The 71,420-nt window shown below is 38.6% G+C and overlaps 5 protein-coding genes and 1 long non-coding RNA gene across 8 annotated transcripts; 4 read left to right on the forward strand and 2 right to left on the reverse strand.

Moving 5' to 3' along the window:
* Positions 1–10,020: 10,020 nt before the first annotated feature.
* LOC124312147 lies at positions 10,021–12,832 on the reverse strand. The gene is made up of 3 exons (XR_006910311.1): positions 12,700–12,832; positions 12,454–12,498; positions 10,021–10,063 (listed from the first exon to the last, which is right to left on the reverse strand). It is a non-coding gene; the product is annotated as an uncharacterized LOC124312147 (long non-coding RNA).
* Positions 12,833–20,980: 8,148 nt separating this feature from the next.
* Positions 20,981–23,798, reverse strand: LOC124311473. Its single transcript, XM_046775985.1, has 4 exons — positions 23,261–23,798; positions 21,702–23,175; positions 21,420–21,636; positions 20,981–21,277 (listed from the first exon to the last, which is right to left on the reverse strand). The coding sequence occupies exons 2-4, from the start codon at positions 23,146–23,148 to the stop codon at positions 21,085–21,087; spliced, it is 1,857 nt and encodes a 618-aa protein (XP_046631941.1). The 5' UTR covers positions 23,149–23,175; positions 23,261–23,798; the 3' UTR covers positions 20,981–21,084.
* Positions 23,799–23,870: 72 nt separating this feature from the next.
* On the forward strand, positions 23,871–26,002 carry LOC124311835. 3 transcript variants are annotated; one of them, XM_046776209.1, is made up of 7 exons: positions 23,871–24,141; positions 24,328–24,435; positions 24,508–24,631; positions 24,687–24,867; positions 24,935–25,234; positions 25,282–25,446; positions 25,513–26,002. In XM_046776209.1, the coding sequence occupies exons 2-7, from the start codon at positions 24,398–24,400 to the stop codon at positions 25,635–25,637; spliced, it is 933 nt and encodes a 310-aa protein (XP_046632165.1). In that variant the 5' UTR covers positions 23,871–24,141; positions 24,328–24,397; the 3' UTR covers positions 25,638–26,002. The 3 variants fall into 3 exon arrangements, 2 of the variants coding, with proteins under 2 accessions (XP_046632165.1, XP_046632173.1); XM_046776217.1 differs by having other exon boundaries at positions 23,879–24,435; positions 24,697–24,867; XR_006910246.1 differs by having other exon boundaries at positions 23,886–24,435; positions 24,697–24,863; positions 24,935–25,225; positions 25,285–25,446.
* Positions 26,003–28,113: 2,111 nt separating this feature from the next.
* On the forward strand, positions 28,114–29,197 carry LOC124323076 (speckle-type POZ protein B-like). The gene is made up of 4 exons (XM_046784314.1): positions 28,114–28,125; positions 28,381–28,558; positions 28,609–29,063; positions 29,171–29,197. Exons 1-4 carry the CDS (start codon positions 28,114–28,116, stop codon positions 29,195–29,197), a joined length of 672 nt encoding a protein of 223 aa, XP_046640270.1.
* A 912-nt stretch (positions 29,198–30,109) lies between these two features.
* On the forward strand, positions 30,110–32,966 carry LOC124311589 (MAM and LDL-receptor class A domain-containing protein 1-like). Its single transcript, XM_046776090.1, has 9 exons — positions 30,110–30,375; positions 30,469–30,654; positions 30,767–30,934; positions 30,999–31,181; positions 31,387–31,536; positions 31,670–31,806; positions 31,919–32,036; positions 32,279–32,377; positions 32,510–32,966. The coding sequence occupies exons 1-9, from the start codon at positions 30,282–30,284 to the stop codon at positions 32,677–32,679; spliced, it is 1,305 nt and encodes a 434-aa protein (XP_046632046.1). The 5' UTR covers positions 30,110–30,281; the 3' UTR covers positions 32,680–32,966.
* A 1,529-nt stretch (positions 32,967–34,495) lies between these two features.
* Positions 34,496–36,370, forward strand: LOC124311982. Its single transcript, XM_046776367.1, has 2 exons — positions 34,496–35,639; positions 35,675–36,370. Exons 1-2 carry the CDS (start codon positions 35,528–35,530, stop codon positions 36,175–36,177), a joined length of 615 nt encoding a protein of 204 aa, XP_046632323.1. The 5' UTR covers positions 34,496–35,527; the 3' UTR covers positions 36,178–36,370.
* The last annotated feature ends 35,050 nt before the right edge of the window (positions 36,371–71,420 follow it).

Genomic DNA, 71,420 nt, shown 5'->3' on the forward strand with positions numbered 1-71,420 from the left:
TGGTTCAAAAACAACGATTATTGGAGCTAGTGCTAGAAAGTTTTTGATTAAAATGAACTACTTGATTTTCATAATGAACGGCGATTAATTCACATATATTCATTCTTAGCGAACCACGAGGTTGCTTAGATGAAGGAACAATTGTTAAATAATTTGATAATGGCAAGATGGTGGCCAAAACATTAGGCATTGCCAGATCTTCTTGTTACTTTTGTCCTTGTAAGGGAAAAATTTAGTCTTCACGTGTCATGGGCCCAGCTCTGATGGTCTATAACAGCCTTGTGTCTACCTGTAAACATTTCTGTGAACAAAGTAAGGTATAAGGAATAATAAGTTAACATTGATTCTAAATAAGTTGGAAAAACATTATTTCATTAAACAAATAACTGTTCTTTTTAGTGAGAATCACGATCTTTTGCAGAATTCACATTGTAATGGCAATGCAATCGTATCACAAAAACAGTCTTCGGCCATTTTCTTTTTCTTGAAAACTTTTCGCGTTGACATGTAAATAGATGCTAATGTGACGATTAATTTTTTTTTAGTTAGATTAGAATTTTTTACCCAAGAAAAAAGAAGAGGCAATTATAAGAGGAATGTAATTAAAAGAATTTATATCATATTTTTTTGAAAATTTAGATCTAGATCTGTCAAACACATTTTGGATTCTATTGCCCATTACAAAATCAAGATATTGTAAAGCCTATTTTTTATTTGCAGATGGCATTTAGAAGGGTTGTTGGCCTTTTGGAAAAAGTTTTCGTCGGTACTCTAAAGGAAGCTGCACAGCAGGCAGGTGATGCAGCTTGGAAAAAATTAGAGATAAAACGCAAGAATGAAAAAAAAAAATAACAAATGTTATAAAACAAAAAGATCATGAGGTGAGTAAATTATTTGTTATTATTTGAATTGTGTCATAAAAATAAGAATAAATTGGAAATGGCATAAAATTGCAAATTTTGTTTTTACAAATCACCTGTAACTGAATCATGATTCAATGTTTTATCCAGTGTTCTTATTAATGTCGAGCAACCTTTTTTCAAAATAAAGCAATTTCCCTAAAAAATTTCCTTAAAAATAACTAAGGTTTATCTTACAATTAATATTACATCATTAAAAATGATCACAATTGTTATTTCCTAGATGGAGAAGCTCAGACAATTTTTTTCCCCAATCGAAATGCGTTGCTCATCGTTTTCCTCTTCAAATAAAACTGATCTATTTAATATAAGGAATTATCAAGGTATAGAAAGATATAAATTTTAACTATATTTTTTTTACTTCTCACTTTAAAAATTTATTTACTAATGCATTTGTGGAATCCCAATCTAGAATTCTCGACAATGAACTCATCATAGGGGATAAACTTCTAAATTCTATTGCTTGAATATAGACACGGCCATGTCTATGATTAATATTCCATTTTGGTCATCTAAACTGATTGAACAACCCAGTGAAAAAGGAAATTCCAACCTCCACCAAAGTTTTGAAAAGATTCTTATTTCCTGATCCCAGCTTAAAGGGTGTACTTTTAAGCAATTCCATTTAATAAATGACGCCAAATCTTTTGGCGTGAAGAAAAGTATTTTAGCGCAAGTTGTTTTTTTTATTTTAAAAAAATTCGGTTTTAACACTGCTCTTGTGTGGGGAAAATTAGGTGTTCTTAATTGGTAAAAGAGGGTGTAGAGACGTGAGGGTACATCCTACGAATATTTTAATATTATAATAATTACGAATATTGAATATTTTAATTGTGGGGCATTGCTCCAGAATTCATGCAGCCCCCTCCATCTGTAGGTGACTACTTGCTCCAGCCTCCTCCTGTTGTACTTGGTCAGCTGAGGTCTCCACTGCACGTTCATTAGGTCGCCCAGTTTCCACTTGTGTAGCCGCTCCAACGTGCTCGCTACTCTTCTCATGGGCTTTGGGCACAGTCGTTCCCATCGCTCCTGTCATCTCGTTCTTCGACACATTTTCTGTCACCGTCCCTTCTCCCTTCCTTACAAATCTCTTGATCCTTACGACGTGTGTAAGTTCCATCTGCTTACTCCTTGGCTTCTTCACTTCGCGGTTGAGCGCCGATACGCGACGAATCCCGACATAGGGCCCTAACCAGCGATGTAGCCGTTTTTCTGACCGCCCAAAGGTCTGTGCCCGAGTACCTCTTCTCCAGGGTTGAATCCCACGGCCGCCATGTGCTTCGCGTAGAGCTCCTTTTGTCGTTCTTGTTCCTGCTCCAAACTCGTTCTTACCTTCTCTCTTACCGTCTCTACATTTCGGGCCCCTGTAAGTGGCCCATTAGATCCGATTGAAGTTCTTAGCTCGGTTGGCCTCTCGCCGATGAAAATTTCTGGCAGTGCGCCAATCTTCAGTCTTGTTCCTAGTTTTTCCAATACATCCTTCCCTAACAGCAGGTCTATATCTCCGTCCAGCACAAGTGCCTCTCCCTCCACTCTGGTCTCTCCATCCATAATCACCAATTGGGCCGTTCTTCCCGGACAGATTTCCTTCCCGTTCACTGAAACTAGGTCATTCGCAAGCCACGATTTCACTGTTAGCTTAAGTTCTTCCACTAGCTTTGGGGAACACACGGATACCGCTGCCCCCGTGTCGATCACGGCCGGGATACGCCTTCCTCCACACAAGACATCTTGGACCAACAATCGTTTAAAGTCAATTTTGAGTACCGGCCATACCTTCTCTTTGGTGGTCCAGTCCTCCACCCCGATCAGACCAATCAGTTGTTGACCAGCACCGCTCTGTCGCTGCTGGGGCAGGGGTCCGGGTTGTTGTCCTCCAGGGCAGAACCGTTGAATGTGCCTGGCTCCGCCGCAGCAGTAGCACACGAACTGGCCATCTGGGGTCCGTCCGAAGTCCATCTGCTGCTCCCGATTGGACCTCGGGCAATCCCTCATGATGTGACCTTCCGTCTTGCACTTGCCGCACACCGGCCTCCCGTCCGGAGTCCATCTCAGATTAACGGGTCGTCTACCTTTTCTCTGCCAGGGCGATCCTCGTTGGGCGTCGCCGGTCTTCCACCCCTGCTGAGGTGGGCTTCCCGGTTTTTTCGCTGCTACCGCCCCAAGCAAATCTTCCATTAACCGCTCCAGTCGGTTCATCCGCTCGTCCTTTGCCGGTGGTGTTGTTTCTCCCAGCACATCAAGAGCCCACACCTCACTCCGCGATGTGAACTCCTCGAGCCTTTTTACTTCCTCCAGGAATCCGTCACAGGTTGTAGGTTTAAGGCTCCAGAGTTTCTCGATGACACTCGGCTTTAGTCCTCTACAGAGGCATCTCAGCTTTTTGGCCTCCGCCATCCGTGGATTTACTCTCCGACAGAGGTCCAGTACATCGTAGTAGTACTCCCTTGTTGTTTCTTCTGCTCCCTACTTCCGAGCCCTCAGTTTTTCCTCATTGTAATCATCTTGATTGACTGGCCGGAACTACCCCAGTATCTGGGTAGTGGTGCGTCCTTGTAGATAAACCACTTAAGTGCAGCGCCGGCGAGCGACATCTCGACGTAGTCCCGCAGGGAGCATCTCCCCAGCGGTTGTATCTCCCTATTCTCTCGTAACGGTGCATCCACTGCACGACGTCCTCGTCCTCCCCCCCTGTGAACACAAGGGGGGGGGGCTGGAATTTAATTTGCGCTGCCATCACCGCCACTGGTTGTGGGCGCGGCTGCCACCGCTGTCCAGTTCCTGCGCTCACGCGTTTGTTGGCCGCCCGCAAAAGTCAACTGAGGATCGACGACCGTCTCCGGAAGTCCAAGTAATCCCACGTTGGCTAATCGCTCGCGTCGTCGTCCTCAACGTCCTCCCACTGCTCTGTATCTTCTTCACTAAACGAAATCTGATGCACCTCGTGTGCAGAAAGGGGCTGCGTTTCATCTACCTCTTCCTGAGTCCGTCGAGTGGCTACTCCCATTGGGCTCCTCTCTTGGAGTGACTGTGGGTTCGCGGGCTGTTGATGCTCCCGTGTGATCCTGCTCGTGCCACAAAGCGCCCGCGTAGGTCTCTACTTCTCTCGTAATAACCGAGGTTCCTTGACCTTCTCATTCGTTACACCGCGCTAACCAGCATAACAAAACGACACCGTTTGTTGTAGATCGCGGCGTGACATACAGTTTCTAAGTCAAACAGTTAGCTCTTACACTCACACGTATGCTTATACAAAAAAAAACGGAATAAAACAAAGTTCAACTAGTCACTGATCATTCCGACTTGCTCATTCACTACACCGCGCTAACCAACACAACACAGAACGACACCGTTTGTTGTAGATCGCGGTACGTCATACAGTCACCACGTCCCTCCGCGTGCTGCTACTCTCACTCGCACGAAAAATCCAAAAAAAGTTCACTCTAATCACTGACAAGTCCCACCGTTTCCACTAGTCACTCTCAGTCCGTTCACCCCTAGTTTCACTACCACAAAAGCAACCCCAGGTCTTGCACGCGGCCAAAAAAGCTCGCTGCTCACTGTGCGCTTCCAACAACGACCCCGTTTTGCGGAAAAAAGGCTCACGCTTTTTCCACTCAACGTGCGTTTTTTCCCAAGCGACCCCAGGTCTTGCCCGCGGCCAAAAAAGGCTCGCTGCTCACTGTGCGCTTCCCACAATGACCCCGTTTTGCGGACAAAAGGCTCACGCCTTTTTCACTCAACGTGCGTTTTTTTCCAAAGCGACCCCAGGTCTTGCCAGCGGCCAAAAAAAAAGATCGCTTCTCACTGTTCGCTTATAACCAACACTTCCACGCTCGCCTACCTGCAGTATACACGCGCACTGAGATCTTACTAGTAGTGTTCGATCTTTCCACCCCTAAGTAGCTCGTCACCGATGGTTTCTGACCTCCGAAAACTTAACCGCCGGCTAGTCACACCACTTAATAAGCAACTCGTTCAAAAAAAATAAGGGTGAAAATTCGCACTTACCACCATGTAACGTAAAATCATGTATTATGCTAACAACTGCACTAGCACGAGAGCGATACAAGTGTAGCTACATGTTTATATAGGTGTTGGGCGTTGGCGGATGCTGACGCCACACTACCGGTTGGCTGCCAATAGTGTCGAATAGCGAGAGCAATGACCGACGCGTGATCAATGATCAACTATACAATAGCTTGGTGGGTACTGTATATACTGACATGTTATGGGCTCAGTAAGCTAAAAGCCGATCAAAATGAGATTGGCGGCATGTTAGTTAACCACCGAGATATCATTCACATTGATAAATTTAATGGGACGAACTTTCAGCAATGGAGATACAGCCTCCCCCTCATACTTGATCAATATAAGATCAAAGACACTGCTTACGTAATATAATTGCATTAATCTGGTGATATAATCAACACCGAAAAGATATATCAATAGAGTAGAAGAGACCTGATGGCCAAACCATGCATAATTGCATATACTAAACCCATGTCAGTGAAAGGCAACGAGTACTTATGCACTGTAAGACATCAAATGAGATGTGGCTTAAACTGACCACACAATACCAGCAGAATGTCATCAACATACACCTATTTCTAAATGAATTCTACTCATAAACTTAAGCTAGACAGCAAAAAAAGCACAGATTTCACTGATCTTATGCTGATGCGCACATTGTCACTACAGATACCGACCAGGTGACAACATAATTGCACGCATAAAGGTTGTGGAGACGCTGGCTGGACAGCTTATGGATGTTGGCGTATCAGTCAGTGAAAACATTTTAATCTCAAAAATCGTCTCCAACCTACCACTGAGCTACAGAATCTTTCAAACCACATGTTCAAGCACCAACCCAGCTGAGAACACTAGAGATCTTCTCACAACCGGATTAGTGAATGAAGAAGGGGTAATTCTATGCTGCCGACAAGCCCAGCAATCTGCAACAATCACAAACTCCACAACAAACAACAAGGTCTACAGCAGCCAATTACCAAGAGGAAGACTAACCAGAAGAGATAGCGGGAGGTCATACAACATAATACGTCAGATTCAGGGTGATCGACCAAGATGTACACCCTTCTCCATAAATATGTGACCCAATCGAATGGCGGGAAATTTGTTAAAACTGATGCAACTAGTCTTAACACTAAATATCATTGCAGCGGCATGTCAAAATTCTTTTTTTGGTATTCCTTCTTGCCTGTTTTCTCTCTCACCCCATTATACAAGACGGTGTGGCGAAGGGGGGGGGGATTCTTTGTTAGAGAATCCTCCCTTTAGTCCATCCCAAACTACACTGAAAAGACAATACAAAAATTCAACACGACGAATTGCAGTCCCAAAGTTACGACGCTGATTCTCATACACAACTGTCGCTCAAAAGATGTTCAACAGAAATCTAGGAAAAGGAAGAAATCAAAAATACCGTACCGATAAGTGGTCAGATGTCTTATATATGGCGCTATCACCACACCACACCGTGTCCAGATTCTGTGAGAACCTGGGGAAACCTCACTTGACGGAAGTCAAGCAAATCATATCACATCAAGCAGGCACAAAAAATCATGGCATTTGTTTCTCCGACGGAAACAATAAAAAATACACTTTCGGGAATCTTTGACTACGCGAACGAGAATGACAAAAGGTGCTTGACATCGGGACTATTCTTCATGGCAAATAATGGACCGATCTAATTGGGAAATAGAGGGGAACCGCCAGACATGCATCGCCCAGTCAACAACAGAGGCGGTAGATGTGTCCTTCAACGAGGCCTCAAGAGAAGCGGCTTGGCTACGCTGATTAATGAACGGGATCAACTGTCAACAGTCCAAACCCACGTCAATCTTCTGTGACAAAAAAAGTGTCATCTGATTGGCGAGCAATCCGGAACTATACAAACAGACCAAAAACATAGAAGTAAAATTTCTCTACGTCAGAGGGCTTAAAGGCATAATTGAATACAAGAACAAGAATGAATTTCAAAATATGGCGGGAATTTGTAATTCAGCTTAATGGCATCTAAAAATTGCTGGATTAATCAAGAAATCAATTTCCGAATAGAGATTCTATCGCCAAAAAGACCTGTTCCCCGACCCAACCCAACCCACATCAACAGATGGCGTTGTTCCTCTAAGTGAGATAGGAAAGTTGTTGATTTCATAAATGTCTTATACGTTTTTTGTCTTATAGTTAAACAATTAGGAAATTTTGATAATCTTATGCAAGACAAGGTTTTACATGGAGCCGTCGTATTTATATTTTTACAAGTCGACGAAATCATAATAAAAAACTGAAATTTGTGTTTTCGTTTTTAATTAAACTGCCGTTAGATGGTTCTGATGCATTGCTATAAGGCCGTGCGTTATAAACACAGCCCATTATCTAGGCAATCTCGGTCTACTGTTAACGTTTAGTTTTGATATATATTAGACAGTTCGTCAGTTCTATGATTGCCACCAATGGATGGATTGGTGGATTTTCACATTAGTTTTTTTTACTAGTTTTTTCGGTTGGCAATAATTTTTTTCGTTCCAATTTTTCCAAGTGCCTCGTCACCACAATGGTAGTCAAGATGTGAATTGAGATTTTAAAAATAGGTGAAAGAAAAAGAGAACAGCTGCAAGGGTGACGTGGGGTAGCGGGGGCGCAGCCCCCGCTGCACCCAAGTCGCCCTTAATTGCGAATCAAAAGTCGTGATCAAGCGTGATAGATACAGTTTCTCCTAGGACCAAGGCTCCTAACATGGATATCTTGTTTCAATTTTCAGGTTTTGAAATTAACCATGAAACGATTAATCGAACAAAAAAATCTAACCAAAAACAAAAAGGACACCTAAACCCCGTGATGAAAAAAAGACCTATCGGGAAACTCGCGCGCGAAGCAAGGGATCGTCATAAATAAAATTTAAATAATAATTAAAAATAATAAATAATTGAAATTTCACAATTTTTCATGTTGTTTACATCATGTAAATTCTGTACATCAATCGACGCAAAAGTGTGAGACGAATCTTTTGCTGTAAATGTTTATAAGTTTTTTTTGCATCGTTTTTGCATTATTAAAAAAAAGACTAGTAACTTGAGCCCGGTCGAGACCGGGGAACTTAGGTCTAGCTTAAAGTCGGAATCATTTGCTACTTTTTTTAAAGCAAGGAGTGTTGCACGTAAACAGTGCAAGAAGTAACCATGTATAATTTTGTTTGGCAACGTCCGTTTCTTCATAGGTAGCTGCCTGGTGATAGCAATTCGTGTTATTTAACAAATGTAATATAATTGCGAGTAATTAATTTCCTATGATTATTTCCCAGGTTGTTAAGCAAAATGGGTAAAAAATAAGTTTTGATCATTTAATGCTAAATTCTCACTGGCCGTTGCCCATCTGCCCGTGCCAATGTTATCGTAGAAAATCTGCCCAGGTTTCCCAGACAAAAGAATGTTTTTTTCTTGCGTAGTGACAGGCTCTTCTATTGTTGTAATTTCGATAATTATTCGTTATAATTATTCGTTTTCTGCCTGCCGATTGGGCGATTGGAATTCAATTGATTTTTTAATAAAATTCGATTAAATGTTTATTTGAATGTAATCTTGTTATAAGAAAGATATGTCCGTTTACCATTTGTCCGCCAATTTTACTCGTAGAACAATCTGCCCGTGCCAAGTCAACAGATTGTCATTTTCTACCTATATTGTTAAATTTCAAATCTTTCCTGGGATAACTCGTCCAAAGTTATTCTGCCCGTGGGTTCCTATAGAGTAGTTGGACATCCTGCGTTGTGCATTCTCCGCAAATGCGAAAATCTCATTTGTGTCCAACTCGGTCTGTGTCGCCTACAGCGTCTTATGGGAAAACCAACTTCTTCCCGTTAAAACAGTTGTTTTCTTACCTATAACTTTGATTTCCCCCCTTTTCTTCCTAACAGTGAATACTTTATTCATTCCTCTATTATTTAATTTTTATTTCTATCCCCAATTCCATCTGGTTAATTTTTAATTAATTTTTGTTTGTGCCTGGTTTTTTTGTTCGTCTCCTGTAGCAGACGTTTCTAGACGTTTCTAGACAGAATCGACCACGCTACGAACGAAATTCTTCTGCTACAGGAGACAACAAAAAAACCAGTCACAAACAAAAATTAATTAAAAATTAACCAGATGGAATTGGGGATAGAAATAAAAATTAGGTAATAGAGAAATGAATAAAGTATTCACTGTTAGGAAGAAAAGGGGGGAAATCAAAGTTATAGGTAAGAAAACAACTGTTTTAACGGGAAGAAGTTGGTTTTTCCATAAGACGCTGTAGGCGACACAGATCAAGTTGGACACAAATGAGATTTTCGAATTTGCGGAGAATGCGCACCGCAGGATGTCCAACTACTCCATTCGTTATTCTACCCGCCAATAAGTACATTTTCGCGTGAAAAAAAAATTGCATTAATTGCTAAACTTTAAATAAGACGTGACTTGATCTGAGGGGAAATCTATGGGGGGAAAACTGTATTTATCGAACAGAAATGCCGATTTGAATTTGGTGCTATTTGACATATCGATATTTGCCGCGTAGAAATCGATGCACGTACTGCGTTGTGAGTGTGAGCCAGTACCCACCCTTCTTTTTTCAACGGCGCGGAAATTTACCCCATTGTCTTTCCCCCCTTTCCCCTTTGCAGCAACCCCCCTATTTTACCATCAGCAAGAAGGGTGAAAACCTGCGGTGGTTTTCACCCTCTTGAAGGGTGAAAACCTGCGGTGGTTTTCACCCTCTTGAAGGGTGAAAACCTGCGGTGGTTTTCATCCTCTTGAAGGGCGACTTGACTGACCAATCACAGCGTGCTCTCGTTGTGACATGAATAAGCTCCTCCCCAAAAAGCTTGTTCTTTTATTATATATGGATTTTTAACCAATTTAAATTTTTTGTTGGTTGATTCTTAATAGTTTGGAAAGAAGATTTAAATGGGATTATAAAGAATCAATTTAATCTGCCAAAAATAATCAAAATTGTCGTGGTTTCGATGTGGTATTAACTTAAATTTAATTGCCTTTAAAGCAATAGGCCTAAATAATGGAATAATTTTTCTTACTTGGGGTTGGCTGGGCAACTTCAACTTAGGGTGTCGCTAATTGAGAACTACCCTTACGGAAAAATCTCATTAAAACTCATAAAGAAATACATGAGAATCACCTTAATTCTCATTCATTTTGTCGTGACATTTTGGTGAGATTAACAGCAAAATATCATTTATTTGATGACTTTTGATGAGAATTTGGGACATTTTCAAGTTTAAAATCAGCCGTTAATCATTAATTTCATGTGAACAAAGTGAGAATTATGTTATTTCTCATCTAAATATAAATGATTAGTCGCGTAAATATAATGATATCTGACTGAGGGTTCACTGTAATCTCGCTTAATTTCTCTTTTCACCACTGAAATGTTAATGATTTTCTCACTAAAATTTGAATGAGAATTTGAGCGCTTTTAAATGAGATTTTAATTATATAAATTGAAAAAAGAATTGCCCTGACCAGGAATCGAACCTCGACTTCCTGGGTGGCTTGCCAATCTGCTAACTACTACACCACCAATTGATGTTAAACTTAAAGCTTTTTAACGTATCCATATATAATAAAACAACAAGCTTTTGTGGGAGGAGCCTGTGTCTGTCACGGATATTTGGGGGGAGGAGCCTGTGTCTGTCACGGACACAAGCTCCTCCCCCAAAATGGAACATGCCCAAACATGCCCATCGGATGTCGTCGCCGTGATGACGCAATCTTTTATGACGCAACATCACCACCAGATGTCTATAGCATCGCCGTGATGACGAAATCTTCAAGTAAGGTACTGGGCAGATTTCCCACGTTACAATCTATTACGGGCAGATGATTAAGCTACAAAAAAGCGAATAGCAAAAAAGTCCGACTTTACGCTAGACAAAAGTTCCCCGGAATTGACCGGGGCTCAGGTTACTCGTAAATTAATAAATTCGTTAGTTTAGTTAGATAACAACAGGGTTGTGGGACTTAGAATAATTTACACAAAAAACACATACCAGAGTCAAATAGAAATTTCACTCAAATTTACTTAGCGCGTGAAAAAAACTTAGTAAAAATTTCTATGATGCGTTTTGACATACCATATAATCAATTGGTTTGTTTAGTTAGATAAAAGCCAGATTTCGGGACTTAGAATAATTCACACACAAAAAAACACACCACAGTAAAATAGAACTTTCACTCAAATTTACTTCGCGCGTTAAAAAAAATAGTTATCCCAGCCTATCTTGTGATTATAAAAACATCGTGTAATTTTTGTGAGAATTAGATAGCTACCATATATTTACGAAAGGTATAAAATAAAAAATGTTAAAGTTCAAAAAGAATTTAAAGTCAGAATATTTCATTCCAGGTAGGCCTATATACTTATTTGCTGATTTTAACTGATATTTTTAGGATTGTATTAAAAGAATACAAGAAAATATTTTGATGTCATATATGTAGAAATAACTTTCCCTTGATTTTTCACACAAACATCATTACAAAACATAAGAAAATATTGACGATTAAATAGTTATAATTTCACATCTGATCTGTTGAATTGTAGCTGATTATTACTGACTTTTTGTTATGAATTTGAAGATTTTAAAGCCCAAAATTGGGTAAAAATAATACCAAAAAATCTTTTGATTCCTTAGTGGGAACTGATTTTCACATGATTTTAATGAAAAATCTCACTATAAAGCATTAGAGAAATGATTGATATAAAGCTCTTAATAAATGATAATATACAAAATAATTATAATTAAATATCATGATCTCACACCTAAATCTACCTGATTTCTGATAGACATTTAATAATAAATTTCATGATTTTTAAGCCAAAAAACTGTATAAAAGAAAACCAAAAAAATCTTATAATGTCATAGGTAAAATTGATTTTCACATGATTTTATACAAGTATCTCAATACAAAACATCAATAGAAATTAATGATTGATAACTCAGAATATATGATAAAATATTTATTTATTATAAGAATATATCATGATATTCCCGCTTAATAATCACTGTTTTTTTTTGCAGATTTTTCATGCGAAAAAACTGCGGCAAAATCATGAGATTTTATTGATTTTCACATGAATTTATACAAGAATCTCTTGACAAAACATCAATAGAAATTAATGATTAATAACTCAGAATTTATGACAAATTACTTATTGATTATAAGAATATATCATGATATTCCCGCTTAATAATCACTGATTTTTTGCAGATTTTTCATGCGAAAAAACTGCGGGAAAATCATGACATTTTATTGATTTCCACATGATTTTATACAAGTATCTCATATAAAATGAGACAAAAATATTTTAAACACTTTTAATGATAAATATGAGGGTGAAAATTCTCATCAATTTAATGAGAAATATATGAGATCATCAAAAATTTTTAAAAAATCATTGATGTCATTAATAAACATATGATTTCTCATATAGTTTGATGAGATTTTTCCGTAAGGGTAACAATCTGTGCATTCGAAGAAAGAATGGTGATAGAAATCATCAGTACCTGAAAATAACACGATCTCTTTAGTTTCTCTCATATTAGCATAGCCTAATTATTTGTTAGTTTAAAAAAAATATATTTAAATATTTATATCCCTTTTATTGAACAACCAGAGATTTTTTTCTCTTTCAACCAAAAAATGTTTTAACTTATAAACGTTGGCTTAATTCAAATTCTACCATAGGCCCATAAAGAATAACGTACCACTATGGCAGATGAGAACTTCATGGTTTTTAGATAGAAGACTTGACGCTCAACTGTATTAACCTCTTGACGGGTTGAACTTCGGAAAAATAATGAAAAGGAAGTGTAGTCAGCATTTTCTTTACATCGAGAGAAGGCCAATAGCAGCAGGCTTGTATAATGACAGGATTGAGAGAGAACTTTGCAATAGAGTATAGAAATGTCGCTCGCTTATTGGTTTGTGGTTTCTGATAAAACACTTGATTGTGTTCAAATTGTAACGATACACGAAAACATGGTTTCCGTTTTCAAAATTAGATGCATGTAGGATTTCGAGATATTGCGCTGTTGTGGCTTTGATGGGAATGTTGCAACATACTGAGTTAATTTTCTGTTTTAATATACCGCTACAATATTGTCGTGCTTTAGATTTTCCAACGTTTTTATATTTTTTACGAGTAACCTGAGCCCCGGCCAAATCCGGGGAACTTTTGTCTAGCGCAAAGTCAGACACTTTTGCTATTCGCTTTTTTGTAGCTCAATCATCTGCCCGTAATAGATTTTATCGTGGGAAATCTGCCCAGTGACTACCTTACTTGAAGATTTCGTCACCACGGTGATGCTAAAGACATCTGGTGGTGATGCTGGTTGTTGCGTCATCAAAGATTGCGTCATCACGATTGCGATATCTGGTGGTGATTTGTTTGGGCATGTTCCATGTATAATAAAAGCTTTGGGGGAGGAGCCTGTATTGACAAAGACACAGGCTCCTCCCCCAAAATGTCCGTGACAGACACAGGCTCCTCCCACAAAAGCTTGTTCTTTTATTATATATAGATTTTATTGACTACTGACTTTTACTGAATCTGAGCAGATCCAAAAAAGCTATCATCATAATTTTGCTGTCTCATTTTACTTGTTTATCAATATTTTCAAAGGGCGTATAATTTCAATAATTGTCATGAAAATATAAATTTTTCATCGAGCAGTTAGTTTGATTAAGAGTTCCTCGAACTCAAACAAAAATAAAGGCGATAACCGCCATACTCGTGCAATTGGTGTACATTATGGTACAAACAAATCCAAACGGTGATTTTATTATAGAGAAGCCATACTATATATTTAACTTGTAGCACAATTTTGAGGAGCCAGGAACAAAGCGAATGAACAAAGAAGAAGAAAATCATTAAGTCTCTTGCCATGTCTTCCCCCTCATAAAAAATCACAAAAGAGATAAGATCAACTTAGGAGAAAACTAAAATCAAAAATTTCAAAATGTTGCATTTTAAAGCGTTAAAAATTCAAAGGAATCGTAACATTTATGTGAATCAATTTTCACGTATGTCAAATATGAGCAATAGATAAGGGGAACGTCTGAAGTTGCCTGTTCTATTAAAGCCCCCCAAAAATGTGTGCATTAAATAAAAATTGCATTTTGCAAAAATTGTCGTTTCGCTTCTTAGTTAGTTTAAAAGTCGAACATAATTCCCACATAAAAGATAGGTGGTTTTTAGTTTGTTCGCATTTTTTTATCATACTTTACATTATGTCTGAATTTTTTTTTATCCCTGAGGAATTTCGTTTACTAAATTTACAAATGTTTAGGGGAATTTAATGCAGCAAAACTTACAATAGTCTTCTGAGAAAGGCACCCGAAAACCTTTATAGAAATAGAAAATTTTTCCACCAATCACAATCGAAGAAATCGGATAAAAAAGATTAAGGGTATTTTTAAGGCTTAATCTATTGTCACGAAAGGGTGTCGTGGCGCGACGGTCCAATCTGTCTATTTCCACGACATCCCTCGTGGCAATAACGAAGAAATTGTCTAATGCCACTAAATGTTACCAATCCTGTCGTTCATAACGGATTTACGCCGTAAAGTAAACAATTTGTGACAACGCATTCACCATATTAAATAGTTTTGATTGTTTGGAAAACCTAATAAATTAAAAAAAGGTCTGAAACAAAGTATTTCGTTTGAATGGAGTGATGTTTTCATTTAAAATCAAGTAATATTTATTCATCGTGTAATCAAACTATAGCAACTTATTATTAGAACTGACATTACTGACAAGACAAGGCAGAACCCTAAATGATGATTTTACTTGGTCTTTCGGCAAGTCTCGCAGGTGTACTTGCTGCTGGAAGTGGGTAATGATCAGAGTTTTTCAGCACACCTCATATGATTCCATTGTTGGCAAGAATCACAGGCAACACATTAAGGTGAGTTTTTCTTCGATAGTTTTCGTGCATAGAATTCAGGCAAATACCAACTTATCTTTGACAGATTTTTTTGCGCCAACTAAAAAATTCAAATTGTTAACATGCTAATACCATGCTTATACTTTTCTAAATAAATAATTGATCTTACTCAATTGATTTACAGCAACCCGAGCATCAGCAGTGAAAAGTTGCATGAACAGTGGGAGATCTTTTCAGGCAGCTTCTTCTACAACAGCATTATTGACTTCATCCGGGATAACCAGAATCCTCTTCTACCTTTTTCTTGATTCCAGAAGTGACGTATTTGTTTGCTCGTTCACTTCCCAGTACCCATTTTAGGAACACTACAAAAAAATAGTATGATTAAAATTATTTATCAATAATAAATCAGATAAGAGAGAATGGAATACAATATATTTGCTCCAAATTTACTTGCTTGTTTTTCAAATTCAGCCATTTCTTGGAATGGTCTTTAGTCTAGGGACACACTCCCTCATCGAAGCCCCCATCCTATTTCCTGCAAACAACTTTAGACCATATGAAAACCCTCCCCTTAAATTACGGAATAAAGGATAGGAGTCCTATCACAGGACTCAGCATTATACTGTACGCATCATGATGACTTTTAATAATTTATATGCAGTCATCCGTGAAAGTTTCTTTACTAGGCAAATGGCTCGATATGTTATATAAGTTCAATTTGCGGAAGGGATACTACGGTGCCTACCGTACCCCCGGCATTTTACGCCTTTTTCTATTTTTCTTTTGTAAGTAAAGGAAGAGAAGGATAGAAAGAAAAGGAATTTCGGAATATAAATTAACCCGAAAAAAAACTTGGTCAAATACGATGACATTAAATATAAGCGTTTTCAATGGTTAAAATGAAAGGTTAAAGAGTGTGATTTCCATGAAAAATATTGATTTCCAAACGTTTCCAAACCAAAAAAAAATAATCAATCCCAATTAAGTAACGCACTGCAAAAGAATGATAGCACATGAATAAGTGAACGTTAAATCTATTATCAATAGAATATCTTATTACAGTTTCAAGCTCCATTTGGAGCAAGATACTCGAGTTCAATACGTAAATTTTTTTAATCTTGTGTGTGATCTCAATGTCCTATTTTGCATGCGTTTTGTTGAGGGAAATTATTACCGTTTCTTCAAATTAAGAATTGACGATCCCATTCGTGGATTTTCGTCAAGTTTTAGACCATTATCACGGAATTGACTTTCGGTATTTGTTAGAGCCTAATTTCGGATCAAATTTTAACAGTAGACCCCTAATCCGGCACTTGGGTTTGTAATCTAGTGTAAGGCTCGTTCCAGCCTTACTTTACTCGTACGAAATGGAGACGCAACGACTTGTAAGGGGATGACGTTTGTATTTGAATACACGAGATTGAACATAAAATACACGAATGCGACTATTCAATATCAGAATAATAAGAGAGAAAGAGTTTACCAGCGTGAAGGCCTGCTCGGAGAAGACTGATTATACAAGGGAAACAAGGGGGCTTTTATACTGGTCAAGGCGGAAGTCAGCGTCGTAGATTGATCTCGTTATTGCTGTTATTGCCGTGTTGGGATTGATACTCTGGCTGATGTCGATATCGCGGTGTTGGGAATGGATACCTCCCGTGTGTCGACATCAGGGTGTCGGCAATGGATACTTCCCGTGAGTCAGCCTCACGGTGTCGGCACTGGATACCTTCCGTGAGTCAGCCTCACGGTGTCGGCACTGGATACCTTCCGTGAGTCAGCATCACGGTGTCCGTGAGCGGATCCTATTTGCTCAACGGACTCGTTTGCGCAGACGTCTTTTGAATTGCGCGCTTATGGCTGTCTGTGCTATAGATGCGCCGCTTGTTTGCTGGTTGCAGGTGCCCTCCCGTGGCTGGGTTCGGGTACTACTCTCTGCCAGAGCGGTGAGTTAGCCCGATCCTTACACTAGCACTTTCATATTGCAAATAAACAGTGTTAAAAATCTGCAAAAACGCTGCATTGTACATAACTTTTTGATCCAATTCTGAGAATTTTATAAGCTACAATGCACATCCACAAGAAGGACAGAGAAAACGAAGACTGCATTATGAGCCAAGCAGAAAAACCCGAAGACATAGGGAAGATCTCACACCGCATCCTATATATAGTCGTCATTTCAAAATTTGGCGCAATAGAAGGTTGTTCTCGTGGAATGAAGGGAAGCTAAAAATAGTAACGAGCTCGAAGTCCTAATATAGTGCGCAGGGGAAGGTAGAATATCTCGCTGATCGCTGAGCACTGGCTCTGTTGTCCTTCTGAAGTCTGAAACGGTTTGGATTCGGTTTGGAATTAAACTGCTCTCCAACTATACCCAGGTGGCACACAGACTCTGTTTCAGCCTAGTTACAGGGTTGTTTCCCGGGTCTGTTTTGGCTCGGTAATGAGCGCAAATAAGTTAGCTGTAGCAGCCGTGCGATACAGACTATGTGTAACATATCGGTAACATACTTGTAAAACATTGCATGTATGAACTCTGTTACGAACTAGTTTTACATACCTGGGAATTATACGTAATACATACAGTCCCCTCCATAAGTATGGGATCACCCCGCGCCGTTCCATAAGGCGGCGTGTATTTTTCATATGGGTTTTTCGGGTGGCAAAAATCGAAAAAATGACATAAATTCACCAAACTTGAGATTTATGTCATTTTACGTCTTTTCTATTGTCTGAATTTTTTTCAGATTTTTGCCCCTATTTTTTATGCCTAGAAAAGTGGCGCACAAAGTATCGGATCACTCCGACGCCGGCCGTGTTGTCTTATGGCGCAAATTGGCTTTTCATATTGCTTTTTATATATTTAATTTTTAAGAAGGAATTTTTATATTCAAACCCTTTTTACATTTCCCTTTAATAAATTAACTGTAAGATTTCCATTATGATCGGAACCATTTCCGAATTTTCCCAGATTTATTAATTTCCCCAGTTGCTAAAATAAGAGACTACAGAAGAGTTCATTTAGGGTTTGCAACCTCTATCGCCTGCCGTAGGCCGGAAAATTAGTGTCGTTTCTATACGCCCCTTAAGTAAAAAAAGAAGCAGAGCGCCAGTGGTGTATAGAAACGACACTAATTTTCCGGCCTACGCCAGCTGATAGAGGTTGTAAACCGTAAATGAAGTCTTCTGCAGTCTCTTATTTCAGAAACTCGGGAAACGAATAAATCTGGGAAAATTCGAAAATAATTCATATCATCATGAAAAACTGACAGTAAATTTATGAAAGGGTATAGTATACACGGTTTGAAAATAAAAATTCCTTCTAGAAAATTAATTATATAAAAAGCAATATGAAAAGCCCATTTGCGCCATAAGACAACACGGCCGGCGTCGGAGTGATCCGATACTTTGTGCGCCACTTTTCTAGGCATAAAAAATAGGGGAAAAAATCTGAAAAAAATTCAGACAATAGAAAAGACGTAAAATGACATAAATCCCAAGTTTGGTGAATTTTATGTCATTTTTTCGATTTTTGCCACCCGAAAAACCCATATGAAAAATACACGCCGCCTTATGGAACGGCGCGGGGTGATCCCATACTTATGGAGGGGACTGTAGCCTGCAATTCCATACCTGTTACAGCTGAATTACTTTAGAAATTTTACAGACTAGAAACAGACCTTTTTCAGGTTTGTACACCATTCATAATTAAATTAAAAAATACACTATTTGGCAGTAGAAAACAATTTATTTAATTTTAACAATTTATCACACATATCAAAACCATGAATGTTTTACTTTTAGAAAATTAAATAAAATTGTTTCGAAAATCAAAACTTATTTTTTGCAAACTCGAGTAGGGTGGCAAACTTGGAGTACTGTTCTTTGGCGCGTATTTGGATGTTTTGACATGATTGGCTCCTTCTTCTTTGCAGAGTTAAGCCTGTTCCAGCTTTTCTTCAGCGACCATGCTCCAGGTCCCTTTGTTCTTTGCTGCAAAGCTCGTGAGTTCAACCTCGTATTTGAGGTTACTAGCGTTGGGTGGAACGTCTAGTTGCTTGTTACCGTCAATGCCGAAATCGTATGCAGGTGTCCACTGAAGCAAGCTCCTCTCTTGCTTGTTGGGCTCTAAACCTTCTCTTCGAGAGGAGCTCCGCCGGACAAGACGAACCTGATGCGACCCCATATTTTCCTTGGTTGGATGCTTGAACATGGCCTCAAATACTTTGCTGCTTGATGCCAAAATACATTTGTGAGCTTGAAATTGGCGCCCATGGACGTTAAGAGTGACGTCGCTAAATTGCATGCTTTCAAATAATCGTTCCTGCTGGTCGCTAATTGTTGACTGAGGGAATAAAGGAATATATGGAATGCCCTTAAGAGGGAATAAGGGAAAAGGCCTACTGCCCTTATCCGCAGCATCAGCAGATACGATTTCTTCTTTACCTGCATACTCAATCTCGCAGCAAATGGTTAGACTTCCGTCCATTAGCAAAACGTCATTTGAAATTATTAATTCTTTTTTAACCCTCAAAACTTCACACTTTGAATAATAATGTTTCGGCACAAAAACTTCCTGAGGCCAAACCTTTTCCCTTTTTTTATTTAGAATTGTCATCTTCACTCTGAAACATTTGTCTTGGTAACGAGAGATACTGAAAAAGATTTCATTTGTCGTAGGTCGTCTATCGCAGTCGTAAGTCCTTTGGAGTGTTAAACACCATTTCCCAGCATAAGGACGTTTCTTATCTTGAAATTCAACTGATTTAGTAACTTGATCCTCGATAAGAAAAAACAGTTGAATGTTCCACTCGAAATGAACTTTTTCGACGTCACATTTAGAACGGACTGGTTCTCTGCTGTCGGTCGAAAGACTGCGGAAGGTATTTCACTAGACTTCACGGTGGCTCGTTTCATTTTTCTAGAGAGAAATTACAGTATAACACAACAGAATTCGCCAGCAATTAAATCAATAAATGTGGCCCAAGTAAGAGTAGGATGACTAAAATAACCTATATCCTGAACAAACAGAACAGCAAACAGCACGACTGAATGGATTGACGACACGATGAAAGGAAAAACAAATGATGAAGAAGTTGACGAACAATAGTCGTTCGAATTTTCCGGAATTTTCATTGCAAGACCCTGGAGGAATGCGCGTACAGTGGTGTAGAATTCTCAATGAAATACTTCATTTTTTTAAGGCTCTAGCTGCCTTTTAACCTGCATGGCGATGATGGAAAACTATAACAAAAGCAAGACGTACATTCCGTGGCATTTAATTGAGTTCAGCGATCCATGCTATAAATAGGCTACAGGCTACTGCTTCTGAGAATCGCTTATAAACAAAGTGAGTATCGCATTCGCAGAAAATATCGCACTGCTTGTAATCGTTCACTGGATATATGATCTGATTGGCAAAACACATTTCAAGGCATTTTTTTTTTCTATTTGTGCCAGAGCTACTTGGCCAGTATTACTCGACAGCTGTAAATAAAACGAAAGAAATCGTGACACGCTGTAATTGATAGATACTAAATACGCTACGATCTCAACGTGATTGACGTGATGATATAACCTTTCCCTTTGGAAAAATGCTCGAACATGGTCAAAATCGCAATGGAATGGAAATCGAGTCGTGCCATTGTCGCCCTATCTTACCAGCAGTTTCTCAGTTTCTTGTGCTCTTTAATTTTTTCCGTCATAGCTTTAGTTTAACTCGCATTATATATACTTAGATGCGTGGCGAATAATAGAAATGGCACTTTATAGAAATGCAAGTTATCCGCTCATAGCTGGAGGGCAGCAACTAGCGTTACGACTTGCTGGGTTTTTCCGTTTTCCCTAATTCTTTATATATTATAGCAACTTGATCCTGGTAGCCCATGGCTGCTGGTGTACTGAGAAGGAATCATTTTACTCATCGTTTCAATTAAAAAGACGGAATTAAATTCTTCTTCTCGTGGAAACACCGAGAATAACCAAAACAAAAAATGTGACAATATCGGAAAACCGTGCTGAAAGATTTATTAATCTAACTGAATAGAATGGCCGATACACATACTACACACGTGCTGTGCGGAAAGATTCTTTGAATTGCATATTTCTTTTCTACAATCCACAAACTACAAACTACATTCAAGAATTGTGTAAAGAATATAAAGATTTAAAAAATATGAAGTAGCCTAATAACACTTTTTAATCCAAAGGGAAGAAAACGAAATTTTGGCTGTCTCTGTAATTATTACAACTCATAGGATTGGACGCCAGTCCACTGTAGAATGCGTCTATTTCCTTGTGAGATATGTAAGATACCGTATTCTTCCAGGTTAGATACAGGTTAATAGCGTCCCATGTAGTGTTCACAGTTTTCGGTGCCCATGGCCACATGCTATATTTTTGAATAGGATGCCAAATCATTATTAGTATTGAACAGCGAAATGAACGATCGATTATACTGGCGATGATTTAATATACAGTGAAAATAAATGAAGCGGAATTATTTTGCGCTAGCTCAAAAGGAGAAAACTCACACTGGTAAGCTTCTGCTGCTTGCTCTTCTACTTAGTCCGGCTTTATCCGCACAAATTCCGGTTATGTAGACCTCTTCTAAGAAAAATGCAGGCGTTGTTTGAATGGCCGCCAATAGTGGGAGGATGGTACTTTTGTGCATCAAATAGGCAGGTCCATTAAAGTATTTCGGATACGTATTCCATGGCCACTCGTCCAACGTAACCATCTTCTCCCCACCTTTGATTAAAGTATATAATTGATAATATGTTTAAAATTTAATGGAAAACTATTCGCTTGCATACTTCTCTTGGGTTTGTACTTGTTTAGCCGGCCAATATTACTCTCATCGCCGTTCTGCTGACTGTAAATGGTCATATTGCCAGTATTGCCGAATTGGTAAAAGTCTCGAACAAAGTACGCTAGTTTGTGTACGTTGACATGCATGTCATCTTCGACTTTAAATAGAAAATCGATTTGGGGACAGCGAGAGTAGATCCAATTGATAACCCCGGGCATTGTCATATAACTCGGAAACTCTTGCGTATCCGAAATCTGAATGATGTCCTTATATTTTGTGCTTTCTTCCGTAATACTGATTTGCGATGATGTGTTTGTCGTTGGTCCTAAAACAAAAGCAAACTCAATGTTGCAAAACAATGGGCAATTCCTGTCGCTGTTTCTATTGAGTCTATTGATCTCTTCCACATGTTTTTTCCACGTCTGTCGAATTTTGTCTCGGCTTTCTCGGTTTTCAGGTGCAGATATTACGGCAATAAAAACGCTGCGACTGTTGTCTGCTGAATTCTTACACGGTGAAATGGCCAGGTTGTATCTTATCGATGTGACATCGTTGAAAACTATGCCGTATTGGGGCACAAGTGGTTGTATATTCGGTTTTGGTACGATTCTCATACTGCCCATTTGGTAAAGGGTGTAACTTAGCAAATCTCCCGAAAAAGGAGTGCCACTGAAAGTTTTAGCGATGGAAGTGTACATGAGTTTGGTTTCATCGTTGAATTCCTGACGTATAAGGCCCAACTGATTTTTGGCGTCATTGGCTGTTTTGATCTTCTCCATTTTGGAATCGGCCAGTTGTAATGTTACGTTATGTACCAGTTCTTTGCACACTTTCAAATTTTCATCAGAATTTTTTACTCTGTCGGTTAAGGTTATTTTGTCTTTTAGCAGGACAAACTTCTGGTTTTTAGTCACGGCCAACTGTTGGGTTAAAATTTGTTCTTTCTCATTGGACATTTTCATTTTTTCAAGTGAAATCAGCTGAGAAATTTCACATTCCGTTAATCGACTGGTTAAGCAGTAGGATTCGGTTGCCAGGAGAGACAGGTCGTAATTTTTGTCCTCTTCGCACTTTCTTAGACGTTTGCTGTAGGTTGATCTTGTTTTTTGAAGTCGTTCTTGTTCATTCACGACTTTGAGGATCAGATTTTGCGAAACTTCTCGACACGGAATGAATCGATAGGAAACGCATTGAAAATCATACCTGATGGTGTCGTTCGATTCGGATAAATTCGGATCGTCCATTTCTTCATCTTCGTAAATAACAGTCGTGGTTTTCATGCGGCATGGGACGTAGCGGTAACTTATGCATTGCGTATTTACTTTGGTCAAGAATAATGCTGTTTCCAATGCGTGATGCTCACGCTGCTCAGCAACTCCGGTCGTATTTTGACAGCTTATTGAGAATACGAGGAATAATGCCAGTTGAATCACAACAGTGACGAAACCCATTTTATTATTCTAGTTTTTAGTGTTATACTAGAAAATGTGAGAAAAAATAAAGTGGAATTTAAAATACGTGAGAATTTTAAGTTTTTAAATTGAAAATGTATGTGGCATTTACCTCTCTTATTATTCAAGTTGCAATGGAAGAATAGTTTCTTTTTGAATGTTAGTTATACCTTTACAGCGAACTGGTTTTGCACAAATGTTCTCACGACGTAGCTAGACCTCCGAACGAAAGCTAATACGAGACTGGATTGCAATGCAATTTAACGTAGCTATATACTAAAACGGTATCGTGTCCTATAAACGGTCTCATGTGTCCTAACGATACTCATGTGTCATATGATTGGTGAAACGCAAGGTGAAACGTGATTTATTGGAGGAACATGGTTTTCGGCATTCATTCGTCTCAAGTTCTTGAAAAAAACACGTCGATGAATTTCTGCAGCTAAATCTGGCTAGTCTAAAATAATGTAAAAGAAACTTGAGGCCTTTCAAATATTTGATCCGTCGTCATTTAAACATTTAATTAATTAACCGGACTTTAGAAACGTGTTGTGCAAGTTAGGGTTGGCTACGATTGTATCACAGCTTTTTTTTTTACTTTTCGTCACTCGTCAGTGACGTAAGGAACTTCACTCAACTTCAAAGTTGTGTGTGTTCAAATGTTCAAATTCAAATCAAATCAAAACACGAGCGTTCCAATGCCACCGTGTTTTTTGTTTTGTTTTAGACTCTCACAATGGATTCCGCATTTTAGCCTTCAATCACTGCGATTTAGGAAGCCTCAATGTGATGTTGTTTATTTCGAGTGGAAATCGTCGTCTGCTTAACACACATCTTGTTTACGTTTTACCGTTTTACTTGTAAATTCTCTCAATATTTAACCTACGTCAAACTTGTTAGTTTAAAACTTAAGTGATAGTGAGTGTACTGAAATGTTAAGATTATCTTTTCCTGGGGCATTCAAGATTCTGAATGTACAGAATATACCAACGGGTAGGACGTCAGCGACGTCAGTAAGAAATATCCATAGATACTTTATAAAAATCGTTTCAAATCGTTCAAACTGGTTCAAGCATCGCAATGAACTTCTCAATCGTGAAGAAAATGTTGTAGATACACTCTATAACGGTTTATTATCGTTTAATAGAGCTTGTTTGGCTAAATCAATCACTTTAACAGAGTCAACTCATTCAAGAAAACGGTTGCAGGCCAAATCACTGTTAAAAAAAGCTCTGCAGCACTGCAAACAATGTCAACAACACGACAATTCATTCAGTTTTTGAATTGGTAATTAAATATGGTTTAGAATTTAATAAGTAAGTGAAACACAATTTTGTATTACTTTGTGATAAATTTCAGGATCATCAGGGCCACCAGGTGCCGGAAAATCAACATTCCTGGAAAACATGGGCAAGTTTCTTACCCAGTCAGGGTGAAAAAATTGCTGTTTTGGCAGTTGATCCATCCTCTACCACAAATGGAGGTACATCAAAAATGCCGTGAGCAAAATTAATTTATAGATCAAATAAACTTTTCAGATTTCGCTAGGATCACTGATGGGTGACAAAACAAGAATGCAAGAACTTTCACGAGACCTGAATGCTTTTATACGTCCGTCGCCGACCAGTGGACATTTGGGTGGTGTCACTCGTTCCACAAATGAGGCCATAATTATGTGCGAAACTGCTGGTTACAAGACGGTTTTCATTGAAACGGTTGGTAAGCTTCCCATCTCCTTGCCAAATATTGACTTGTCAACAGCAGCCTCTGTGTTCTCAATTTTTAGGTGTAGGACAGTCTGAATACGCCGTAGCCGATATGGTCGACATGTTTGTTGTTCTGATTCCGCCGGCTGGAGGAGACGAACTTCAGGTAACACCCCCAATTCATTTTGCTTTTCTCCCCACTTGCAACCCAACTTTTTGTCATTTGCCCAGGCGGTATAATGGAGCACAGTCATCTGGTAGTTGTGAACAAAGCCGATGGAGATTTGATGGAAGCCGCGATGAGAATGCAGTACGAATACACTTCATCGCTCAAGTTCATGCGACCAGTATCACCGAATTGGCGTCCGAAAGTATTGACCCATACAATTAAATCTTTGAATCAATCCAGTGACATTTTGTTCGGTTTTAGGTCCTGAAAGTCTCTTCGCTAACCAAGGAAGGATTGCCCGAGCTGTGGGCCGTCATGCAGGAGTTCCATCAAACCCTGTTGAGAACGGGCGAACTACTGGAAACGCGTCGCAAGCAGCAGCGCGTTTGGATGTGGAACTACATCACTCAGCATATCATGCAGGTATAGTTCGCAGTCGACCGAGTTGTGTTCCGGTTTGATGTTTGAAGGTTTTTCTCGCTTCTTAAGGTGTTTCGCGAAGATCCCCGAGTGAAGCTAGCTCTTGCCAATGGGTCCTGATCTACTGGCGCATTATAAAGAAATGCAAGTTATCCGCTTATAGCCGGAGGGCAGCAGCTGGCGTTACGACTTGAGTTTTCCCTTTTCCCTTTTTTATATTAGCAACTTGATCCTGTTGGCCCGTGGAGCCCTGCTGGTGTATTGAGAAGGAATAATTTCATTCATCTTTTCAATTAGAAAGACGGAATCAAATTTTTCTTCTTGTGGAAACACTGGGAAACACCGAGAATAATAGAACCAAAATAAAAACTGTGACAAGGAAAACAGTAAAAGATATTCAACTGAATATCAGTAGATATATGGCCAAGAAAATTTTTTTTTTCTTTATTCATTTAGACATTTAGTCTAATACGTTAAATCTATAATGAAAAATTCCTTTGATGAGTTTTTTTCTTCTTTGAATTGGCTTATTGATTGAAATAAAAGATGTTTTCGCGCACTTTTTTTTTTTTTTTGCAGCCACGGCACAGCATAGCCGCAGAATAGTATGTCATTACTTTCTTCATCGGAAAATTGAAACTACATTTTCCTGGAATTCGTAACATATACTATACGTCGTTTGTTATTTTCTATGAAAAAGCGGGTTTAAATGCAACACATTTTTATTTAGAAGTCAGGTTAACGAACAACGACGTAGTGGGAATGGGAATAGATCGTACGTTTATATTCGTTTTAGCTTTAAATTAATTTAACATATCATTAGCGAAAATATCAAGCATAGAGTTTATAACTCCCTAAAATACTTTAAGTTTGTGCATGATATGTTTTATTTAACTGAGTTACATTAATATGAAAATGAAACTTTGGAGCGCTAGCCAACTGTCAGTATGCATAATTAAATGCCTGCAGGCAGTTATTGCAGTTTAAATTTCTTTTTTACTAGAATTTTCTCACATTTAGGACATCAATAATTTGTCAACAATTAACTGAACGTTTTGGTAACTCCGGGTAACTAGAGATAATTATTTAAAAAAAATTAAAAAAAAAAACATTAAGATAAAAATGTCGGCATCAGCCACTCAACGATTCCAACACCTTCATTGTAATTAAAGTCAAACGACTGACGGTGTGCCACGATGGGATTGAAACAAAGAAATTAATGAAAAAGACCAAATAGAAATCAGACTAATATTTACGGCATTTAAATCGTTTTTCGTTGTAAATTCGCTTGAATAAAAATGGGGAACTAATGATAGGCCGGCATTAGGGATGCACTATAGTTTCTTGATTGTAAGGAATGGAATGCAGTCGAGTGGAGAAAAATCTCTTAAACAAAATAGTCCTTGGATGGCGTGTTAGCAAATTTTGTAAGCAGAATAAATGTGCTTGTCTGTTTATTTGTGAAAACTATTTACATATACATCATGAATATTTATTTACCTTTGCATTTTTTTTTTTGGGGGGGGGGGACTTAAATTATTAGCAAATAGCTAATAAGCTGTAGCTTATCTCAAAATAGATATACCCGCATCCGTCTATGAAGTGACTAAGCAAACTCGAAAGATATATAACAGCTAGCGCGCCCCGATTAAAAAAGCCCACAATATTTTCGACATTTTTTTCAAGTTAATTCGAATTTTAAAAAATATATACGTACTGTAAATGACGAATGATGGTGATTAATTGATACGTTATTTCCGTTATAATGTTATATGAGTTGCTTATGATGTCAGCAGAGACGAGAAGTCAAGAACTATAATCAGCTTACGTCGTAAACTAAACACCCCAATCGACACTTTCGTTGGCACCTTTTAATCTTATTCTTCAAAACCAAATGGGAAATAATTAAACGATTGAAAAAGGAAATTCAGTTGGTTATTTCTTCAGTTGCAATCTGAGTTTATATTATAAAAAATGTTGTAATAAACGTTCAAAATTGTTTTGAATGTTCACATATATGTACACACTGTTAATGAACGTGTTAAGTAATAATAGATATGAGTATAAATTACATGCCAGCATACGCTAGTCTTTTATTGGTGGTAATTAAATTTTTCCGACGATCGAACGTCTTGTTACCAAAAATCAAACATTCTTTCGAAACCTAGCTATACGAGTTGGTTACGTAGTTGTTTACTTTTTTTGAACCTGCTGGCCTGCTGGGGGGGGGGGGGGGTTGACGAATAGGAGTCGTTGTCGAGTTATTCTTCTTCAAATTGGCCAAGGTCGATGACGAGTGCAAACGACTAAACGTATTTTCAGCGCTTATAGTTCTCACTTCTCAGTCGCATTTGTTCCTCTCTCTGGGACGGTTTTCAGTTGATATAGTAGTAGAAGTGAAAAATTGTCCTTTTGCTTATTCCTCCCTGCTATAGTAATTTGCCAGTCAAATTTAATTTAATAACTGCTAGCTTTGTCAGCAGTGGCAGTCACTTTTAAATTCTAGAATGAATGAACGCGAGGCTTTTGAACAAGTTCATAAGAAAAGAAAACTAGTGGCATTATTACCGTCGGGTAACTTTCAACCATCTGGGGGAAGTTGGTGCGTTTCACAATGTGATATCGAAACATTTCATTTTGAGTGGAACATAAAACATTTTGAGCTTCGAAATGGTACTAATTGTGAGTCAGATGTGATTCTAGTTAACGGATTGAAGACTTTAGTCTGGAAATAGTCGGTGGAGACCAACGGGAGATTTCTGTCGCTCTGAAGATATACGGCAGACACGACTTTACCGGATCCAGAATAGAATTACATCATACCCCTAAAGTGTATCGATCGACAACCGCAATTGTAAATAAAAAAAAAAAAAAAGGTTTCAGCCCAGGAAGTCGTCTTACCAAAAAAATGCCGTAACTCCATATGTCATTTTTAAGGTTGGCAAACATTTGGCGTTCGATTCTTTGCAGTTGGATGGCAGTCTCACCATTTGCTATGACATTGAATGTGTAGTTGACACTAAAAACGTGACAGGGAAACTTGCTGCTGGTGTAAACGATGGCTGTATTAGTTGCAGCGATCAATTGGTGGGCCAACTCGAAGAATTATACGAAAGTAAGAAGTTCAGTGACGTTGTCATCAACGTTGGTGGACGTGAATTCCAGCGCACAAGAACATTTTGGCGACAAGAAGCAAAGTATTTGCTGCCATGTTCGAACATCAGACCACTGAAAAATTGTCTAATAACGTAGTGATTGAAGGCATTGATCCGGACGTGTTTCAAGAGCTCCTCCATTTTATTTACACAGGCCGGATGCCTTTGGCGAAGATGGAACAGATGGCTATTGGACTCATGGCTGCCGCCGATAAATATCTGTTGGATCAACTGAAAATCGAGTGCGAAAATCATTTGATTCGTCAAATGTCTGCTGACGATTGTCTCGAATTGCTTCTGCTCACCGACCGGAACCCGCCAGCGGATGATTTGAAACAGGCTGCAGTCGATTTCTTCCGGCGTTCTCCAGGAGAAGTGATACAAACCGACGGATGGAATAAGGCCAAAAAAGAATTGCCCATCAATCATGCCTTGTGGTCTTTCGCCCTAGATATCCTGGAAAAGGTATACCGTCCGAGGAGTTCAGCACCATCATTTATCCTAGCTATAGGAAGAGAAAGAGAAACAAAAATGAGACGTTATCTTTAAACAAATTTTTACTCAAACTTTAGCAGAATACGCAGAATTTACGCGAATAATTTTCAGGAAAAGATTTGGCTTTGTATCGCTTGAAAAATATTAATTCGTGCCCTGAAATCATGTACTTTCTATAAAGAATTTCTCACTTTGGTGTGTCGCTGAAGTGTTCATGTTTATTAAGTGGTGTTACAAAATACAGACAATTTTCAATTTACCGTGTTTTTTTAATTTTTTTAAATTCTGTATACAAATTTTTTGATTTCATTTTCATGGATTGAGTTTCGGCCTTGCACCCTTGATCGTAGCTCGTGTGTATTTCATTAAATGAAGATTTTTATCAATTTTTCTGCGCTCAGTCGCCAATCAGAGCGGTACCATGATGGAAACGCCCGGAAACACCTTGGCAGTTGGAATGCATCACGGTTGTACCGAACTTACGCTGATTCGAATGAATGAACCGCTACAGTGATGGCTACTCGGCTAAAAACCAAGAAGAAGATTTCTCATAGATAGAAAAGAAGTATACGAGAAATCCATCGGCGTATGTAAGCCTAATTAATAACAAATTGGTAAAATGTGTTTTAAAAATCACTCCTTTCGCCCTTTCACAGATTTGGTTGTCTGGGTTTTTCAGCTATAATCATGGAGCTGATAATCGGCTAATCAGTTTGTTGGTAAGGGGAAGGGGGAAGTGGTGGAAACATTTTTGAAGGCTGAGACGCACTTACATCCTTCGCAGCTTTCTTTTAGTTCCGACCACATTGTGAGTCATATATTTTTAAAAAATACTTTTGATATTATATAGCACTGCTTCTGACCAGTTTCCGCTTCTATATAGGAGGGCCGGGCCAAATATAGGAAATAAATTAACGAAGCGATATGACGAAACAAATGAGTCAGGCTTTTTTTTTATAATTTTATATAAATCGTTTTGAAGTTATTTGGGTTTACTTTTCCGTCAAGTTGGGCGTCAGTAACAAAGTCGAAGTGATACGAGTCGAATCAGTTGGCCCGCGTTATACCATCGTTAGTAAAAGTTGTTGATTTATACGCCCACCGCCGTTGTATATATGCTTTGTTGCAGCACACGCAATTATTTTTGACTGTTTGTTCGCTTCGTGAAACTAAAACGACGCTGCGAAGATGATGGCAACCAGAAGGAATTGGAAGTGCCCGACCCTGTTGTTAATAACCGTAGTCCTATGGTTGAACGCAGCCAATTGCCAGCAGCAAACTGGTAATGAAATATTTGACTCGAGTTTATGTCCTCGTCGTTTATATAGATTGCAGCTATAACATTGTTTCGTCTTTTTTTCTCTGCTGCTTCCAGCTAGCAATATCAGCCGGAAGAAATTAACTTGTCCCGTCGCTTCACCCCCGAAAAATGGCAAAATCAAATTGGGTTCGGGCGGCCGTGAAGCTAAGTACAGCTGCAATCAATATTACGTCCTGGTCGGCCAAAACACGTCGACGTGTCTCCAGGGCGAGTGGACATCGGAGACTCCAGTTTGTGCCAGTGAGTAGGATTTTTGGTTGACATTCATGAGGAAATTATGTTATACACTATAGACTCGTATTAATGATTGTATATTTTGTTTGTGCTTTTTCGCTGTTGTTATTTGCCGCAGCTGACGGCTGCCAGTCCGTTCCGTCGCCTCCGTCGGGACGATTCATCCCCAGCGACGGAGGGGCCGTCACGAGACTCGAGTGCGATCCGGGCTACAGACCATCAGGTTGGCCCTTGATCTACTGTGTCGACAGATTCGTCTGGAACGGAACAGCCCCCCATTGCCAAGGTCAGTCCACTGTTTGTTTTATTTGTTTATTTCATATCGATAAGTTGGTTATGTCGTCTTATAGCCAACGGCGACGTGCAGCAGTTGGCGACGCGTTGCGACTTTGAGAGCCAAGACCTTTGCGGATGGGTCCAGGACACGCGGACTGACGAGTTTGACTGGGCTTGGCGAAACGATAACGGAACATCGTCGTTTCACCTTGGAACCGGCCCGTCATTTGATCACACTCTGGGCGAAGGCAAAGCCGGTTAGTTTTTTTTTATTCCTCTCGATTGAACGCGCACGGATTGATTTTCTCGGATTTTTTAAAACTTCTGGGTTTTTCATTTTGTCTTGATGCATTAATGTGGCCGGCAAAATTTGGGAAAACCCGACAAATTTGGGGATTTCCGAAAGAAATGGGAAAAACAATTTCGGTATTTTAAATTTTTTTTTGTGTCTTGTGGGCGAAGGTCATTATCTATTCATCGAGTCTTTCAATCGAGTCCTGAATGGTACGGCCCGCCTCTTCTCGCCCGTTTACAGCCCACCGAAAGCATCCGCCGCGGTCAACGAAGAAGTTTGTTTCTCCTTTTGGTTCCACATGTACGGCAGCACGGCCGGTAAAATGCTTCATCCGGATATCATTCTATAAGTCTAGTTTTTATATTACTATAATTAGTTGCTATTCCTTATTAATTGTAGTAAATAATAACTTTTTATTGTTTTTATTTATTTTGAAAACTAATATTATAGGTCAACTTCATGTCTACATCAAACCGGAAAGTAAAAAAATGTCGGAACTGAGGCCGGTCTTTATCCGCTCTGGAGATCAGGGCGATCATTGGCGTCAAGGTTACATTTCGCTGGACACGGTCACTGAAAACTTCCAGGTAAATAGTTTACATTACGCAACTTCGCGCAACTTGATGTACTAATATCTATTTAACTTCTCTGTTGTTTGTTGGAGCACGTTTTATTTTTGATTTTTTTTTCACCATATAGGTTGTGATTGAAGGCGTACGAGGATCGGGTGACGCCGGCGACTCGGCCATTGACGACGTCCAGTTGACAAAGGGCGAGGAATGTCTGGCAGCTCTGAAGAGAATGATGCATGACACAGGTATATCTATTTAACCTTTTCATATAGGCGCTCGAGTTGTTGCAACCCAGCAACAAGTTGCGTTCATTTCACGAAAGCAAAACACACGATGAAAAAGAATGACATCAAACTATAATCAACAAGTCAACTGAAATACTTGTACATTATGTGCAGTGCTATTTATGGACAGGATAAATTCGTTTATCAATTTTGATTGAAACGAATTTGCATTTGATTTATTAATCGCTTTGTTTTTCGTTTAGAAACAACGACCACCCAGCCGTCGAGCACGATCCCACCGCCGTCTAACCCTACGACGGCGTCAACGACTAGTGTATTATTAAATGGCGATCCTCCCCAAGGTAATAAAACGTTTATTCGTACTGATTAACTATTACTATTTAACTACTATCACTGATTATCATTTGCTTCTCCGGAATTCCCTTCGGTTATTCCCCGCCTTTGTGTATATTCTTTTTTCACTTGCTTCCCAGGGGGACTGCCTGCAGATGAACAACCAGTCATCACGGCCAATCAGCAATCATCATCATCCGGTGCCAGCATCCAAGTTTCATTGCCAAATTGGCTGATTGTCGTCACCGTCGTAGTCGCCGCACTTGGCGACTCTTTAGCTCGTGATGGTTGGTGTCGTCGTAGGCCGTGATCCAATTATGAAAATCCGTCTCGAATAGTTGGCGGATAGACCCAAGCTGCGATTGAGCCATCCGGATCAGCTGGGGAAGAGACAAAAGTCTATTTTAGTTGGGTATATTAACACTTAAAAACCACGCACACATTACATAGCGACACTACCACGTGCTACATTAGGATACTATATCACTACACCATACACATTTCACGGTAAAAGTGTAAATGTGTGGACACACAAATACAATAATGCAGGTGTCACATGCAAATCTTCCACAAGAGCAATTTTTCTTAAACACTCAATCTTGATTTTTTATTAAAATTCTTCATTTTAATCCTTGCAATTACTGAGAGACTAACAACGTTAAGCGAGTAAATTGTAAAAAAAATGAACATCAAAACAAAAAAATCCGATAAGAAAAAATTGATCAGTTGGTTCTAAGTACAGTTGCAAAATAACGAAACAATTTAGTTTTCACTGCCTCATTATAAATCTAACGGCTTGACGTTGGTAAATATTACCTTCGTCAGCTAATCAATTTTTTTCATAATTAGTTGGCATTTTCAAAACTGATTGTACTCGCCCTTCATAATAGACCTTGGCACATGCTACAGGCCAATTTATCTAGCTAAGAGTTCCATCGAGTTCCATATTTATTTCCCCAAGGTGCGGAAAACTACTAGCTATGGCTTTCATCTTTGAGGGGAGGGGAGGAACTTTTAAGAAAATGCTGGTGGCTAGGCCGGGTGGAAAACCGACCAAATAATAGGGTTGGTGCATGAATAGGTAATTTGTTTGAAAAAATTTTTTCTAAGAATCAGTTTTTCACGCTGATTCTCTGGTATTTTTTTTTTTTATTTTTGAAATAATAATTTTCCCCCGTAATCTCACTTCAAAGTGGAGATTAGCTCCCCCCATTTTAAAACGGACCCCACGCCATTTTTGGTGGGCGGTCCTTGAAATGGGATGAATTTTGCTCTTTTCCCCCCTTTTTTCACCCTTTTCGTATTACGCCTTTCGGCCCTAAGGGCAAAAGAGATAGGCAGCACGAAAAAGGGTAAAAAGGGGTGAAAAAGAGCAAAATTCATGCCATTTCAAGGACCGCGAAAGACGAAAAGGGTGAAAAGGGGGGAAAAAGACAAAATTCATCACATTTTTAGGACCGCCCACCAAAAATGGCGTGGGGTCCGTTTTAACAAGCCGTCTACGACTCAAAGAGATCGTTTTGGGGGGGTTTTCGATTTTGCGGAAATCATCGCTCTGGGTCCTAAAAATATGAAAATATAGGGGTTTTGTGCGAAATTTTTTGCTTATTCCATTGGTGAAAATCGCAATCGCCTAACTTTTCCAGTTTAGGAGATATTTGAGAAAAACTGAGAGGGGGTAGCCGAAATTTTGACTTTTTCTTGGTTTTTGTGCAGCAGTTTTCTCGTCAACTGCTGCACTTTATAAACATCGAATTGGTTTAAAATGATGGGATAGACCGTCTCTTCAAACCGTTTTAATATTTTTTAAATTCTCGGCTTAGAAGCCGAGATATTAATGATTGAAATTTTGGAAAAAATTTCCCAAAATTTCTTCGTTTTTTGGCCATGCCGGGCTTCATCCTATAAGCCACCTAGCGCTCGCGAAAACAAAATTTTCTCCTCATTGCCTTTAGGGTCTGTTGGGGTGACCACCCCCCCCCCCCCTCGATAGGTGTAGACTGACGCTATAAGGGAGACCACCCCAAGAAACCCTAAAGGCAAAGAGGGGGAAATGTTGTTTTCGCGAGCGCTAGGTGGCTTATATCGCGTCGATGTTACCATCGCTGTACGTGGTCAGAATTCGCCAGTTCACTTTAGCTGTTGCTGCCCAGCGTTAATTTATTGGCCGTCTGTTATATTGCAATACACAAAAATAATTTCCGAGCCATCATCGAAAAATTTATGGAAGACATAAAGTAGTTGAAACTACCAGAATTAAAATTAATATTTCATAAATAGGCAATGTTAGCATTTTTGGCTACATCTCTCAGTTTTGTGAAGATTTTATAGATTTTAATAAATTTGTACGTTTGTTTGTAATTTTTCCCGCAATTATCTTTTTTCATTTTGCTACTACGTTAAAGCTTCACGCAGCTCTTGTTTTACAGAAGAAAAGTTTCAGTTAAGAATGAAAATTAGTCATAATCTTGACGCGCAAGAGGAAAGTACAGTATAACACACGAGGCATAAAAATGAAAGAGGAGCGGCATCACATTAATACAAACATATGAAAGTTTTTTTACGAATGACCAATTTGATGAAAGGATTCGTTGGATTTTAGGGTTTACAAAGAAAATACCACCAAACGCATTCTCCACTTTACATAAAGAAGGGAAATTTCTGTCATCTTGGTTTGTTCATGTTTTCTTCGTTACCAAATCAGTAACGATGCGTTTGTGCTTCCTGAGGATCGCCCAGCATATCCCGACAATCAATCTGGACTCCCTCCGACAACAATCCGTTAGCCTCATTTGGGTGGATATACAACCTCTTTGCTAACGTCGTCTAGCAAGAAACTGTTAATAATTGGATAATTCGAGAAACACGGGCGAAAACAGTAAAAGATGGATTCGAAAAGATAATTTCTCTGATTTCTGAGGCTGGCAAATAAAGCAATTGAAATGGGAAAATTGCATTCATTTTGTGAAAAGGAGGAAGCCAGCCATCCGAGATGAGTTTTATAAACTGTTCACAAACTGTGACATTACAAGACCAAACTTTACTCGCTGTTACGCGAGCGTAAAAACACTCCTGTCGGAGTTCGACAAAATTACCGAAATGAATGCCAACCTAGAACATCACCTGAAATGGGAAGTTGAGGACGTTGAGAAGAGAAGATGCTAAGAGTTTTCGGCCTTTCACCGCCATCATTTGAAACAGAAAATGGGACCAATCGTCTTCAAAACCAACTTGCCAATTTATGGAGCCAAGTCAAAAATAAACCCAACGACCCTGAAGAATGGAAAAAATTCACCGAGAGCCCAAAGTGACGACACCTGATGATGCGACAGACAGTAGCAGCACCCACGACAAAATTAAATGCCTTCAAATTAACCAGAATAGGAGAGAAAAAGCATGGGAAAAGCTCATTCATCAATGGTTAGCAGAAGAAAAAGTTCACGTTGTTTTCATTCAAGAACCGTGTCTCAAAAAAATCGACAACGAACAAACTAACGACTGTTGCTACTATTTCCCTGGCCTACCAAGAAACTACAGGGCCGTTCATAACAATTACTTGATGGGCAAAGACAAAAAATCGGAATACGGTTACAGTGCGGCCATACTTGTTCACGTCGACGTCCCATTCGAGCGCTTCATTCCGATGGCTGCACCGAGCGACAACTATCCGACAACATCCACAAGAGCTGATGGTCGACATCCGATTGACTGGGAATGGATGGGATGGTGTTACCTTGTTCTCCATGTTGCTAGGCTCCCCAGCCCTGACACTTGGATAGCGGTTCTTCACTCCTCACCATCATCATAGGCTGATTCAACATCTTCCGTTTCATCTTGAATCTGCTCACCTTGAAAATTTGGAAGGTCTGGCTGTCGTAGTTCAACAGTGTCTTCCCTTAGTTGCCCTTAGTGTAAGATGGGCGATGTAATCTGAGGTACTACAAATACATCTTCATACTCCATTGGAGTGGATAGTTGTCATCTCTCTCGGTTTATCGATTATGACGGCTCTGCTTCCATACTCGTCTGGTGAACCAATCTTCCAACCAATGTTCCCCGCCAGCTGCCTGATGCTAAGGAGGAGGATACGACACGGTGGTTGCCACAACTGCTTCTTTTAAACTGCAATGACACCACAGAAAAAATATGGTTCTTTAGCATTAAGAATTTCTTTAAATTCATTTCAAATGAAAATTGGTTGTGGGTCCGTTTTTCTTGTGTTCTACTTCATCCAATTCCCTTGTACCGATTCTTATTACATCAGTTTGCTTTAACTGCGTCACTTTAAGTGGAATAAAGTTGAAAAATAAAAAACGAGCTAGAAATGATGGAGTCAAACAAACACAGAAAATAAGATAAGAGAAAAAAAGGGAGAGAGAGATGTAAGCGCGTGAGCAGCCAATGAAACGAACGGACGGGAATTTTGTTTCCTCGTGTCTTTGAAACGGATTCTTATTTGCGCGTTCAAACCAAAAAATCAATCGTGTTTAATTGTTTATTGAATTCAGATTCCACGTTAATTATTTCTGGATTCTTCTGCAGCATCAATCTGTTTCTAGGTGGGTTTGCAAAACGTTGACTGCATTTTTCCTTTTAACATTGATTTGACTTTATTATTTTATTTTATTTTGTGGCGGAGGGAGGGGAGGGTTAGTTCCTCTATTACGATGCGATGACCTGATGAAAAAACTACTTTTGGGAATGGAATACAGTATAAAGTATAAGTCTACATATAAGTCTATCATAAAGAATTCAGTATAAGGTATGATGCAGGAACATCAGTGCATGAGCTAAACACTAGAATAAAATACTTCACGACAGAGATAAATGAGTAAGGAACATTATTAAAGCGAGAACCTAGCTGGGCCTATTTACACCACACTTGTCGAGCGTTGCATACGCGAGTTCTGCTTGGCTTATAGGAGCCAATTCGGTTTGGTTGCTCCTTCGAGGCCCCCAACCGACGGCCATCGATGCCCACAGTTGCAGTGGAAAAATCTGTGGCTTAGCTGCGTAGAGAGAGAGGGTAATTGAGAATGGGCATGAAGACAATAAAGTCGCTAAGATTGACTCACTCTCACCTGGCCGACGGGGAAAAAGGAGGGGGAGGAGACCCAAGATCAACTGAACTCTACGCGCTAAGCTCTAAGGCCTAAGAAGATCATATGGCCTGGAGCCAAAAGCAAACGGACGCAGAGATAGATACACGGTAGACTAAAACATGTCTAGTAAAAGTAAAACGGCCAAAAAACACACACATCGGAAGACAAATTAACAAACCAAAATTCTCCGTCTCCTCTACATAATATCAAACATGAACAGTATGGTCTTTAATCAAATCTGTATTCAAATTTTGAAGCAGTTGTTTTCAATTTAAAAAGAGGATTGACATGAAATATTAAGATTTACAGACTAAAATTATTTAAAAAATCAAACACTTTGTATCAAAGGCTTCTTTTAACAGTTTAAACCAAAAATGAACATAACTGACAACATATACAGCATAGGAAGTAATTTTGAAAAGCTTTGCGTTCTTTTCTTCGCCGATATTGAAAAAAACGAGACACATCAACAATCCCATATGTCCCAATGTTACTAAACACGAGAAAAAATTTGCGGTGATTCAATCATTCCTTAATTCCAACCTGAAGTCAACGATGATGTTTATTACAAGTTCAAGCAAAGCCAGGAGTTCAACATTCAAATTTTGCAGTACAGGACCATCCAAAGCATTCTTGGTTTAATCAGGTGGTGAAGGAGTTCTTCTAATAGCATTTATGGCCGAGGAATCGTGGACTGAAAATAAAAAAAGATAAAAACAGAACTTAACTATTAGCGCAATTGATAATAGCAAATAAACGCATGTTCATAAGACAGGTTGAGAATAACAACTAGCATTTCTAGTCCATTCTGTTAATTCATGACTGAAATAAATGAGTAAGGAACATTGGTACAGCGAGAACCTGGGCCTATTTACATCACACTGGTTGAGCGTCGCATACGCGAGCTCTGCTTGGCTTATAGAAGCCAATTAGGTTTGGTTGTACCTTCGAGGCCGCCAGACGGCCATCGATGCACACAGATGCAGTGAAAAAATCTACGGCTTAGCTGCGTAGAATTATGGTGATTGAGAATGGGCGTGAAGACAATAGAGTCGCTGAAATCGACTCACTCTCACCTCCGACAGGAGAAAGGAGGAGGAGGAGACCAAAGACCAACTTGACTCTATGCGTTAAGCTCTAAGGTCTAAGAAAATCATAGGGCCTAGAGCTGAGCAAACGGACGCAAAGATAGATACACGGTAGACTAAAACATGCCTAGTAAAAGTAAAACGACCAAAAAACACACACACCTCAGCTCGTTCAACCCCTCCTTAAGTTTAATTATATTTGTTTAGAATCGTGTTTTGCTTGCAGTAGTAATGTTTGCAATAAAATGAAGTACCTACCACCAACAATAAAGTACCTATATTTTAAAACCTTCTTGTCAAGAGGTAGTAATCTAGTTGTCCCACCAGGATAAGGGTCGTATCAAGTAGCTAAAATTTCAGCTTGGATTGCTGTTCTACAGTAAATTTTTACTGCCAAGCAGACGAAGTCAATATAAAAGCGGAAATATGAAATTATGCAAAAATTTTTCAAATAAATACATGAAATGCAACTATAAATATAAAAGTATAACTAAAGAAGAAGTTAAATTTTATTTTAGAAACATTTCATTGCGGATAATGGAACGAAAAATATATACAATTCAGCTACCAAGTCAGTTTTTGATTATTTTAAGATAATTTTTCCTATTAGGAAACAACAGAACAAGCAAAAAGGATAGAAGGACATTATTTTTGTCGAGAGGGAAGGGTTTGGAACGTTTAGGCCCACAAAGAGACTAAAAATTACACGCGTATTATATTCTCCATGTTAGAATTTGTTTAGCTCTGAAAGGGTACGGTATGATAAATCCTGCGCAGGACTTTTATATAGGTAAACGTTTAATTCAATTCCCACATTAATGCAAAGAAGGTTTTGGTTTATAAACAGGCAGGAATGAATTAATTTTTAAAAGAAAAGGTTGCAGTTGAATTTATATTAACCTGTGGTGGAAATAGTTTTCTCAAAGTGTCAGAACAAGAAAAACGGCGACTTGATGCAGATAATTCAAATAGGTTAAAGTTAAAAAAAATAGATAAAAATACTTTGGTGTGCATTTGGTTCACAGATCCAAATTAAAAAAAAAGATTACGGATGCTGTCTACAACTATAGTTTTTGAAACAACAAGAACAAACAAATATTCAAGAACAATTGCAGACGGGAGAAGAAAATAGAATACTGGATGGGGATAATGGTACGATGTTAAAAATTTAAAAGTAGGCTAATAATTAGTTACTTAGTAATATGGTGTGTATTTCGTTTGCGACATTGTGTAACATTTTTTAAGTCATAATTTATGTAAAAGAAATATGTTTTTTTCCAAAAAAGTACGAAGAAGATGCCGAGACGGATGATGAAGGGCCGGGCACTAGTGATCAGCAACGCGTACGACCTCTAGGCCATCCCCGCAATTTTCGTGTGTCACCCTGGTTTCAGGATCAGGGGAATAATAGTAAGTTTTTGCGCAGACACTAAGGGTGCTCATGAGTTGTGAGGGTTGATGTCGCCATCCTGTGATAGGTTTTTCCGAATTTTTCTTATCAGGAAGATTGATATTCGATCACACAGCACTGCAGACAATTTGGAATTACAAACTCCATAAAACTATGATGTTGGGGTTCGAATTGCAGAAGACATGAATCAAGGGGATTCCAATACGAGTTTAAAAAGAAATTGCGCCTTAAATAAAAGTCGCTTTTTTAATTTTGTGTTGCATCCTGTGCTTGACGCAATGCACGATTTTCTTGAGGGCATTGTCCCCTTTATTTTAAATTTAGTATTAAGGTACTTTGTACTGAATGTTAAAGAATATGGAATTTCTGCTTAAGTTTTAAATGACATAATTCGGATGTATTCATATGGAAGTTCTGACTCCTCGAACAAGCCATCACCAAGATTTACTCAAGAAAATTTACGAGAACAAGGCAACTATAATATAAAACAACGTGCCGCTCAGGCATGGTGTTTGATAAAAAATTTCCCACTTATTTTCGGTGACTTAATCCCTAGAAAAGATCCCTACTTTTCATTAGTTTTGTCGTTATAGATATTATGGACATAATTTTCTCTCCAGTTCTGTCTCCCGCTCATATTTCCCAGTTACGTGAGATGATTGACTACTTTTACTTTGATTTTAACCGACTTTTTCCGGACGTAAATCCAATTAACAAGTTTCATCATATGATTCACTATCCCAACATCATAAAAATGCATGGCTCTCCTATTCGCTATTGGTGTATGCGATATGAGGCTTTTCACAACATTGTAAAACGTAAAGCTCAATTGAATTGCAATTTTATTAATATTTCTAAATCTATCGCTCATCACCTTCAAAGTGTCTTTTGTGCAAATATGCAAAGCGATGACGGATTTAAAAAAAATTGATTTGAGGTTGGCCCCCATTTATTCGTGTTAAGTAGCCTGAATGCAGTAGTAAAATCCCCACTAGTAGAATAATTTGTAAAACCGAACCACCCCGTTCTTTCCCCTTCTTGGGTATTAGTTAATGGTTGGATGTATCGGACAAATTCTACTTTTGTACCAAAAAAAGCTTCGAAACCATTTCTCGTTATCCCGAGTTTGGAAAAATCCAAAAAATAGTTGTTCAAAATGACGAGATTGCTTTTATTGTGTCTCATTTCAATTCATTATTTGATAAACATTTTCATGCTTTTGAACTACATGAAGAAAAACCACCCCCTCGTGCTTTGTTTTTATTAAATAACATCCCAGATTGTGAGCCGTTATCTATAGTTACAAGCTACAAATGGAATGGCATCTCCTATGTAAATCCCCGTAATATAGTATAATTTTTGAAATTTCTGACTCTGGAGTCGTATACTCTGCATTTACAACAAACTATGTTTATTCCCATGACGTCTCGCATCACAATCTCTATTCAAAGTGTTTAAATATCCATAGTGCTTGTATCCAAATCTATGTTCCAAGTTGTATGTTTTTTCTGTGTCATCAAAATCTCGGCTTCTTTTCATGGCATGGCAACGTCATGAAAATTTGAATATTTCCAACATATCGGCAACGTTTAGAGCGTCAAATGGTGCGTCCAGACGGTATCCGATTGAATTAGTTTTGGTCACGTGATCTCTGAAAACCAATGGTGTTGCTGAAAGTTAGGTCGAAAGTGAAACCACCTCAAGATCAAAACACTTTCAGCATTGCCAAATTGTTATATAGAGATCTTTGAACTAATTTTGTTGTTAGGAAGGACACGAGATAAATATGTGTCAACTATGAGAAGATATTAAGTAGCACTCATTTGTTTGAGAGTGTGCAAAGCGTTGGACCAACTTCTTGCTAATGCGTTTGCTTTAAAACAAATTTCTCGACTCACTACTTTAGCTTTGAATCTCTTTATTGGGAAAACGGCAAACTCATTTAATTCCAGATTTCGACAACATTTCACGTTTTCACAATTTAAACATTCCAACAAGAGTTATATGCTGTTTCTTGAAAAGAAACCTTATTTTCAGTACTAAGTAAATGATATGGCTACATGGTAGTCCATATGACATGAAAAAGGAACAGCTGCATGTATGCAAATTGGCCGAAGTAACATTTTCACCAAGACTGGATGTCAAACGGAAGACATAACCTGACTGAAAACAATTAAGTGAAATGAAAATTAAATTGATATCTAAAATATTTCTCCATAAAATCTCATACCTCAAAAATTGAATAAGATTTAACTCCTTTCCTACACATTTCCTTTTCTACAAGTTTTAATGCATAAGGAGTGGATAATGTGACTAGACCTTGAAAGACTAGACGAGGTTTCCTAGTTGGGAATTTCAATATTCCCTCAATTGTGTTTCCGTCGGAATCTATGGTTCGGAAAAGAGTGATTTAGAGATTTATCAAGAAGAACTTGAAAAACCTGATGAAACTTCACTTGCTTGTGATTTAAGACAGTTTTGATTGTTGAGTAAAACCTATAAATAAAATCAGTGAGATATTCCACATATTCAATCAAAATTGTACTGCGATGACCATTACACATGTAACATTATCTTTTTAAAAGAATGGTCAGCGTTGGCAAGAGATATCCGATCGAAACCTTCACATCCGCTTGAAGGACATCCAGAGCTTATGACAATAGGTTTCATCATTTTCACGTATTCACGCACCAGTTCTTCTTCTGCCGTGAGAAAATACTGAATACCATAGAATTAAAAAAAATCTTTATGCTCGGAACGCTTCTTGTTGATTAAATGATTGACTCGTTTCAGGGCATTGTAGTACGAATTTCATCTGGTCTCATTGTTTATGATAAACAGTTTGCCAAGGTGCTTTTGAATATCACCAAAAACTTTGGCACTTTGATTGTGTTGTCCAATATTGAAAATTAGCCCGACGCCACCGCCCCTTTTCCTGGTGGCAACAGGACGAGGAACATGTAGGCCTATTGATGTGTAGCCAGGGGGCATGCCGACCTTAGGATGTGGTCACCGTGGGTGACATTGAGCAAAGTCTCAGTAATTGCAAGAAAATCGCATCCAAGTGAGGCAATGAGATCAGCGATGTTGTGTTTCCTCTGGCAGACAGATGTGGTATTAATTAAGCCATGCCTCTTTGGAGGAGGCGTGAGGTGGTTCTGGGGTAGGAATCGTCTTCTCTTTAGAAGTATGGGGGCGAGTGAACCGACGAGGGTTTGCAGAAAAAAAGCCAAGTGTGACTTGTCAGTATTTTTGGTCTTGTGGTCATTTATTTTTTCAGACCAGAGAAAATTTAATTCTTATAGAGATTCAGGGTGCTTAAAGCTATAATTATAATGTACAAAAACATAAAATGTAATGTTCAGTTTCCATTCAAGACCCAGATGAAAGAAAGTGAAATACCTCCATATTTCTCCTATTAAACACAGAGTTACTGGTAACGGATAAAACTTAAAAAAATAAACAAGAAACCCTTTACCATCTTTCTTAAGCTCGATTAAATGAAATAATTTGGTTGGCAGCTCAATAACTCTTTTCACACATGAATGTCCCGCATAAGTACTGGCCATTGTCTCGTTAGCCTACAGTCATTCTCATTGAATTCGCTGCTGAAATTGTCAAATAATCATTTGATCACTCAATTCAGGATCAGTGATCAGGCCAATCCTCGAAGAGTTACAAAAGAAACACAAAAGGAAAAGTCAGTCGACAACATTCAACTGACACAGTCAATAGATCAATATAGCCAAATGTCAATGAATTTTCTTTACTTTTCACTGCCAGAGTCATGATTACTCTTTAAAGTTACAGTTCTATAATCAAATTTATCATCACCATCTTCAGCGGCCACAAGACTTTTAGTTTGTAAACTTCTAGAAGCTGTTAGCTTTTTTGACGCCATTCAAATTAGTCTCTTAATACTTTCAATTTCAGATTCTCTGGCTTCAAATTTAAAAAAAATGTGTGAATTCATTACAGATAACTGATATAATAGCAAGATTTACTCACAAGGTAACAACTTAATTTTTTTTAGTTGCTAAATTCAAGTTAATCACTAATCTGTAAGCAAGTATTAGCCACAGTACACACCAGACAGCTTTCAACCTTCAACGTCTAGACTTGTATTTACACGCCCTAAAGCATATATTAAAAATGACCAAAATGAAAAGATCTACAACCCTGTATTAATTGTTTGTCGATAGCAGAAAACTTGTCTTGCTAGGGAAGAGCCAAATTGTCTAATTTATGTAACAACTCAAACTTTTGGTTTGATGGCGTGGCAGGCGGTGAGCTTCCGTTCATGAAGCAGAAGCTCAAGCTCAAGCATGAACTTTTTTTAAGAGCTCAAAGCTCACAAAATGAGCGAGCGCGCCCATGAAAGCTCAAGTTCTTGTTAAGCTCGTTTCAACTCTTGTCATTCCCCTATCATAATTGGGCGCTATTATGATACTGCTATGTTGCTTACGTTCGTTAACGCGAATAGGGAATTGCAGTTTTAGGAAAGTGATATTGTTGGTGTAGATGGTATCCGTGTTGGTTCCACAGTAAAGTGAACGAATCTTAGAACGATGACGAAGGATTTGAAACTGAAGGGATAAAGTTCCACCCAGATCAAATACTGCACTGCTGTACTCGTAAGTTTTGTGTAAATTAATTTCAATTTCACAATTAATAATTGAAAAAATATTCAAATTAGATGATTTTTCGGTCCTCATCCACTACTGAAGTTGTAACAGTGAATATACTGTCAACTATTTCCTCGGTAAGCGTTAACAAGGAAGTACTTTCATCAACTACCGTCGAAACAGAGCCTGTTTCTACAGAAAATAACAAAAATATCAAAAAAATCAGATAATAAAAAAGGTTAAAACTACAATCAAAGCAACATGTAATTGTAATTTTTTTCTCGCAGACTGCCCAAATAGGAATTCTTGTCCAAAGGCGGGACCAAAGCCGTGCGGATGGTGCAGGGGGCACAGGGGAATCTCTAAGATGTCCCATTGCGAGCCCTTATTTGAACACGTTACTCATTTTAATCTTGTCGGATACGTCATTTTTTACTCCCTCTCGTAGAAGTCTCTGATGCGTCCCGTTTTTATTTTTTGGCTCCTTCTCGACACTTAGAAAATTTCGGAGAAACTGTCTTTGTCTTTTCGCGGCAAAGTTTGATTCTAAAATTCCATTATTAGCTTTATCTTCTAACCTCAGATATGATTTCGTGGCACATCTGTATAGTACTGGTCTCTCACCATGACGATCCGGGTTCGATCCCCGGGTCAGGTTCCATATTTCTTCAACTATGATGGTTATATGCAGTCGAATTATGATGTGTGCCTGGTAACCCTTTGCATACTCTGACAAATAAACTTTGTCCGGATATCCGGATCACCGTTCGTGAAAAAATGTCGGCATAGCAAACACTCATAAGAAAAAGAAGTGTAAAGAAAAAAGGAACGAAATTCAGAGTCCAGAAAAAGATTTATTATTAATGACTTCTTGAGATCCTTTTTCCGTCCCAAGTACGTCTAAAGTCCATCCAATGGGACGGGATAAGGACCGCTATGAGATCTCGGCGAAGCGGACATTGGCCATACGTAAAAGACGTCCTAGGAATGTAAACTTGGGAATCTGCTATGTGCCAAGTACATCCCAGACGTCTCAAAGTGACGTGTTTTGGGCGTCTATGGGACTGCAGTGTGCTATCTGGGTGCGACTTTCGTCCTTCTATTCTTCATCTCTGTGTAAAAGTGTCTCTTGAAAATCTAGCTGACTTTTATGGTCAGCGTGGACCAGTTATTCACATCCAAAAGAATGGCTAAACAACCTATATAGAGCTAGATGTAGATTCTGCAATTTCTTCGTCTTTTGTGGAGACACATCTTATCTGTTAGTGAGTGTTATATTTGTGCTGCCATAGAAATAATTTCACCACTAGTTGAACAGAAAACTCCACAGATATCTTGCCACTTGCTTCGTGGTAAGATATAGCCACAACATAGAATGATATGCCAAATATAACATTGATAACATTGATCAAATTGATTTGTTTATTAAGTAACTGTTTTTGAAAATTGATTTACCATCACCAATCACATCAGTAAATAAATTTTCTGACAAATTCCAAGATTTTCCAAAATCGTTCAAAACAGCCGCAACTTGTATTAACAAAATATGTTCAATTAATAACATATTTCATAAAACATTAACAAGGAATACATTTCAGTTTTTGCTCTTGTATTGAAGGCAATAAAAATTATTTGCGAAACCTAAACAAATTGTTGGTGCATAGAATAATATATTTAAATTTGCAGATTGTAATAATTAAAAAATTTAATTGGCTTGGATTTTAGTGATTTGATATTTATCGACAAAATCACTTCCAATGAATATTAATTCGATACTGGGATTTATTTATGTTTCTTGAACGCACACAAAAATATTATTCATGGATATACGTTCACTGAGTGTAAAACAGGTAAAATGACATATTTACTTCTAAATAATTCCTCTTTGTGACTTTGCGTGCACACCGATTGTTGTAATAAGTCTTGTTCAGCTGTAAATCTCATTTTGTTTAGCTGTGGTCTTACAAAATAGCTGTTATCAGTAATTACAAAATTACCAAGGAAGGTCAATATAGTTTAAATACCACAGAATTTGTGTGTTCTGCTTGCTAACTAAGACATATCACGTGTCTAGCAACAAAGAACATTAGTGTTCCAGATATTGACAGGTTCATTATCTAATTACTCTTTTTTTATTTAATGTGGCAACAGTATCCATCAGATGCCCACCGCTCAAACTCAGCTGTTTTCACGTGTCCGCGCGATAGGCCGATTTCCTGGAGCCATTCGAAGTTTCCCGAGTGTTTTAGCTATTGCCTGTGTCCGGTTATAAATACACTGATCTAGACCACTGTGTATGTGGCCACATAAGAAAGAAAACCACACGAACCAGTTCATTGAAACTTAATTCGGTGCTATGTCTAATTTTTCTGCGTTGACATACCCCTTTTTTGTAAATATCTTGGACAACAACTTAAATCTGTCGAACTTTTGTTTTTCTTGATAGATTTTTCTAATAATAGTTATAAAAAGGGTGTTTTTTTAATCAGGGCTGCCACTTTTTGAGAAGGGGCTCACCTAGAAGGTTGACAGTCTAGGGACCCAACCCAACCCACACCTCCCCCTCCCCCTCCCCCCAAAAATACCCAGAAAAATCCCTAAATGTATTTTTTTCTAAATCCCTAAATTTTACTGTAGATTTTTCAATAACTGTTCTAAATTTATAAACCTTAGTCGTTACTTTTCAATAAAAAAACAAGAAAATCTTTGTACTTTTGTTTACTGAAATGATTGCGCCGCATGAAACAATCACAAAAACATCACATTAGAAATCAACAAATATTCTTAGTTTAAGAATATCAGTCACACAAAAGATTTAAAAAATGAAATGACCAGTATTGTTGAGAAAAATATCTCGAGTATCAGTGGAATAAATCAGAATTTTCACATGGCGGTATGACAAGTTTATTCGTTAATAGTCTAGTTTAATCTCGGCTGGCTTACTCCTGAGACTGATGAAAGATTGTCGCATAAGCCTTTAGTTTTCTACACATTGGACTAAGACATCACTGATCAATCAAAGCTGTGTCAGCTGACACATCTTCAGATTTCATTCAGTTTTTTATTCTCATGAGACTGGCTATGGTTACGTTGCATAACCCGTTTCGGTTCTTTTAGTCTCGATAATACACATCACACTGAAAGCTCTCTCGCTGGAAGAATTGCTGCACGGTTGTAGTAAAAGGAGCTGAATGCAAGAAGCTAAATTAGAAAAATTTTTTCTTTGGTTTTTCCTTTCTCCCAATTCAAAACAATTTTCCAGTAGTCTTCGACAAACATTCTCGCAACATCGGTCTCTTAATATCGATTGAAATTGGACTTGTTAAACAGTGCATTTTGTCTCCACTTCCTTTCTGCAAGAGATTGTATGCCTTTTAATAAGTGAACTCTTTTTGAAATGGACGAAAAGAGCTTTGGGTCGGCTTTACGGGCATTTTCCGGGAGTTCAAGATGACAACATTGAAAGTAAGGATCATCAAAGTCAAAGCTCGCCTGAAAATGATCAGTAACGGCGATATAAAAATTTCTGCAATTTACACGAAATTTTCGCTTTTCTTCAGCTGGCAAGTCGAGGTCCTTCAAAGAATCATCTGCCAAAAGTCCTACAAATATTAAGTTGATTATATAGACCAATTTAAGATTTAAACAAAACGTACTAGCATAGAAAGTAATTTATATTACCAAGATATATATTATCATCAGGAATATAATTTTCTTCCAAGGAATTGCTACTGTTTCTAAATGTAGGAATTGATTAAACCCAGATCTTGCCCCACCCTGTAATTCGGATGTCACATTTGCCCTCGTTTCTGTCAAGAATTCTTAATTAATCTTTCATTTTCTGCAAATTATTATTTAAAACTTATTTATAACACCCCATCAACTCCGGGTGTTATCCAACCCCTCGTCCACAATTACCCTTTACCCCGTGAGTTTAACCCATATTCAAGAGGCGAGCGTTCGGAAGCATATATTTTCTTTACCTTATCTTTATTTGTTAATTTTCAAATTTAATTTTCCCAATGTTTCCCTTTTATTTCTTGGCTCTCCATGTTTAAAACCTTGTTCAAAGTGTGTCGTTCAGTTGCCTCGAAATTTTAGACACCCCCGGGTGTGGCCACGGTTATAATGGGACTTGAAGCTAGTAATCGTTCACCTAGTGAGACTTAAAGAAGCCCAATTGCCCTAACCTGGTAAGATACACCCGTACCATAACGTCGTATGATATGGTGTAGCAGGACTGCTCCATTTGAAAGGCACGTATACCCCTCATTGGGTTTCTTTCCCAGCTAGAAAGGTTATCAGACGTGTTAGGCCTAAACAGACATGTGTATGGCCTCAGGGAACCATGTAACTGTAGCAGTGTTCTTTGTGGGTTTGCGTAGTTAGTCACTTTCCCTTAAATAGACGGGGAAAGTGTGCCTTCTCTCTCTTTCTCTTTCTCTCTCTCTTTCTGCTTCTAGACGTGCTCAGTTGTAGTACTTAACAAATACACGCCTGTCAAAGTGACATTGTCACAATAATAATATTTAAAAAAGAAGCATTCACAAGGCTTGCTGTGAAACAGTAGCTTAGAAGAGTCGGAAGTAAAATATGACGACGGCATTATTTTTCCGTATGAAAGGTAACGTCCCATGGTTTTACACGCTGATATGCAGGCTTTGCTTTCCACCACCTGGTTGGTCGGACGACCGGTTTGATTTTTTCCAGCTCGGCTATGGAGATAATATGTAAGGCTGTGCTTACAAGGGTTAAAGATAAGGCAACTTGCGGTTGCGAATGGTTGTGGAACCCATCTTGCAACTAGTATAAGCAAGGAAAATTTGGAACAAAGGAAAACAGTACAGGAGTACTAGACAAAAGGGAACAAATGGGCCTAAGAAAAAGTGAAGAAAGGAAGCCCACGGTGAGGCTCCGCTGTACGGGGAGAAATGTGATGGCAAAACGAAACCACAGAAAACATTTTTTGGTTAATTTTGTAAAACAAATCACGTTAACCAATCCTAGGGAACGGTTTACAAACAGATAAGGGGGAGTTGACTGGAATACTCGGTACAGACGAGTTCGCTTAAAAAAAAGAAGGAAAAAGGAAATAGTAACAAACTACCTCGAAAAGTTTTTTTTATTGTGACGGAAGTCATAACGTCTTACTTAAAAGATGTTCGGATTGTAAAAGCAGTTGACTAAACTAACACAATTTTTCCTCTCTTTTTCCTTCCTCTCGTCGGAAGAGGAATTTAAAAGATTGTACCGTTAACACCGTCGAATGTTTGGACGGACGGGAACCGGAAGATAAGATAGAAGACATGCCTCACCGACCTTGGTATAGTCGTTTGGGCAGGCCGATAAAATGTGAAACCGATTTGTGAGATTTTTTTTTTACGGGGGGAAGCGTAACATAAAAGTGGGCCTGGAAAAATCCAGCGATCGGGAAGACCTGATGATCCGTCAGAGCAGCGATGTAATCCGTTCGCCACCATGCCGCGACGAAAATTAGACTGTGTGTAAAGTTATTTGTTTTTTTTGAAAGGGAAAAGCCTTTCGTCCCCCCCCCCACTACAACAAATTTTTCCTTTTTCTATCCTTTTACAAATATTCTGCAGACCGTCGGACGTGTGCCCACTATAACAGCAAATTAGCCGAGGCAACCACCGCCAAAGCTAAGGCGCTGTTATTAGCCACACGGCGGAGTGTGTCAAGGCGCTATATAAAACAAAAAGAGAAATATTTAATTCAAAATCTGCGGGAAAGAGGGAAAGAGTGGATTAAATACCACGGAAGGGGGGAGAAAATTGTCACTCTTAACATGTGAAAAGTTCTAGTCAGTTCATAGTTCAATAGTTCAATAGTTTCATCAATTTAAATGGAAAACTATATATTTGGAAAGACAATGAATGGAGTGCAATACAACCAACGGTTCATCTCTCTACGCTCAAACTTACATCAAAGTTTACAGAGCTAGAAGATAACGAAGCTCAGTATTTGTTAAATTCCCACGATATTTTTGAGACACCGGAATACGAACAAATTAATGCTGTCAACGAAATCGTAAATAAGATCCACGAATCTAATACAAGAAGCTTGTCAGCGATTTTAGTTGACGAAAAAGAGTAATCGCGTTTCTGGAGTTTCAGCAGTTGGGCAGCGAAAATCAAGGCATCGTTAATTACAGTAGTTTCAGTTGTCATCCTCACCAGCTGTGTGATTTTTCTTCTATGTAAGTATAAATCAAGAATAGGAGGGCTGCAAGAAATTTTGACCCATTTCGATGTGGGGGTGCAAGAACGCAGACGACGAAAAAATAATGTGCTGACAGAGTAGCCACCCAAGAAAAAGACAATTCTAAATCAGTTTTTGGAGCTCCAAATCGAGCGGCAATTACAGCTTCATCTAGGGCTAATGACATCGAAGATTCAGGTCTTGATGAATCAGCAGCTTCCGAAGACTCAGATGCCCTACATGAGGGGGCTTCAGCTAGGCCTGATGTTGCCGATCCTGGTCTTCCTGTGGATAGCCATAAGCCATAAGTAATTCAAGTCCCAAGTAATTATGTTCTTAAACATTTAAATTAAAAAGTTGTCATATTTAATTGTTTATACTCCCGGGCGAAATCGTAAAATTAAAAAAACGGAGGACTACGGTGCGAAATAATAATTTTGATACGTCATTCGACATCTATAGATCTTATTGCAATTAAAAAGTACGCGACATAGCCAAAAGTCGTGCGCAGCTTACGCCAATGCGCACCACTGTGGCCTATAGCCGAACTAGAATTTGTTTTATGCTTGACTAATCCTATACTCCCACCTACTACCACGGAATCGCGTACTTTTGAAATGCAATAAGATCTATAGAAGCAAGAAAGAAATAAAATAAAATACAATCTCTCTCTTTTTCTCACTCTAAAGAGTATACCCTTCTTTAATCAGTGCGCTTTGGAAAAAAAAGTATAGCGACATCGTCTTTGACCCAGTTCGTTTATGCGCCCATAATCTTAACTTGTTTTAAATATTTTCAGGCGAGGGAGGATATAAGCGCAAACAGCTGATGCACGCGCGCTAATTTGATCCACTGTATTATTTACACACAGAAAATTTTTCTGCTGTATATTAAAGCAGTAGACCGCGAATCTTCGCATCACGCCGCTTATATACGTAGAGCTAGGCATTTATTGGGCTTTATATGTACCTAATGCACGGCATAATAATCTATTTTTTGCAGTCTGTACACGACACCAGCACGGAGGTGGAACCAAAAACGCGCGTTTGTTATATTATAGATATTATATTTTATAGACAAAGTGTTTGTCACAAACACGGTATTTTGAGCCTCAGTTGACTTTTTGAAAAAAAAACTGACAAGTGACAAGCAGACAACGTGAAACTTTGATTTAATTTCTAGGCGCGTTCTTAAACCTGCAAACGCGTCAAAGTTTGTACGCAACATACGCAAAAACGCAATCAATAAATGAAATGATGTTTTGTGTGCATCACTATAATTCTCTAAATACAGAATAATAAAAGTGTTTAAACCGTTTATAAACATAAGAGAGTAATTATTTAAGAAAATAGTTACTTGAGAGAATAATAATTACTTACAAACAATTACTTAAGAATATAATTACTTGAGTAATTGCTATTGACTAAAGAACAATTGTACTGATAGAACCGATTATTTGTGAACTTAATTTTAATTACTGGTGAACATAATTACTAGCAAGTATTTGACTAAATACACGTTGCATGCATTACTTAAGGCCAGAATTATTGAACATTTTAAATAAAACAGTCCATAATTACTTAAGAACAAAAATACTTGTGTCCTTAATATCAATAAAAACAAATTTCGTTAGTACTTGATACCATATTTAGGGGGAACTGGAGTAAAACGGGACACCGGGTCAAAAGGGACAGTGGGGGGGGGGGGAAATCGTAAATATAAATTAATTTGAAATTTTTTTTAGTGTAACATGTAAAAACATGTTATCTAATCGGGGTTGAAGTTTGGTGGGATTTTGTCAATAACTGTGGGAGTTATTGACAAAATAAAAAAACGGCTTTTTGATGTAAAAATTTTTCGCCGCTATAAAAAGTATTACGGAAAAAATACAAAAAAAATACATAATATATTTATATGGGAAGAAACTTTGTTCATTTCTTTATCGTTTAAGAAAAAAATTGGAATTTTAGGCCCATTATTTTAGGAAATATGGACATTTAAAAAAAGAGAGATTATCGGGAATTTGGGACAGCAAATTTTACTGCAGTTGAGATAGGCAGGGAGCTCCGCCCTCAAATCGGGCGTAGCTAAGCTATTTTTTTCATAAAATGTTAATCTCAATTTACACGATAATTCATCAATTTTTTTACAGACATATAGAATTGATATAGGGAAACACGATTTCAATTTTTTTTTCAATTTTTAACAAATTTTAAGGCTTATAAATCAAATGTCCCACCGCACCCCTAGTGTCCTCATTTACCCCCCAAAATAGGCACCTCCCACAAATTTTTGAAAACTTTAGCCGTTTCCTACGGGTAAACGGTTTACTCTAAAATGAAATAAAAAATTTGGGGGTTACCTCTACATGTTAAATATATAAAAATGTAAAACAAAATAAAATAGTGTGATTATATTGTGAGATATGGGGGGAAAACGAAAACCGTCCCGTTTTACTCCAGTCTCCCCTACTAGTGAAAATAATTACTTGTATCCGGATCCCATCTGGTTTTCCTGAAGACGTACTCTTTCGTCAACAGCGTGCGTTTGTAGGCCTGTTATAGTCGAAACATTGTCAAAGCTATCACGAGTCTGTAGTTGATTTTCCGAATACTTTGATTTTGATTATTCTTATTTCTATAGTTATACCATGATTCCCTTTCACTTTTTTTATTTAATAGGTATTGCAATTTGTTCGTTTAACTTGTTGAAAGTTGAAACCCTGATGAAGATAGTTCCAATCGGTCCAATAATCAAATCTGCAATAATCTAATCATGTAAGATATATTAGTTCTTAGTAAGCATACTCTTTACTCGTATATAAAGTATATATCTTATTCTCATTCTCAGATGTCAGACTTCCCCCACCAATAATACTAGATGTTATGGCTGAGTCTAAACTAAATGCTTACGACTTACTTGAGAGGATTATGTTTACCACCCCATATGAAAAAAATTCTGACAGAACTAGGATATTGCAGTCTACATACACTGAGCCAAGTTGATACTCCTAAGGTCCTTCAAGAGACCGTAGTTGAACTTTTTGGAAACTCCACTGAATATCAAAACTTGCCAGAAAATGAGAAGAAAGCATTGCTTGGGCCGATGTACTGGGGAAATCCTTCCAAATTTAAGTTTTTACCAGGAGAGAGGGCAGCACTTATTTCAATTAAATCGTTGTGTATGTCACTGATGGATAAAATACCTTTAGTGTATGCCTCTCCTTCCATACCAGAAAACAATACTGCAGTTGAACAATTCACCATTAAGGCTGGCAAAACAAGAAAAAATCAGGCAAATCAAGAAGTTGATAGAATAAAAATATTGGATGCTTGTGGCAGAACCATTTCCAATTACATCAACGATTGGTGCAAGAGAAAGCACGGTGAATTTATCTATGGTGCTGAGAATTATGAGATTCAATCGAGTGGTCGTATTTTCTGCTTGACTTGTAAATTACATTCACGGTACAGTTTGAGTACTACTGGGTACTGGAAAACCACTTTTACTGATCACATACTAAAGCGCCATTCTCTACAAACATCAGGTATTTTAACATTATAAACAATTTTTTATTATGGAAAAGACCTTTGTAATTTTGGGGTGAAATTTTTTTTAACAGATAAGAAGATGGATTTAAAATAAAAAAAGGATGGGAAATCAGTTGAAAAAAAAGCCCTCTCTGGTAGATTAGAATATTTGTCTTAACATTTAACAGTTTTATAATAAATCGTGTAACCTTTATATATGATTTATACAGGAAAAGGCGGACAAGGAAGTGAAGAAATCGCAAATGGTGCTTCACTTAGGCCTATACTGCTTCCGGAAGAAAGTGATGAAGACGACAGTGATCTGGAATCTGAACATGACAAGGAAGATTTTGTGGAAGACGAACAAGAAGACGAGCAAGAAGAAGAGCAAGAAAACACAAACGAAGACCGAACAAATCATAATTGGAAGAATAAAGCATCTCGAAAACGTATTAAAGCTTCCCCTACAGCTACTCCACATAAAGTTGTAAAATCAGGATCTAAGGGAAATACATCGGGTTCTAAACTTTATCGCTCATCTTCATTCATTGATGGAAACACTTGCATGAAAAAGATATTAAACGCTCGAGAAAAACAATCAAGATCGGAAAAGAGAAAGCAAAGCATGCTAAGAGTTGGTGCCACCGATCTTTACCAAACCTATATTCATAACCACTTCAATGTTCTTGACGAAATTTCCCTTCTTGCAAAGAAAAACGTCTTGTTGGGCAAACTGAAAGAAATGGCTGTGAAAGCTAAAGAGCAGCAGGATTTTATAGCTGTTCGGGAAACTCGAATCGGAAACAATGCCAAAAGTGAAATTAATCCCATTTCTCTTTTAAAGCGTATGATGGAGCAAGCCAAGTCGCAATCAAACAAAAAAAGGTGAAGGCGATACAAGGATGGTGTCCTCTTGGATTTTTCTCTTAACATTTGGATCCTTGTGGAAGCAAGATTTACGAGATTTTACATGAGAATATGCCTGGTGTACTTCCGTCTCCTACTACCGTTCGAGACAAATTAGCAAAATTCAGCACATCTTGCATGCCAGGTAGATTTGATAATTGCTGATAGACGATAGATCTATTGGTTAATTTTATAATTAATTTTTCTACTCTTCAGGTAGCATACATTTGGATCTGTTGCTGGACTCAATCAAAACAAATAACTATCCGATGGTCGTCTCGATTTCGGAAGACGCTACTGCCATCATTTCGAAAAGGGAGTTCCATCTGAGATATAATCGCATCCTTGGCGGAAGCCTTCCGCTTAGGGATAATGGTTTGCCTGATAGGAAATATTGTGGCGTCGTGAATTCAGTCGAAGACATAGTTCAGTACTTCAAGCACTTCAAGGCAGCCATAGTTATGTTCGTTATAATGGCACAACCGGTGGCCGATGACGCTCCTGCTATTCGAATTGGAACTTTTGCCAGTGACAATAAAATGACATCACTTGATGTGAAGAATAGGCATACCTACGTTAAAGAGTGCTTAAAAAAGGCAGGAATCGATGTGATTGCGAATGGATCCGATGGTGACAGTCGGGAAATGAAATTCATGCTAGAGCATACGGGAATTGGAATGAAAATTTCTGATTCCCAAAAAACTCGGAAGAGTGGGTGTTACTAAAGTATGGAATTGGAACTTCCAAAATGGAAGTATAAAATATGGAATTCGATCGAAAACTATGGAATACAAGGGCCGACTTTCCAGATTTTAGCAAAATTTCTGCCGTCTAAAATATGGAAATGGAACTTCCAAAAATTAATGGAATTCAACTAAAAATTCTAAAAATTCACATTTTTTTTTGTGGCACTAGATGGCATATACATTTCATATTCATATTTATTTATAAGTGCCACCAATACTGCCCAACCCACATATTGTTCTATTTTTTTAGATTTTTTTTTGCTTGTCCTACAATTTTTTTGTAAAATATAAGGAAAGCTGAATAAACTAAGGAATCTATATATTTTTATTTTGAAAAATTGATTTTTTAAATCGCACCTTTGAAATTGGGTGAGTTAAGAAGGTTAGTGACTTAGTCCCCAGGGAGAAAAACCATGCTTTAGAGAGGGGGAATCAGTACGCACAATTTTCGAATGGGTGGCCTCTAAACTTGCAACTGAGCATAAATTTGATTTGTATCTGTAAAATACCGCTTAATGAGAAATATTGTGGGATGTCAGAAAAATACCGTAAGGTCGTTTAATGCATCACTTGTGTAACGACCACTCCATCTCGCGGAGATCGGGTCGTACAATTAACACAAGCGAATAAATGAGGCTTGGGGCTACCCACAATTGCTAAATGTATTCTGGATTTCTAAGCTAAGAGTACATAAACGAGACAAGAGTTAAACGCGGGACATACCGATATTGCCGGAAGCTGATGACACGGAAAGGAAAAGGAAGTAGAGTGCGAACCCGGCACAAAAGAGCACACGGATGATAATCGCACGGTGGCAGACATGCGTACACACACGACAAGGCAAGCGCAAATGCGCACACAAAACAGACACGGAGGTAGAGAAATAGAAATGGGAAAGATAACTCGTAATCGGCACTGAACTGGGTTAACTGAAGAAGAACGGAGAAAAATGAAAGGAGTCGATAAGTAACTAGCTAATCAGAAATTAGGAAGAGCTCTACGAACTAGTCGGAGAGTCGAACGAGACTAACTAACTGTTCGTCACACATTTGCGACGAAACTTTGCATACAGCTGGGCCCATCTGGTCCAGCGACAAAGGCACATTATTCACTAATAATCGTCCTGTGTAAAGGGTACCCCCAAATACGTTGACGTGTGAAACGATCACTTGTCAATATTATTCTGGGGTAGGCCTAACACTATGGGAACTAACACATTCACACACAATTTATGGGTGGCTCTAATTCTAAAGTGGTTATAATATTACTGGCGCCGGACGGCGTTAGGTTGCAGCATCTTCAGCTGTTGCGGAGCGACGCTTCGTTACACCTGTAAGATCTGGTATCATGATATCATCCTCAATGACGTCAAACGACCTTCACTGTCTGATTGATCAAAAGTCTAAGATAAAATGCTGATTAGAAAAGGTACGGTTAGGTTAAATTTATTTCAATTTTGGTTTTTATCAATGTCTTAGTATATTTTTTAATTTTTTGTGCAGTCGATCTGTCTTTGGTTGACAAGATGAACTTTGATGCAGCTGAGAGAATCTGTCATCCCAAAGTTCGTGAGATGTTGGCCGAGGTTTGGAAGGTATATAGTATTATATATAGCTAATACTTTAATCGCCAATAATTAAATTTCCTAATTTCTAAAAATATAATAGGGGGATGCTGCTGGTACATCTTTTTATCTTGAAATGATCGATCTCTTAAAGTAATCTTTCCTAGAAAAGAATATTTCACCTCTTCAGCGCATCAACAAAATCTGGACTGTAGTGTTTTGCTTGCGGTACTGGCGCTTATGGCTGACATGCGATAGAGTTTATACCCTGGGAAAAAAAACTTTATTTCTTCTAATGCTTATTTGTTAATTGAGATCAATGCCCACTCTCTCCTCCTTCTTATTCGCAAGTGTCGAGCTGAGAAAAATCCAGAACTACTGCTCCCTTGGTTACTCGGCAGTCAACAATGTGAAAAAAATTTCCGCCAATTGCGTTCTTTATGTCCTGTTGGCCTGAACCAACCAAATGTCACGGAATCTCAATTTTTAGATCAAGCGAGGAAAATAGACGTAAATCTTGTTCTCCAGCAGCAGTGTGCCAAGGATGGGGTTATTTATCGTCGCGATATCGAAAAGAGTAACCGAATGGGGGTTCGTCTTACGCACTACAAAAGATCGTGTTACCATCAGATGAGGATATATTGAATGAACTTAAAATATGCATGCAAATTGCAAAGAAAAAGATGAACGATCTGGGAATTGAATTAGACGGTAGGGATACTATTAACTTTCTGTTTGATCCGTCGTATGGCAAAACCATAAGAAACAGGACGATTTCTGAAATTGAATTTGAAGAAAGAGACGAAGAGCAAGAGGATCGTGATGACGGTGACGATTGCGCCGAAAGTGAAGTCGAACAGGATCCTCCAGCTGGCTTCATTTCCTGACTCCCGAAAATTGATTGTGAAGACAGTGGGAAAAACAGCGATTGTAAGAATCGGAGACTGGTGTTTATTTGAAACACTTCCGGGTAACACGCGAGAATATTTGTTTCTATTAGGGCGAGTATTACTATTTCAATTTTTGTCAGGCAATAAGCAGAAACAAATTTACGAGTGGCAAATTGGTATAGATAAGAAAGCCGATAAAGACATTGGTTTCAATTGTACATGTTACAAATTCGATGATCAAACAAACGGACTAAAAAAATGTCCTCAACTGGAACAAAGTTGGCTGTTCTTGTTCATGCTTTTCATCCTTTCCCTAGCTATATCTGCAGTCTCCCTCCACCAACAATCCCTTCATGTAATAAAATTGTGTATCCCCAAAACATTGTAGATGATGCAGCACCTTTGTTATCAAAACTGAAATAAATGCCCTGCAATTGTATTGTGATATCATTTGTTTATGATTCATATTTTGTTGGTGAATACTTATATGAAGGAGAATTTGAGAAATAAGGGGAAAATTATGCTTAAATGGGAAATTTTAGGAAAAACTAAGGAAAAATGGGTAAAGTTAGGAAAAATTGGGAAAAGTTAGGAAAAATTGGGAAAAATGGGAAAAATTTGAAAAATTTGGGAAAATATGGAAAAATTTGGGAAAATATGGAAAAATAGGAAAAAATAGGAAAAAATGGGAAAAATGGGAAAAAAATTGAAAAAATGGAAAAAATATTTTTCCCTTGGTTCACTTCCAAAAAGAGTCGGCGACCCCTCGACGCGAATTTCAATATTCCCAACTCTGTTGGACGAACCGCAATGCATTTTCTGTCAATTAGTAATAGTCCTCACTTGGCAAAACAATGAAGTCGCGATGTGTTCAGAATAGATATGGAGATTACTGATAGGGATGGCAACACCCCATTCATGGCTGCTGTCAGATATGACAGCAGTCGGATGGTTCAGTATTTTCTACAAGTTGGTTATAGGCGAGAAAAGAAAGAGAAAGATGGCAACACGCCGTTGAAATAAAACCCGCACCCATTTTTTTGTGTGCCTCAATATATACATTTTGTTTGTCTCTTTTCTTATCTCAATTCTCTTTCTCTATCGTCCTACCATTTCAATTCCCCGAATTATGGGGATGTATCCCTATCCACATTTTCTTTACTCTTCCTACATGCCCATTCCTCCTTTACACCTTCATTCCTATTATTAGTTTGACACATATAGTGCCATCAACGAACCGGAGCCACTAGCCCCAGTTTTTCTCCCGAACAGCTTGTACTGCCACTTAATTGAGGCTGTTGCACTTCTCGAAAAGTTAATGGATGATTTGGCCACTGCATACTTTGGTAAATTTCGAAGAAATTATTTTTAAAGGGATCACTACTGAACACGATTATTATTTAACATTTCAGCCGCTCTTAAAGAGCCTCTTGGTTGCATCGAAGTTGGTGTTGCCAGTTTCGCCCAGTTTATCCATGATAATGGCTGGTACCGCAGCCAAATTTTTAACGTTGGAGCAACAGAAGATGAATATAGTCCCAGACCGTATATAATATAATAATTATAGTCCCATTCCGAGTTGTAAGCATTATTCGGCACAGTTTTTGTTGTAATAGGAAGATGGCCACCAGTAATTGGAATGGATTTTGGCAATGAATCTTGCTTGATTGTTGAAAGAGCTGGAGGCATTGAAGTTATTATCAATGATTACAGTCAGCGTGACACACCGTAACTTAACAGTTTGATCAATCGATTTACCAAAACAATTTTTTTCGACGCTATGATTGTAAGGAGCCTAGTTACTTTACTTAAAGTGTTTGGAAGGCACTCGGATATATTCTGATTACAAGTGTTGCATTTGAGTCGCAGTGATACAAGTGACAAATAGACAAATGCCAGTGTGATATTAAATGAGTACGACTGGCAAGAGGTATGGAGCAGTGGTATCTGTAAGACAAGAAAGGTGTTAAGAATAAAGCACGGAAAAAAATATAAGAATCAATAGCTGGGATGGCACGAGTAAAATGCTGAGATGCCACATAGACCATATACCACAGATAAATAGACAAAGGAAATGACCTTAAGGAAGGGAAGCATGAATAAAAAGTAAACTTGAAATAATATAGGAACAAAATAATTACCAAGTGAGTTGGGTAACCAAACACTCACTGAACAGATCAGACATAGACTGATAGACAGGCCAAATCAATATAAAAACTTTATAAGGGAACACAAAGCTAGTTGAAAAAAGAGTAACTTACATAATTTTCACATTATCATACCTGATTGACAGAAGTTAGAACCCACATAAAATAGAATTTTGTTCAGAGGTAACTTAAAGAGAAGTTCACTTGCGTGGTTTTGCACATTCATTAAATAGCAGACGAAGACAACGGGAAGGAGAATTTTTACTTAAAGCTTAAATGTTTTCAAATGGCAAATGATTAAACTACATGTTTTTTCTCGCTGGAACATTCTCCCCCGAATCAGATTACGATCTAGTTGAATAGGAATACTGATGATCTTCTTACATGGCGGAAAACATTCGTTTCAAATAAAGACAATTAATTGTTTGAAGAGAGGTGACTTGGGCGTTGATCGGAGCTTTTTTGTACTCAGCATCGGAGATAGGAGCCTGCTCTAGTAGACTTAAACGATGAATCACTCTGGAATGAATCCAATCTTCAGTTTGAAACTTGACGACTCGGACGAGGCCATCGTCTCCAGGATGAACTTGTCTCACATGACCAATTTTCCACTGTCCGCGTGGTTGATTAGGATCGAGCATCATAACGATGTCGCCAACGGACGCCAAAGGCTGGGCAGATTGCCATTTCTTTCGTGGAACTAGGGATGGCAGGTAAGATTTCGTCCAGGGATCCCAAAATGGCTGGGCCATTTGCTGGACATAGCGAAATCGTTCTCTCGGTAGAACATCATCGAAAGATCCTGGTAGTAGATCGGATGTTGGCGGACGATTGAGGAAGTCGTTTGGTGTCAATGGTCGGAATTCTTCCAGATCAGAACTCGCGTAAGTTAAAGGACGCGCGTCCAGGAAGCCTACGATGTCTGCTAGCAGAGTCCGCTTCATCTCATCCAATGGGTAGCGAAGTCCAGCCTTTTCCAAATCCAGTGCCCGATTTAGAGCTCTCTTGGTAGATCGCAACAGACTTTCATGAGCTCCAAATCAAAATGCGGCTCTAGCGGTGGCTGAATATGCCAATCAATGAGTTTTTCGGTCTTGAATTTAGCAAGCTTCGGGTCGTCGTTCAGCAACAGGATCAACTTGTTCAATTCACGCTCTGCTCCTACGAAGTTTGTTCCGTTATCCGAATGGACCGATGCTGGTTTGCCGAAAAGACCGATGAATCTCCGAAAGACTAACAAAAAATCTTCGGTTAAAAGAGATTCAGCTGAAGAGATGAACTGCTCTTTTCACTAGGCAGGTGAATAGAGCTCCATAACGCTTGACAACTCGATTCTGATCCGCACTGGTTTCAATAGGTCCTAAATAGTCCTAGGCTACATGTGTAAAGGGTGGAGAGCAGGAATTCAGGCGTTTGGCTGGAAGATCACCCATCATCTGGGCAGCGGGAGTTCTCTCCGACTAGTTTTCTTGATGAGTTCTCTTCCTCAAATAATCCAGGATTGCTGAAAGAGCTTTGCGACTAGATAATCCGTCCCAGCATGATGCATCTGTTCGTGTAGAATTCTGACAACTCTCTCAGTCAACAGATGTTTGTTCAGCAGCAGAGGTGGATGACAAGCATCGTAAGGCAGCTCCGCTCGTCCAATTCGACCTCCTAGGTGCAATAAATCATCTTCTCCTATGGTCGGACTCATAGCTAACGCTTGTCCTAATCTGAGCCGATAGATGTCGTCAGAAAAGGCTTTCATTTGACACTGCTTCACAAACTTAAGAGCACTGCCATCTAATTTAAGAAAAGAGGAGATAATAGTTTGATTCAGACAAAACTCTTACCAGTTGAATGGATCAACGGCTGCTTGAATGTGATATTGCTTCGTTTGTTTTACTTCCGTTGTAGCAGCCAACCAAAGTAGATCAGTCGGTCCAATCAGATTCGGGTTTGAGGAGAAATTCAGGACTGTCTTGCCAGATCTAGGGCCAAACTTCTTCTCCTATGGCAGAACGAGTAGCAGCATCAGCAGGATTCAATCTTCCGGGGACAAACCGCCATTCTTGTGTTTCCGTTAAAGTTTTAATTTCTCCGATCCTGTTAGATACAAAGATCTGATAAAATGACGCGGTAGCACGTATCCAATTACGCACAGTGCTGCTGTCCGTCCAGAAGTATCTCTGATGAACTGGATGAGTGATACAGCCCTGGATGGCGGCAGCAACGCGAGAAGAAAGTAGAGCAGCATTCAGCTTCAATTTTGGTACGGATAAAGTCTTCTTGGGCGCTAGTTTGCTGCAAGCCTTTACCAGTCGGATTATCATCCTCCAAAGCGTCCTCGAACACATGCAGCTGAGAATTGACAATTTCAGTTTCTTCCGGAAATAGACAACGTTCAATGGAAACGTGAATAAGTTCAAGCGTGATTGCAAACCAATATTCCCACCAAACATGATTCGTTTCATCTGCTGGATCAGACCATCTCAATCCTTTGACTCCCAGTTATTGGAGACGGAACTTGGCCTTGACGATGAGCGGCGCAGCTAATCCCATTAAAAACATTGGCTACTTTGCTGGTAAGGTTGACACGCGTATATTCCTCCTCCATCATGTTTTCGACTCAAAAACCAAGCGCGTCATCTCGGGTATTTCACACGACACCCAGCACCTTCTTGTTGCCATCATCGATCAAGAGAACATCTGGTGAGTTGTTCCGCTTCTCGCCTTGGATCACTTGAACAAATTCTTCCGAATTGGAGATCCAGTCTTGAAAATGCAAATCAGCGTCGGCGAATGTCTTTCGGATGAGAGACGCTTTCTTCAATCCTTCATCAACGCTTCTTTCAGACCCCAAATAGTCGCCAACATACATTTTCTTTTTCACCGTGTTGACAGCTTCCTCTCCAACCTTTGCATCCGCAACAGATCAATGTGTGGTATAAATGGCAATGAAGGGAGAACATGTCGCACCAAAAGGTAACCGATCCATTCGACACACTAAAGCTTTGGCAGAAAGATCCTGCCACAGAAAGCAAAAATAACTGGCGTCAGATGGATTAAGCCTGAACCGGCAAAACATAGCTTTTACGTCAGAAGCCCATGTGACTGCTCCTTCTCTGAACTAGATCAAGACTAACGGAAGAGAAGGCTGAAGAGCGGTACCGCTTAGAACAGCATCGTTCAAACATATCCCCTGGAATGGGGCTGCTTCATCAACGACAACTCTAAGTTTTGGTTCCTTGTACACGCCATGATGAACCAGAAAATATTTCGCTGAAAGGGATTCTTCTTCAGATAAGATGGTTGCGTAACCCTTGTCGATGGTCTTCTGTACAGCGGCTCGAATCGCTCGATAGTCTACTTCAAATGCTGGATCTCTGCCGAAATGTCTGAGTTATCCGCCAAGTCGCTGTTGAGCCATCTTCCAATCGCACACTAGACTCGGCTCCCCAGTTTTCCAGGTAATAGCCGGACTTCATAGCCAAGATGTAGTTTCTTCGTACCAGTCTCCAAGATGTTGATAGCTTGTCGGTCTTCTTCAAATATGGCCACCAACGTAGATTCAAGTGCTACGGTAAGATGATTTAGGTCCTGGCCGATCAGAATATCAACTCTTCAACTCTTCCCAACCGAAAGGTCGGAAAGATGAGACCAGCGGTTCTTGAGAGCTCCCCAGTCTGTCACAGGAGTGGTGCTCGCTACGGAAGAAGACAGAGTAGAAACACATAATCCAAAGTTTCTCCAGATCAGCGTTAATCTTGAAATTCACACGTTGAGATCGATACTTCGTCACGACTCCGCTTGCTCCTTCTACTGTCAGGATCTGATGAACGCTGAAAATCTTATTTGGGTCGGCGAATCCTTGCCGCATCAATGTCGAATCGCTTCTTTCTTCAATGAAGGCATTGACATACCGCATTTCCGTCAGCATCCAGGATCTTAAGGGGAATCATCCCCATGGCAACTCCTTGTGGGCCTGGGTTTCCTATTCCCCTGGATGACTCTGTCGGCACCCGATCGGCTGCTCTTGATGGGTCATGGAGCAATTCGTGATGATGTAGATGGCAACCATCAGAGACCTTGCATTGCCTTTTAAAATTGCAGAAACGGACGGAGTGCTTGGCTCCGAGACTCTGCTTGGCAGGTCACTTCCACTGACCTGCCAAATGCCGAACAGCCACCCCGTCATGTCGCTTTGGTTGATTTTGGTTCTTCGGCTTTGCAGATTCCTATTTTGGCATTCCAAGAAAGGCAAATTGAAGGTATACATTGTTATTGTTATAACTTCATCTTAAAACATTGTGCATTAAAAGTTTTATGATCTATAGATGTTGGCCTGCACCTTTGATTCTGCCTTAGGGGGTCGCTCCATCGATATTACCATCGTTCATCATTTTGCACAAGGATTTAAGAAGCCAGGAAGCGATTCAACAATTCAGTGTATTGTTGGACGCCATCATGTGGTCCAGGTATAAATTTGGACTATTTGTCGTAACCTCTGTGTGTTACTGAGCTCTAATGATTTTTTATTTTGAAAGATCCAAATAGGAGATTACTTTTAAACGCCATTAAGTAAATCTTAGCTTTTTAAAAGTTGTTGAAAAATCTATGGCTTTAACGTCAGATTCTTTCAAAATTTGTTTGCTTTGAATTTAATCGAGACAACTATCTTCAACACGGTCCTGACCCTTAAGAAGACTTTATCTCTCTCTCTCTCTTCTTCAAAATGAACCTTTATTTGGTTGTTGATAGTTGTTGGCCCAACCATTTTGACTGAAGTCACGGTAAATATAACATAACCTATTTTTTACAAAGAATTCTAACTTACAATATAAAAATGTTTTTAGCCTTCTATGGCGTGTAATTACGAAGAAATCTTTTGCCCCGTGTTGGTTATCCTTAAGGTGGACACTTAGAATGATGCCAGAGGATTTGATGATGGATGATACGTAATACTCGCCACAATTCCACCTTGGTTGGCGTAACGGCCTAAATAAGGATAAAATCGCCTTGACTGCACTACAAAAGAATGTGTCTGTACATCCATGTTTGTTGTTTTGTTCTAAATACACACGCGAATTTCAACCTCAAGATAACGAATGCGTATTTATCGTTAAAACTTCCTGTCTCGTAACCCTAGATGTATCAAACAATTTCGTAGTGATTTTAATTTTTATTTTTCAGAAGAAAACATGGAAAAACTCGACGAGAAACCAAAGAAACGAGAAAGAACTAATAAGGGTTACATCCAACAGGCAATTTGAGAAATTTTGAAAAACTATTACTAAACCAACAGGAACAATCAAAGAAAGAAAACAATTTATTGTAGAAAAAAAATACTTGGTACAAAACAATTTTTCTCCTTCTTTCTTAAGTATGATTTTACAGGAGCAGGAGAAGCTAGTGTCACTTGTTCTTCGGGTAGCAATGAATCAGCCCAACGAACGGTGAAATAGCGGACTCCGTCATTCGTCTCTTCGCCAAAACAACAGCCTTTAATTCCCATTGTTTTTCGTCAACTCACTAGAGGAAACTAATGGAAAAACTTAATTTATGATTATATATTATATAAAAAATTGAATTTAAAAAAATTAATATCGTCTACAGTTGTCCTGATTTATGTAACTGCGTCCTTTTTGCGGTATTGAGGAACCCAAGAATATTTTGTAATAGATCAACACCGGTAACGAGATTATCCCAGTTAAGAACTTTTACTTCTAGTTAACGGTGCTTTATCTTGGCTTTCACCGTCATTGGAACTGCTGTACCTAATAGATCAAAGAGGTTGTACTACCTTAGATAATAATTCAACACTTGTGTAAGTGGCATAGGCAATCTTGGCGCAAAACCCCACCATGTCACTGGAAGGTTTCCAAATGATACCCAGCACCATCTCAAGTTCGTGCTGTGCTGCGCCGCGTTCTTGCCGTTCTCTCCCAAACCATACCCGTACCCACAACCTCAACCTCTCCCTTTGTTAGCTTAATTGGTGTAACAAGGGTCAGCCATTTGCTAAATTTTCCCTCTGTGGGGACTGAGAAAGTTGACGAAGTCGGAGATGATGAACACATAATAAAGGGGGTTTACCTTGCTTTGCCGACCGCAGAGGATGGCCTCTTTAGTGTGGTTGTTGACGTTGACGATTAAACTTGAGAAAAAACTTGGGAAGTTGGAACTGGAGGACTGTCAATATTCAAATATTGTGCTATAGAGTCGGATTGATTTAATAGGTTTCGTAGGAACATCACTGGTTTTGTCAAGCAAGTTGGACGTACCAGGTGATTCAATTATGCTGTTGAGAACATCAGACGCTGCTCTTCAAACCTTAATCCTTGTTTAATTCTTCCTAGAATTTGTTCGAATGGGCAGTTCACGTATGATGTTACTGACTTTTTGGTAATTTTTTACCCCTTTAAATTTAAATTTAAATTGTAAGTATAAAACATATAGGTTGTGCAGCCGCTGGTGCATGTGAATCATCGTCTTCAGAATCCAAACTTGAATCGGAGAATACTCTCTCAAGATGGTCAATTTCTTGTTCTCTTTCTTGTTTCCTTTTCTTTAAATCGTCTTAAAACCATTTTTTAGTATCGCTATGGGTTCTTTCTTCTTCTTAGTCACAACTAGTGAGACTCTGCGAGACAAATAGCGCCAGGAAAAAATACGATTCAGTTGTTTATCCTTCCGGAACCTTGAAATCTTCACTAGTTTGAGAAATAGGCAGTGTTGGTTGGTGAAATATTCTTCCTTAGTGGATTCCAAAAGGTTTATGGGGTTAGATCGTTTAAATCCTCTCTCATCAGAGCCATTTTTTTTCAACGCGGTTGAAAGCAATTCTTTATTAGCATTTGTAGCCGCAAAAAGCCCAGCAAGGTCATAATTAACTAAATTATGGATTTTAATCTCTAACTTTTTAATATCGGGGGTTTACGTCGGATCCTCCATGTACAGTAAAAATCACAATTGGTTTCACTAGCTGATCGAGAACACACCTGGTATTCGGCCAATTCTTCGAGATTCAAACGTTTTTCGAAGTCAATTGCGTGACTTAATGCTGTGGTTGATAAGTGATTTTCTTACCGAATTGCAATGTATGTTGGGCCGGAATTACTGAAGCATTCTTTATTTCCGTATCCTAATAGCAATTTAAAATATATTTAAACTCCTTAAAAGTTTTAATTTATAAATATTTAGTTTACCGTTCTGAGGAATTTGGATTCCAGCGTAAACTGAGGGAATTGTGTATCTCGGCAACAACCCAATAATGAGGCAGACTAACACCGTGTCTCACATGCATGAGTAGAGGGCTCAATTTATTTGTCAGAGTAAAGCACATTGAGACGAGGCATTTGTCATCTTGACTTACGAAGCAGACTTGTTGGGGCCGAGAAATGAGGTCAATTTTTCTAGATATCTAATGGTGGTTGTACAAAATGGGCCATCATAATGTTTAGCATGACGGTAGTTTTTGGGCTCATATGATTTCCACGGGGATGGTTACAACATGGCGCCGGCCATTAATAGATGCAACTCTTTTTGGAAAAAGTGTATGATAAACCCCGCTTCTACTTATCTTGAATCCCCCTTTATTCAATTTCTCAGTAAGTTCGCCCAGAGAACTGGTAAATCAATAGGTTTGGTACTGATGCCTTCACAAACAGTTTCAACATCGTCGTTGGGTTCAATGTCCAATGCTGTAGTTCAATTTTCACAAATCCACCTTCAGCTTTAATTGAAATCGCTCGATATTCTTTCAACAAAATGGCAATTTTCCCAGGAAAATCTATATCGTTTTTATTTCGTTCCATTACTTTATGACTTGTTCTTGGCAAGATGTTCTACTATTTGTTCTCTCGAAAGCGTTTACATAGCCTTTGAAAAGAGACCGATATAGTTCGTTTTTGTTCATGATGCTTAGTTGTTAAATTAGTCGAGCCAACATGATGCCGACGATCACATTATTGTGACGATCCAGAAAAAAACTAAAGTCTTTAGGGAAGTTGCCAACATATCCATAGTGTACTGTTTTTGACGTCTTGGTAACGTCCCATTGTTAATACCCCACCTACCCCCTTCTTCACAGTTCGTCACAGTGGTCTAGACACCCACCTCCCTCAGACCGTCACGTCATATGTGAACGGCTCCAAACAGATCATCAACAGATTGGATATTTGGTTTGTTCAGCGTATTGTCTTAAAGGAATCTGCAAGGGGGCAGAAGTGTGTAGTCGCGACATCCTAACCGACCTCTTTGATTTTTTTATGTATATAGGGGTATATATAGGTCAGAGACAATAACTCTTAATAATCAGAAAGAATGTGGCAATCGGTGTGTGACTTTCAAAGCCAGGCTAGCCATCTTCGTTCTATGCCTTTTGGTTCCCTATTTATAGACCGGCAAAGTAGCCGGATTTTGATAAGCTCCTCCCGCATGTTCCTAAACTTTAACACCCATTTATTGATGCCCTGCCCTGAACAAAAAAAATCTGAAAAAAATCAGGAAGTAGCCAATCTTCATGGCTACTTAAAAAAAAATTGTTGTCCCCCGTCAAAAATTCTATTTTTGGGAACGCCGCGAAAATCACCTTTTTACATAAGGTTCTCTCACGCGTTGCCAAACTTTCGGTAGCTACTACTGTATGTCATTTCAAAAACGTTTAATGTATGGAAAAGTCTGTCAAAAGAAATATATAATAGTTCTATAACAACAGTTAAGTCTAAATAGTAAATAGATTCATTATTGGAAATTCTGATCTCATTCATACTACACGAATTGCAACCTTCCAGAGGATCTCGAATTAGGGGTATTGTTAGATCTACCAGTTTTGAAAAATGTGCGATAAAGTATCTGTACTATGAAAAATTATTTTTTTAATAAATTTATTTTAAATCTAAACATACAAGAATTTTATATTGCATTTTCTGAATTTTATGGCAATTTCACAAACATATCAATTTTTGGATCATAATGTTACATCTTATCAGTAAGTGGACAAGAATAACTCCACAAATTTCTTGCTACCTACTTCGTGGTAAGGTAAAGCCACAACTAGAATAATATAACAACATTAAATTTGTTTGTTTCATTACTATTTTTCGAAAATCAAGTTACCCACACTAACTACATCAGTAAAAATTTTTTTGAACAAATCTCAAGAATTTCCATAATTGTTCAAAACAACCACAACTAGGGTAAAAAAAAACCAATTAGTGGAATAAACGCTACCATAAAAAACTAACGAGGAACACATTTTATTTTTTGCTCTTGTAATGTAGGTAAGAAAAATTGGTGCACATAATCCTATACATCTTTTTACAATTTGCAAATTGGAATTATTAAAAAAAAAAATTTAAATTGGAATATAGGGATTTGATATTAATCGACAAAATAACTTCCAATGAACAATGTTTCAAAACTTGGATTAAGTTACGTTTGTATAACGTACACGCAATTTTATTTACAGATAGGTGCATTGAGTGTACAACAGGAAAAATGACATAGTTAAATACTGTCATCCTTCTGTGTGTTATTGCATCACTGCCACCGTTGTAACGAATGCAGCCAGGAACTGATGCCAATGCAGTAAAATAATAGGCGACCACCTCTGAATAAACTCCTGGCGTGGTTACGTAGTGACCAAAGTACTTTAACCACGAGAGATTTTTAAAAATTCTTATTTTAAAAAGCCGAACGCTTACCACTCTTTAAGACCGAGAGATTTGAAGAAACAAAAGTTCCTCCAAATACTATTAACCTGAGAGGTCCCTGGGGAATTTAGCGGGGGGTGACGAAAACAGTTTTCGAGACTTTGACGCTCTTGTGGTAATCTGATCACGATGTGACCTATCCCATTCGACGTAGAATTATTTTTACATAATAGTTGACTAATATTTACAAAAATTTAACGAAATCAACGGGGTAATAGAGGGGTAAAAGCACAAAAAAAAGAAAAAACTTCTAAATTATAGGAAAAATTTCGCTTCTAAATTTAGAACGTGCCGCATCACTTGATAGAAAGAACAGCTTTTCTTCTTTGACATATACAACAATAAGGGACTTAATATATTTTTTTCGTGAAATATCTTTGATTGAAAAACACACCCAAATGCAAAACTCGAGTGAAGCGACAAATCAAAAGAGACGAACGTTTATGTAGTCTGCTATCATAACTGCTTGTTTACTTCTTTAAAAAGACTACTCTTCTTAGGTATCACTAAAACTCGGCGGTAGGGGAACTAAAACTTGGGAAATGCACTCGGGTTCGTCATTTTGTCGTCTGCTCTAAAGGCTTGAACAAATTGGCCACAAAAAATTCTGCGTATTTATGGACGCAAATCGCACAAACAATCTGATGGAGGCGAGCCATAGAGCATTCAACGACCTTATAGGAACTGCCCATATTCTAACCCATGAATCTAAATGAGTACATATTTTCAATAAAATGCCAAATCACACAAATAACCTTGCAAATTTTCTGTTTTTTCAGATCGGCTTCAAGAGTGGGCTATGAACACGATATACATCTATCTGGCTGCGAGGGATGGGGCCCCTGTGAGATACCGATGGAGAATAGAATTCGATAATAGAGACAGGGAAATTTTGGCTCTACAGAGCAATTTACAGAACGGCCGGATCACGATACGTGCATTCCTCATGGCGGCTGCCCACCACTTCGATCCTGTTGAATTGGAATTTGGCGATCAGGATATTGAAGTAATGAATCGCCCCCTCAACGAGCTACGTGCGGCCTTTGAAGCCTTATTAGATAATCCAGTTGCCGTCCCAGTCGCCACAGAAGCGCCGGTACCAGTCAACACAGAAGTGGCTGTCCC

Source organism: Daphnia pulicaria, chromosome 1 (assembly GCF_021234035.1).
Source record: "Daphnia pulicaria isolate SC F1-1A chromosome 1, SC_F0-13Bv2, whole genome shotgun sequence".
In the NCBI taxonomy this organism is placed as follows: Eukaryota; Metazoa; Arthropoda; class Branchiopoda; order Diplostraca; family Daphniidae; genus Daphnia; species Daphnia pulicaria.

Coding starts and splice junctions, on each gene's coding strand:
- LOC124311473 (XM_046775985.1), bottom strand. CDS start 23,148: ATGGGTTTCGTCACTGTTGTGATTCAACTGGCATTATTCCTCGTATTC. Junction 21,637..21,701: donor CAAGTACAAACCCAAGAGAA/GTATGCAAGCGA, acceptor CTTTAATCAAAG/GTGGGGAGAAGATGGTTACG. Junction 21,278..21,419: donor AGCAGCAGAAGCTTACCAGT/GTGAGTTTTCTC, acceptor TCAAAAATATAG/CATGTGGCCATGGGCACCGA.
- LOC124311835 (XM_046776209.1), top strand. CDS start 24,398: ATGTCAACAACACGACAATTCATTCAGTTTTTGAATTG. Junction 24,436..24,507: donor TTCATTCAGTTTTTGAATTG/GTAATTAAATAT, acceptor GATAAATTTCAG/GATCATCAGGGCCACCAGGT. Junction 25,447..25,512: donor TCACTCAGCATATCATGCAG/GTATAGTTCGCA, acceptor TCGCTTCTTAAG/GTGTTTCGCGAAGATCCCCG.
- LOC124323076 (XM_046784314.1), top strand. Junction 28,559..28,608: donor ACTCGAAGAATTATACGAAA/GTAAGAAGTTCA, acceptor CGTGAATTCCAG/CGCACAAGAACATTTTGGCG. Junction 29,064..29,170: donor CCCTAGATATCCTGGAAAAG/GTATACCGTCCG, acceptor CTCAAACTTTAG/CAGAATACGCAGAATTTACG.
- LOC124311589 (XM_046776090.1), top strand. CDS start 30,282: ATGATGGCAACCAGAAGGAATTGGAAGTGCCCGACCCTGTTGTTAATA. Junction 30,935..30,998: donor AACAGCCCCCCATTGCCAAG/GTCAGTCCACTG, acceptor GTCGTCTTATAG/CCAACGGCGACGTGCAGCAG. Junction 32,378..32,509: donor AAATGGCGATCCTCCCCAAG/GTAATAAAACGT, acceptor CTTGCTTCCCAG/GGGGACTGCCTGCAGATGAA.
- LOC124311982 (XM_046776367.1), top strand. CDS start 35,528: ATGCTAAGAGTTTTCGGCCTTTCACCGCCATCATTTGAAACAGAAAAT. Junction 35,640..35,674: donor AGTCAAAAATAAACCCAACG/ACCCTGAAGAAT, acceptor ACCGAGAGCCCA/AAGTGACGACACCTGATGAT.